At 54.5% G+C, this 68,665-nt stretch overlaps 1 protein-coding gene across 1 annotated transcript; it reads right to left on the bottom strand.

Moving 5' to 3' along the window:
* Positions 1 to 27,850: 27,850 nt before the first annotated feature.
* On the bottom strand, positions 27,851 to 67,720 carry LOC121269400. Its single transcript, XM_041174000.1, has 3 exons — positions 67,333 to 67,720; positions 28,883 to 29,042; positions 27,851 to 28,651 (listed from the first exon to the last, which is right to left on the bottom strand). The coding sequence occupies exons 1-3, from the start codon at positions 67,579 to 67,581 to the stop codon at positions 27,885 to 27,887; spliced, it is 1,176 nt and encodes a 391-aa protein (XP_041029934.1). The 5' UTR covers positions 67,582 to 67,720; the 3' UTR covers positions 27,851 to 27,884.
* Positions 67,721 to 68,665: the final 945 nt, after the last annotated feature.

Below are 68,665 nucleotides of genomic sequence, written 5' to 3'. Positions count from 1 at the left end.
CTGTGCTGAGGTTGGGGCTCTGCTGGGGCTAGGGCTGTGCTGGGGTTGGGGCTGGGGTTGTGCTGCGCTAGTGTTGGAGTTGGGTTGGGGCTGGGGTTGGAGCTGAAGCTGGGCTTTGGGTTGGGGCTGTGCTGGGGTTGCGTGGGAGTTGGGGTTGGGGCTGTGCTGGGTTTGGTGCTGTGCTGGGGTTGGGGCTGTGCTGGGGTTGTGTTGGAATTGGGGTTGTGTTGGGGTTGGTGCTGTGCTGGGGTTGGGGCTGTGCTGGGGTTGGGGCTGTGCTGGGGTTCGGGCTGTGCTGGGTTTGGGGCTGTGCTGGGTTTGGGGCTGTGCTGGGTTTGGGGATGCGCTGGGGTTGGGGCTGCGCTGGGGCTGGGGTTGTGCTGGGATTCGGGCTGTGCTTGTGCTGGTTTTGAGGCTGTGCTGCGGTTGGGTTTGGGGCTGTGCTGGGGTTGGGGCTGTGCTGGGGTTGGGGCTGTGCTGGGGTTGGGGCTGTGCTGGGATTGGGGCTCTGCTGGGGTTGGGGCTGTACTTGTGCTGGGTTTGGGGCTGTGCTGGGTTTAGGGCTGTGCTGGAGTTGGGGCTGTGCTGGGGTTGGGGTTGTGCTGGAGTTGGGGCTGTGCTGGGGTTGGGGTTGGGGCTGTGCTGGGGTTGGGTCTGCGCTGGGGTTGGGGCTGTGCTGGGGTTGGGGCTGTACTTGTGCTGGGTTTGGGGCTATGCTGGGGTTGGAGTTGTGCTTGTGCTGGGGCTGTGCTGGGGTTGGGGCTGTGCTGGGTTTGGGGCTGTGCTGGGGTTGGGGCTGTGCTGGGTTTGGGGCTGTGCTGGGGTTGGGGCTGTGCTGGGGTTGGGGCTGTGCTGGGGTTGGGGCTGTGCTGGTGTTAGCACTGTGCTGGGGCTGGGGTTGTGGTTGTTTGTGCTGGGGTTGGGGCTGTGCTTGTGCTGGGATTGGGGCTGTGCTGGGATTGGGGCTGTGCTGGGATTGGGGTTGTGCTGGGGTTGGGGTTTGCTGCGGTTGGGACTGTGCTGCGGTTGGGGCTCTGCTGCGGTTGGGACTGTGCTGCGGTTGGGGCTCTGCTGGGGCTGGGGCTGTGCTGGGGTTGGGGCTGTGCTGGAGTTGGGGCTGTGCTGGAGTTGGGGTTGTGGTAGTGCTGGGGTTGGGGCTGTGCTGCGCTAGTGTTGGAGTTGGGTTGGGGCTGGGGTTGGAGCTGAAGCTGGGGCTGGGGTTGGGGCTGTGCTGGGGTTGTGTTGGAATTGGGTTTGGGGCTGTGCTGGGGTTGGGGCTGTGCTGGGGTTGGGGCTGTGCTGGGGTTGGGGTTGTGGCTGGGGTTGGGGCTGTGCTGGGGTTGGGGCTGTGCTGGGGTTGGGGCTGTGCTGGGGTTGGGGCTGTGCTGGGGTTGGGGTCGGGGTTGTGCTAGGGTTGGGGCTGTGCTGCAGTTGGAGCTAGGGCTTGGGCTGGGGTTGTGCTGGGGTTGGTTCTGGGATTGTGCTGGGGTTGTAGCTGGGATTGGGGCTGTGCTGGGGTTGGGGCTGTGCTGGGGTTGGGGCTGTGCTGCGGTTGCGGCTCTGCTGGGGCTGGGTTTGTGGCTGGGGTTGGGGCTATACTGGGGTTGGTGCTGAGGTTGGGGCTGTGCTGGGGTTGGAGTTGTGCTGGGGTTGGGGCTGGGGTTGTGCTGGGGTCGCTTTTGGGGTTGTGCTGGGTTTGGGGCTGTGCTGGAGTTGGGGTTGTGGTAGTGCTGGTGTTGGGGTTGTGCTGGGACTGGGGCTGTGGTTGGGGCTGTGCTGGTGTTGGGGCTGTGCTGGTGTTGGGGCTGTGCTGGTGTTGGGGCTGTGCTGGTGTTGGGGCTGTGCTGGTGTTGGGGTTGTGCTGGTGTTGGGGTTGTGCTGGTGTTGGGGTTGTGCTGGTGTTGGGGCTGTGCTGGTGTTGTGGCTGTGCTGGTGTTGTGACTGTGCTGGTGTTGGGGTTGTGCTGGTGTTGGGGTTGTGCTGGAGCTGGGATTGGGGCTGTGCTGGGGTTGGGGCTGTGCTGGGGTTGGGGCTGTGCTGTGGTTGGGGTTGTGCTGGTGTTGGGGTTTTGCTGGAGCTGGGATTGGGGTTGTGCTGGGGTTGGGGCTGTGCTGGGGTTGGGGTTGTGCTGGGGTTGGGGCTGTGCTGGGGTTGGGGTTGTGCTGGGGTTGGGGTTGTGCTGGGGTTGGGGATGTGCTCGGGTTGGTGCTGTGCTGGGGTTGGTGCTGTGTTGGGGTTGGGGCATAGCTGGGGTTGGGGCATAGCTGGGGTTGGGGCTGTGCTGGGGTTGGGGTTGTGCTGGGCTTGGGGTTGTGCTGGGTTTGGGGCTGTGCTGGGTTTGGGGCTGTGCTGCGTTTGGGGTTGCGGCTGTGCTGGGTTTGGGGCTGTGCTGGGTTTGGGGCTGTGCGGGGCTTGGGGCTGTGCTGGGGTTGTGGCTGTGCTGGGTTTGGGGCTGTGCTGGGGTTGGTGTTGTGCTGGGGTTGGCTCTGTGCTGGGGTTGGGGCTGTGCTGGGGTTGGGGCTGTGCTGGGGTTGGGGCTGTGCTGGGGTTGGGGTCGGGGTTGTGCTAGGGTTGGGGCTGTGCTGCAGTTGGAGCTAGGGCTTGGGCTGGGGTTGTGCTGGGGTTGGTTCTGGGATTGTGCTGGGGTTGTAGCTGGGATTGGGGCTGTGCTGGGGTTGGGGCTGTGCTGGGGTTGGGGCTGTGCTGGGGTTGGGGCTGTGCTGGGGTTGGGGCTGTGCTGAGGTTGGGGCTGTGCTGGGGTTGGGGCTGTGCTGCGGTTGCGGCTCTGCTGGGGCTGGGGTTGTGCTGGGTTTGGGGCTGTGCTGGAGTTGGGGTTGTGGTAGTGCTGGTGTTGGGGTTGTGCTGGGACTGGGGCTGTGGTTGGGGCTGTGCTGGTGTTGGGGCTGTGCTGGTGTTGGGGCTGTGCTGGTGTTGGGTTTTGCTGGTGTTGGGGTTGTGCTGGTGTTGGGGCTGTGCTGGTGTTGTGGCTGTGCTGGTGTTGGGGTTGTGCTGGTGTTGGGGTTGTGCTGGAGCTGGGGTTGGGGCTGTGCTGTGGTTGGGGTTGTGCTGGTGTTGGGGTTGTGCTGGAGCTGGGATTGGGGCTGTGCTGGGATTGGGGCTGTGCTGGGGTTGGGGCTGTGCTGTGGTTGGGCTTGTGCTGGTGTTGGGGTTTTGCTGGAGCTGGGATTGGGGTTGTGCTGGGGTTGGCGTTGTGCTGGTGTTGGCGTTGTGCTGGGGTTGGGGTTGTGCTGGGGTTGGGGTTGTGCTGGGGTTGGGGATGTGCTCGGGTTGGTGCTGTGCTGGGGTTGGTGCTGTGCTGGGGTTGGGGCTGTGCTGAGGTTGGGGTTGTGGCATAGCTGGGGTTGGGGCATAGCTGGGGTTGGGGCATAGCTGGGGTTGGGGCTGTGCTGGGGTTGGGGCTGTGCTGGGGTTGGGGTTGTGCTGGGCTTGGGGTTGTGCTGGGTTTGGGGCTGTGCTGGGTTTGGGGCTGTGCTGCGTTTGGGGTTGCGGCTGTGCTGGGTTTGGGGCTGTGCTGGGTTTGGGGCTGTGCTGGGTTTGGGGCTGTGCGGGGCTTGGGACTGTGCTGGGGTTGTGGCTGTGCTGGGGTTGGTGTTGTGCTGGGGTTGGCGCTGTGCTGGGGTTGGGGCTGTGCTGGGGTTGGGGCTGTGCTGGGGTTGGGGCTGTGCTGGGGTTGGGGCTGTGCTGCGGTTGCGGCTCTGCTGGGGCTGGGGTTGTGCTCGGGTTGTGGCTGGGGTTGGGGCTATACTGGGGTTGGTGCTGCGTTTGGGGCTGTGCTGGGGTTGGGGTCGGGGTTGTGCTAGTGTTGGGGCTGTGCTGCAGTTGGAGCTAGGGCTTGGGCTGGGGTTGTGCTGGGGTTGGTTCTGGGATTGTGCTGGGGTTGTAGCTGGGATTGGGGCTGTGCTGGGGTTGGGGCTGTGCTGGGGTTGGGGCTGTGCTGGGGTTGGGGCTGTGCTGGGGTTGGGGTTGTGCTGGGGTTGGGGCTGTGCTGGGGTTGGGGCTGTGCTGCGGTTGCGGCTCTGCTGGGGCTGGGGTTGTGCTGGGTTTGTGGCTGTGCTGGAGTTGGGGTTGTGGTAGTGCTGGTGTTGGGGTTGTGCTGGGACTGGGGCTGTGGTTGGGGTTGTGCTGGTGTTGGGGCTGTGCTGGTGTTGGGGCTGTGCTGGTTTTGGGTTTTGCTGGTGTTGGGGTTGTGCTGGTGTTGGGGCTGTGCTGGTGTTGGGGCTGTGCTGGTGTTGGGGCTGTGCTGGTGTTGGGGCTGTGCTGGTGTTGGGTTTGTGCTGGTGTTGGGTTTGTGCTGGTGTTGGGTTTGTGCTGGTGTTGGGTTTGTGCTGGTGTTGTGGCTGTGCTGGTGTTGGAGTTGTGCTGGTGTTGGGGTTGTGCTGGAGCTGGGATTGGGGCTGTGCTGGGGTTGGGGCTGTGCTGTGGTTGGGGTTGTGCTGGTGTTGGGGTTGTGCTGGAGCTGGGATTGGGGTTGTGCTGGGGTTGGGGCTGTGCTGGGGTTGGGGTTGTGCTGGTGTTGGGGCTGTGCTGGGGTTGGGGTTGTGCTGGTGTTGGGGTTTTGCTGGAGCTGGGACTGGGGTTGTGCTGGTGTTGGGGCTGTGCTGGGGTTGGGGTTGTGCTGGTGTTGGGGTTGTGCTGGGACTGGGGTTGTGCTAGGTTTGGGGCTGTGTTGGAGATGGGTTGGGGCTGGGGTTGGAGCTGGAGCTGGGGTTGGGGCTGTGCTGGGGTTGGGGCTGTGCTGGGGTTGGGGTTGTGCTGGGGTTGGGGCTGTGCTGGGGTTGGGGCTGTGCTGGGGTTGGGGCTGTGCTGGAGCTGGGGTTGGGGCTGTGCTGGGGTTGGGGCTGTGCTGGAGCTGGGGTTGGGGCTGTGCTGGGGTTGGGGCTGTGCTGGAGCTGGGGTTGGGGCTGTGCTGGGGTTGGGGCTGTGCTGGAGCTGGGGTTGGGGCTGTGCTGGGGTTGGGGCTGTGCTGGAGCTGGGGTTGGGGCTGTGCTGGGGTTGGGGCTGTGCTGGAGCTGGGGTTGGGGCTGTGCTGGGGTTGGGACTGTGCTGGAGCTGGGGTTGGGGCTGTGCTGGGGTTGGAGCTGGAGCTGGGGCTGGGGTTGGGGCTGTGCTGGGGTACAGGGTGGCGATGTTGTGGAAGTACAGATTTGAGTGCGGGGGAGTTGCTGTGTTGGCGCTGGGCTGTTGGGCTGCTTGCTGGAGATGTGTCCTGGGTGTATGAGATGGTGCTGTTCTGGAGTTTGCAGCTGTGCTGGGGGCTGGAGCTAAGTTGTGGGTGTGTAGCTGTGCTGGATACTGAAGAGCGGCTGGAGAACCTGCTGGGTGGGTGGAGCTTTGCTTTGGAGGCTGCTGTGTGAAGCTGTGCAGAGCCAAATAAAAGTGTAAACAATGACCGTGTTAATCCTTTTAGTGACGTACCAGAGGCACTCTGTAATTCACCATTGAAACTCGCTGCTGCAAGATCCCTGATGAGTCGCTTGCCCTGCAGACTTCGAGATAGAAAGTACAGCGCAGCCCGGAGGTCAAGGTGGCCCTTGGTGTTGGATAAAGGCAAATTATACATCGTCTTCAGGAACTGTCGGCTGTCTGTAAATCTTTCATTTACGTTAAAAGGTTCTCCTGCATTTGAAACAGTGAACCTGGGAATTAGAGGTCCCGGGAGCATTGGGCGGGGAATTAAGAAGTTCAGGACAATGAACCCACATCCCTCTATTTAATATGGTTATGGTATTCTCTCTCCACTCCCCCCGCCCCTGTCTCTTGACGCTCTTAAGATGAGCACTTGTTTGAAAGCTGGTTGAGCAGACGGGAGTTGCTGCACATGTGACTTTGCTGATCAGAATCGTTCTGCATGACCTGAAACCGGTCCCTCAAACTCCTCCTCCCTGCTACATTTCTGTCCGTCAGACTGAGTCTGCAAGTGACTGCCTGGCGGTGTTGTGGTTCTACACAATAACACCTGGCGTTGCGATCATAGAGCGATACAGAACAGGAGGGGGCATTCAGCATATCTAGCCGGCTACAGTCTGTCCCAACCCTCTAGTCCTGTGAAACTCGTGCCTTCAAACATTTATCCCGTTTCATTTTGAAAGTTACGTTGGAACGAGCTCCCACTGCCCTTTCAGGCAGTGCGTTCCAGATCACAGCAACTCGCTGCGTGAAGAACATTCTCCTCATGACACCTCTGGTTTATTCGCCAGTTATCATAAATCTGTTTCCTCTTGTTACAGACTGGAAACTGTACCTTCTTATTTACCTCTGTCAAAACCCTGCCTGATTCAGGACGCCTCTATTCAATCTTCCCGTACCGTAACTTTATCCGGCCTGAGGGATACAGTCCCAGCCTCTCCAGTCTCTCCACGTTCATTGGAGCCCCTCTCCCTCCCCCCCACACCCCCCCCACCGTTAACCATTCCGGTCGGTCAGCCTCTTCCCCCGCCCACCAAGACCTGGCAGTCAGTGCTCCTGCAATTTGCTGCCCAGACCTCCGAGCTGAACAGATGTTAGAGACCGCATGAAGAGAACTGAAAGTTATTGACAATTCAAGGCGGTTAAGGGAAGGAGGGGAGCCCAGTTCTCCTGGTGCAGAAGGGATAATGTCCCTCACACAAAGGCCCTTGCCATCTTCTCTAGAAAAGGTGGAGTGGTGTGTTCTATTTAATTTCTGTAGAAGGAGACGGCAATGTTGCACTGAACTTGCTGAACTATCTTCTCCAATCGGACAATCTGCAACCTAACAATATTTTTTTCCAGCATCTAATTCAATAAAAATGGTTATTCACAAAAACGAAAACATCCTATCAAGCAGATTCCAGAGAAAACACTTCACTGTGTTGAACACAGCCATGTCTCTGTCTCTCTCTCACTCTCACACACATTTCAGTTAGTGGATTAGTGTGTGTGTTTTATTCATTCATAGGATGTGGCTAGCTCAGCATTTACTGCCTCTTCCTAATCGCGCTTGAGAAGGTGGTGGTGAGCTGCCTTCTTGAGCCGCTGCAGTCCATGTGGTGTAGGTACATCCACAGCGCTGTTAGGGAGGGAGTTCCAGGATTTTGACCCAGCGACAGTGAAGGAACGGCCGATATATTTCCAAGTCAGGATGGTGAGTGACTTGGAGGGGAACTTCCAGGTGGTGGGTGTTCCCCTTGTGTCTGCTGCCCTTGTCCTTCTAGATGGTAATGGTCATGGGTTTGGAAGGTGCTGTCTAAGGAGCCTTGGTGAGTTGCTGCAGTGCATCTTGTAGATGGTACACACACCGCTGCTACTGTGCGTCGGTGGTGGGGGGAGTGAATCTCTGTGGATGGGGTGTCGATCAAGCGGGGCTGCTTTGTCCTGGACGGTGTCGAGCTTCTTGAGCGTTGTGGGAGCTGCACTCTTCCAGGCAAGTGGGGAGTATCCATCACACTCCTGACTGGTGCCTTGTAGATGGTGGACAGGCTTTGGGGAGTCAGGAGGTGAGTTACTCGCTGCAGGATTCCCAGCCTCTGACCTGCTCTTGTAGCCACGGTATTTATAGGGCTGGTCCGGTTCAGTTTCTGGTCACTGGTGTTATGATATGGCAGGTGGTATGTGCCAGGCTGACCAAATCCCAGCAGGATACCTGGCCATGCTATTGCAACAATTCTACAATTTGTCTTTATTACAAGAAGGTTTGTGCACTGAGGTTAGAAGTAAACAGTCCACTACCACTTGTGGAGATTTTAAAGATGAAATTAAACATTTATTAACAAAGAAAGAAGTTAAACACAGAAGATTACAGTTACACAGTTAAACTTAGCCTTGTAACAGTTCCCAAAAGATCTCTATTTAACTAGACTCCCAACTCCACACCCCTTTCAGGCAACAGTCGAAATAGATTCTTAATCTATAAAACATCCAGGAATATTACCACAAACACCCACTGTTGCTATAAGGGAGGTGTTTCACAAGCTTCCCTCTCCCTCTCACTTGGAATTCCAAGGCTTTGAACAAAACCTTGCCCTCTGGAACAAAGAAACTCTCCTCCGTGCTGGCTTGGGGCTCCTTTTTCATAGATCTGTTTCAAATAGTCCACCTTTCAAGATCTCACATGGCCATTCCCCAAACAGCCTTCCATTTTTCTTTAAATATATTTTCCCCCTTTAGATCTGTAAATCCCATTGTTTCACCCTTTCTTAGGAAGTTACCTTCCCCAGAATACAACAGTCTTTCATGTTGTGCTATGGCCAGCACTTTCGGGAAAAAGAAACATCTCATCATGTCCCTTTGAGATTCAAACAGTCTGTCAACGTATCTACAAATGCAAATGGTAGCTTGAACCTTTTTACCTATCTTACTTAGATCATCCATTTCAATTTCAAAATGCCTGTTTTTATACTTAACCCTTTTGATGATTCAAACCTTGAAGTCCAACTATCTTTAGTTTAATTAAATTAGTCACACAAACAAACATGCACACACGCAGCCCCCACAAGCCTGCTTTAAAGTATCCCACAGTAATATTGGGGGGGGGGGAGGGAAATGATATTTCCTTTACAATGGTAATCACCAGAATTTTGATAGTGGGATTCAGTGATGGTAATGCCATTGAATGTCAAGGGGCAATGGTTGGATTCTCTCTTGTTGGAGATGGTCATTGCATGACACTTGTCAGCCCAAGGCTGAATATTGTCCAGGTCTTGCTGCATTTGGACATGGACTGCTTCAGTATCTGAGGAGTCGCGAATGGTGCTGAACATTGTGTAATCATCAGCGAACATCACCACTTCTGAACTTATGATGGAAGAAAGGTCATTGATGAAGCAGCTGAAGATGGTTGGGCCGAGGACACTACTGAGAAGCCTATGCAATGATGTACTGCATCTGAGATGATTGACCTCCAACAACCACAACCATCTTCCTTTGTGCTTGGTATGACTCCAACCAGAGCTTTCCCCCTGATTCCCATTGATTCCAATTTTGCCAGGGCTCCTTGATGCCACACTTGATGTCAAGGGCAGTCAATCTCACCTCACCTCGGGAGTTCAGCTCTTTTGTCTATGTTTGAACCAAGGCTGTAAAGAGGTCAGGAGCTGAGTGGCCCTGGCGGAACTCAAACTGGGCATTCGGTGAGCAAGTTATTGCTAAGCAACTGCTGCTTGATCGCACTGTTGATGACCTTTTCCATCACTTTACTGATGATTGAGAGTAGACTGATGGGGCTGGAATTGGCTGGGTTGGATTTGCCCTCTTTTTTGCGTACAGGACATACCTGGGCAATTTTCCACATAGCCAGGTAGATGCCAGTGCTGTAGCTGTACTGGAACAGCTTGGCAAGGAACGCGGCAAGTTCTGGAGCACAAGGCTTCAGTACTATTGCCAGAATGTTGTCAGGGCCTATAGCCTTTGCAGTATCCAGTGCCTTCAGCTATTTTTTTGATGTCACATGGACTGAATCGAATTGGCTGAAGACTAGCATCTGTGATGCTGGGGACCTCCGGAGAAGGCTGAGATGGATCATCCACTCGGCCCTTCTGGCTGAAGATTGTTATAAAATGCTTCAACCTTGTCTTTTGCACTGATGTGCTGGGCTCCTCCATCATTGAGTATGGGGATATTTGTGGAGCCTCCTCCTCCAGTGAGTTGTTTAATTGTCCACCACCACTCACAACCTGATGTGGCAGGATTGTAGAGCTTAGATCTGATCCGTTAGTCGTAGAATCTCTTAGCTCTGTCTATTGCTTGCTGCTTATGCTGTTTGGTACACAAGTAGCCCTGTGTTATAGCTTCACCAGGTTGACACCTCATTTCTAGGTCTGTTTGGTGCTGCTCTTGGCATGCCCCCTGCACTCTTCATTGAACCAGGAATAGTCCCTGGCTTGGTTGGAATGGTCAAGTTTGGGACATTCTATGCCAAGAAGTTACATGTGGTTGAGTCCAATTTTGCTGTTGCTGATGGCCCACAGCACCTCATGGATGCCCAGTCATGAGTTGCTAGACCTGTTTCAAATCTATCCCATTTAGCTCGGTGGTAGTGCCATGGTAATGGACAATGGAGGGTATCCTCAATGTGAAGGTGGAACTGTGTCTCCACAAGAACTCTGCGGTAATTACTACTACCGATACTGTCGTGGGCAGATTCATCAGCGGCAGGTAGATTCATGAGGAGGAGGTCAAGAATGTTTTTACCTCTTATTGTTTCCCTCACCACCTGCCGCAGACCCAGTCTAGCAGCTCTGTCCTTTAGGACATGGCCAGCTCAGTCAGTAGTGGTGTTACCGAGCCACTCTTGGTAATGAATGTTGAAGTCCTCCACCCAGAGTACATTCTGTGCCTTTGCCATCCTCAGTGCTTCCTCCAAGTGGTGTTCAACATGGAGGAGCACTGATTCATCAGCTGAGGGAGAGTGATACATGGTAATCAGCAGGAGGTTTCCTTGCCCACATTTGACCTGATGCGATGAGACTTCATGGGGTCTGGAGTCGATGTTGAGGACTCCCAGGGCAGCCCCCAACTGACTCTATACCACTGTGCTGCCACTTCCACTGGGTCTGTCCTGCTAGTGGGCAAGGACTTATCCAGGGATGGTGAGGTGGCGTCTGTGACCTTGTTTGTAAGGTATGGCTCCATGAGTATGACTGTATAAGGCTGTTGCTTGAATCATCTAATGTGTTCGTGTGGACAATGTCTGTCGAATCCTGTATGTTCTAAACCCTCAGCGACTTATCCAACTCCCTTTTAAAAGTTAGGAGGGGCTTGATCTTTGAGTAGAGATTGTGAGAATGGACTTATATTCCGAAGAGTTCAGAATGTTGCAACTATCAATCTGAAATTGTGCTGTGTACTGAACACACTGGAGCTGTCTCAACTGCTGGGTATATTTTCAGATCCCCAGAGACTCCTGGTGCCATTCAGTTGATGGAAGTGTGGAGGTTTATTGCACTAACTGCCATGGGCTGGCAACACTGGGACAATCCTCTGGGATGCTCTTGCGTGTTTTGTTGTCCATTAATTGAACAATTGATGCCACAAGATTTTTCACTGCGATCTCGACCTGTTCTCTGAATTTGGACTGAGTCACCCCACAAATAAATGTGTTTCGCAGTAATTTAAGTTCACCAGCAATAAACCGACTTGTTAAAGCAATATTACAGAAGCTGTGATGTGCAGGGACTCTGTCCTTAGAATGAAATCCATAACAGTTATTGACCGCAGAAGTATGAAGCTGCAAGATATGGCAAAAAGTAAAATCACCGACTTCCTTCTGCTCTCCATCTCTGAGTCACCGTGATTCTCCCCCTGGCTCTGACCCCTCAGTCCCTTACGGACTCAGCTGGTCACTAAAGTGTGTCTGACTGTCAGAGCATTGAGCAGCAGAATTAAAGTGAAAGGGAACAACGGGGTTAGAAGTGTGTCAAACCCCAATCAAATCTCATCCTTCCAGGCTCAGCAGAGTGGCCAGGTCTCATATAGCAGCCCCCATGCTACAGTGTCAATTATTTCTCCAGGTTTATGTGTCAAGTAGAAGGGAAAGTTTTTTCAAAAAAAAAAGGCAGAATGCAGGTCGCTGCCAGGACCAGAGACACAGTTTTCTCAGGGCAATATTTTGTTTTCAGCTTCTGGCAACAAGAGGCAACAAATCGGTCAAAGGTAAAAGTGTCGATGAACCAGACAGAACAGTCTGTGGCTGCATTTCTCAGGGCAGTGATAATGCTACACACAGGGGTGATGTCCAGGAAAGATCCAGACACAAAATAGTAACTGAAAATGCCATAGTATGACCTCAGTGATAATGACCAGTGGATCTGGTGTTGCCATGGCTACCAGATACTGAGTGGTGCATGTGGAGAGGCCACACTTTCTGCGGGACAGGATCACAATCGCCAGTAAATTAACTATGTATGAGATAGAAAGGGGTAAAAGAGTGGGAATTAATCAAGCAGTGAACACAGTACACTAAATCGAAATCAGTACATGTAGTTCACTGAATCACGTGCAAAAAGTGTTTGGGCCTTGGATAGGGACAAGAAACAAGGTAAAAGGACAGCTGTTGCATGAGAAGTTTCCATAGTAAAGGAAGAAGATGTTAAGAGTGACTGAGGAGTGAACCATGGTGCTGTGAGGGGAATGGTCCCTTTGAAATGCTGAAGGGAGAGAGCTGAGATAGATGTGTTTGACAGTGGCATCGTACTGAGAAATGGTGGGGAATGATCTATTGAATATGGAGGCTGGTAGACTGTAAGGGAAACTTGGTCATTGTTCTGGAAGTGAGGGAAGGAAGTGAGAGCAGGAGTGTGTGAAATCAATGGGGAAAGGTGGAGGGTCCCATCAACCACACTATGCTCAACCGAGGGTTCCACACGTAAAGGAAGCACCTGTGTGACTGGTGTCATCTATACAGATGAGTCAGAGAAACAGGGACTTACAGGAAGCAGGGTGTGAGGAATTGTATACAAGTTGCTGTGGGAGTCCATGGGTTTGTAGTGACTATTAGTTGATAACCTGTCCCCAGAATGGAGAGAGAGAAGCCCAGGAAGCCAAGGGAAGACCAGGTGAAGGTAAGCAAAGGTGAATAATTGGAAACAAAGTCAATGTAATTTTCCCAGTTCAGGGTGAGGATAGGAGGCAGCGGTAACACAGTCATCAATTCACCAAAGCAAGAAATGTCAGGAGTTCAGAGTGCTCCACTTAGGCCACGAAGAGGCAGGCATAGCTAGGACCCACATGGGTACCCCTAGCAACACATTTTATTTGGAAGCAGCGTGTAGAGTTGAAGGAGAAGTTGTTCAACGTGAGAACAGGTCCAGTCGGGTGGCCGAGGGTGGGGGCGGGTGGGGAATGTTTGGGGTCCCGGCCAAGGAACAGACGAGAGCTCTCAGACCTCCCTGGTGGGGCAGGGGGGTGTAGAGGGATATCCTCGGAGAAGAGGAGACAGTTAGGGCCAGGAGACACTGGAAGTGACAGAGGGCGTAGGAAGAGGCTGAACAAGGGAAGAAAATATAGAGTCAAGACGCGAAGAAATAAGTTCAGTGAGGCAGCCAGTGGCTGAAACAATGGGTCAGCCAGAGCAGACTTGGGAATGGTGCAGAGATGAACTGTTCGTGATTGGGTGACTCTGAGGTTAGAGGCTTTGGAGGGAAGATCTACAGAGGAGGCGCAGCCAGTGACAGTCCTGGATACAATGGCTTGATGTTCGGTGGTGTGGTCATTGTCCAGGAGCAGCTAAGAGGAAGTTATGGAGAGTTGGCTTTCGACCTCTGCTAGGAACACTGTTGTCATCAGTGTCTGATGACATTGTTAAGGTTGGACCAGAGAAAACAGAGTGCTACAAGTCAAACGGGAGATCATTTGCAGGAATCAGAGGATCAGAAAAACTTTGAGGGCAATAGCTACGCTGGCAATTCTCAGTGAAACGATGTAGATAGGGTAAGAGGCCAGAGGGAGTCATACAGGTGGAGAGAGCATATTCGAGACTGATAAAGAGGGGTCTGCTAAGAGGGGGGAAGAGCCTGGCCAAAGAAGCGGGTGCAGAAGGAGGAGGCGATGGGAGGTAGAGCCTGCATCGCACTGAGTTCTAAATGAGCTGGGGTGTAAGAGAATGATGCTGGGGTCTTCACTGAGGACAGAGCGTTCAGAATCAGAGACGGGAAGTCAGAGGGTATCCACGGAAATGGAGACAACGAAATCTGGGAAGGGAAGAGTCAGGTCTCAACCAGGTGTAGGGGAGAGAAGGGTGGAAATTGGAAACGCCATCAATGAAATTTTCTGTTTCACTCTTGATAGGGTTGGAGGAAGAGGTGTAGGAGGAACTTGTCGGGCTGAATGGCAGGTTCTGTGATGTAAAATCTATGTAATGGTTTCTGTATTAATCAGCAACAGCCATCACTAATAATATAGCAGATATTGCTGTGTCTTATTGATTAAATGCATTATTTATTTCATTACTAAAAGCTTATTAATGTTATTTGTTCTGATCTCTGTATTATGAAAACCCAATATGTATGTTCCTCAGTTATAAGTGTTTCTCGTGACAGGAACACATCTCACTGAGTCAAAGGCAGAGACTGTCACATGTTTATATGTCTAGAGGTGCTGATTCATAAATAAGAATTGACCTGTCAAAGCATAATCAATCACAGAAGTGAACCATTCAATAACTAGAAGGGTATTAATCAAAACTAAAACAAATATAGTGTTTAAATAAACTATACTCAGAGTTATGGATAACTGAATACTGCAACAGCACTGTACTGCTGTTTAACTATTTACTGACAGTTAACATCTGTTTCTGTTGGAGCATTTCAATAGCAAACTGAACTACATCAATACATCTCACTCACTGATTACCAGCAAACACCAGCAAAAATCATTGGGGTCTATTACATTTGGTGAACCCAAACTTATTTCCATGGAATGGAGCAATCAACAATTTGAACAATTTCACAATACATCTATATTGGTTCATTCTAGTGAATGACCCACACTCAGTATAATTCTACAATGACAGATCCTTTCAATAATATACAGCCACTGAGGTTAGGTGTCTCACTAGTGGCCCACACTCAGTACAATTCTACAGTGACAGATGCTCCCAGTGATACCTGGCCATTGAGGTCATGGGTGCACCCCGGCTAGTGACCCACACTCAGTATGATTCTACAGCAAACTATGCTCCTCATAACCCTTCCCTTGGAGAGTTCCACCCCACATTCCCCCCCCCCCGACTAAGGTCTGATTCAACAGTACACGATACCCTAATAAAACTAATAACTCTGCAAATTAGAGACACAGTGCATAACAAACTGATTCCATTTGTTCAACTGAAAATGAACTTCTAAGTTCAGAGATAATTCAGTATATTGGACTTATCAAAATATTATTGCTGATCAGATAATGGTCACCACAAAACATTATTAGTCACTGCAGTGAAGGTTTCTTTAACAATGGCTTTACACTCTCTTTATAAATATTTAGGATCATAGCTCATTACAGATAACCTTTCTGCTTTGTTGTGTAATCACACCCATCACATTATAAAGTCACAAAGCTTTCACCAAAACAAAAGGCAGTACGTGTAACAAGTAGGACCAGCAGAATATAAATATCATAAGAGTTATCAAAACTCTGAAGCTGCATTTTCTCCTACGCCCTTTAAACCCTGGATAGAGCATCTGCCACAACGATTTCTCCCCCCCACCGGCATCACGCTCAATTTTTAACTGGAAGGGCTGCAGCATTAAACCTCAGTGAAACAGCCAAAGATTCATCAGACAGAGCTTTTCGAAAAACACCAGGGGTTTTACGAGCATTAATTAATATCTCCCACGGATTATTTGAAATTTCATTACGGTGAAGATCTACAACACAAGGCTGAACGTGGAATATTTTTTTGTTGACACGCGTTAAGTTTTCTCAATGAAACCAACTGGATGTTGCACACCAGTGTCATGCTCTTGCAACAGCTCTGCTTCTGTGCCTATGTCGCTGGCATTAACAGCTACTGTGAAAGGCCCATTGACACCCAGAACAGCCCAGATAGGCTCACGCAGCGCTGTCTCAGTGCTGGCCCTCCCACTGCGCTGCACTGCCTTAGTACTGACTACCTAGGCAGCCCAGTGCTCTCCCCCTGTCCTGGCACTGGGAGTTTCAGCCTGGATTCCAGGCTCCAACCTCTTGAGTGGGACTTCAACCTATAAGCGTCTGACTCAAGAGTTGACCATCCTTGCCCACTGACATCGCCAGACTGACCCTTTTAAAAAAAAAACCCCTTTCGATTCCCTCTGAATATTCCCTCTTGTGTATCGTGAGGGTCTCTTGTCTTTGCCACCATTTCAGGCAGTGAGTTCCAGACCCCATCACCAAGTTCTGGGCAAAAACATCTTCCTCAATTCCCTTCTCATCCTCCTGGCCATAACATTACATTAAACTTGTGCCCCCCTGGTATGGATTTTTCTCAGGGGAGATAGGTCCTTCCCATCCACTCTATCGAGTCCCCTCTTAACTGTATATGCATCAATTAAATGCCCACTCGGCTTCCTCTGTTTCTAAGAAACAATTCCTTCCTTTCCAACTTTCCTGATAACCAAAATTCCACAATCCTGTCCATGCTTTCACCCTCTCGAGTGTGATCACATCCACCCTGTGAAGTGGAGGCCAGAACTGTCTGCAAGTACTCTCGCTGCAGGTTAGCCTATGTTCTAAACAGCTCTGGCATAACCTCCCTGCCCTCATCTCCTATTCTTCGGTCAGTAAAGGAAATGATCCCCCATAGCACCTCAGCTAGCTTATTGACCTGACTCGTCATCTTCAGGGACCTGTGGACGTGCATTGTCATGTCCCACAATTCCTCTGCTGCCCTTCTAAAGAACATATCTCACTTTCAAACCTTGTTAAAAAATACCCCCTTACCTATCTTTCCTACCAAAGTGGACAATTCACATTTCTCCACATTATGTTGCGCGTGTGAAGTATTAATTGGTTGCAGTAAAAAACTCCAGCTGAGTAGCCCTGCACTTTTATCCCGAAATTTGCCCAGAATCTTTAAAGGATTGTGGTCTGTATAAATAATTGTTCCTGATGAATTGTTTGCAACATAAATTTCAAAATGCTGCATTGCTAACACCAGACCCAAAGTCTCCTTTTTGATCATTGAATATCTTCCCTGTTGTCCATTCAACCTTCCGTGAAAAATACCCCATCGGTTTTTCAATTCCAGTGTCATCTTCTTGTAACAGTACAGCCCGGCTGCCTCTATCGCTTGCATCAACAGCCAACTTAAATTGCTTGGCATAACTGAGTACGGTCAAAACTGGTGTCGTAGTTAGTACAGTTTCCAAACGATCAAATGCCTTCTGACCCTCCAGTGTCCATTGATACTACTTGTTCTTTTTGAATAGTTCAGTCAGTGGAGCAACCACTCGCTAAAATTTGGTACACAGTTCCATTAAAACTCACTCATGCCCAGAAATCTCAAAACGTCTCATTTTGTTGCAGGCACTGGGGGAATCCACGGTAGCCTTGACTTTCACATCTCTCGGATCCACCTTACCACGTCCAATAGATACACAACTTCCACTGCTGCAAACTCACTTTTAGCCAAAACAAAAACAGAATTACCTGGAAAAACTCAACAGGTCTGGCAGCATCGGCGGAGAAGAAAAGAGTTATGTTTCGAGTCCTCATGACCCTTCAACAGAACTGGGTGAATCTAAGGAGAGGGGTGAAATATAAGCTGGTTTAAGGTGGGGGGGTGGTGGTTGTAGGGACAAGAAAGCAGTGATAGGAGCAGATCATCAAAAGATGTCACAGACAAAAGAACAAAAGAACAAAGAGGTGTTGAAGGTGGTGATTTTATCTAAACGAATGTGCTAATTAAGAATGGATGGCAGGGCACTCAAGGTACAGCTCTAGTAGGGGTGGGGTGGAAATACTAGCAGGGCATAAAAGATTTAAAAATAATGGAAATAGGTGGGAAAAGAAAAATCTATATAAATTATTGGATAAAACAAAAGGAAGGGGGAAGAAACGGAAAGGGAGTGGGGATGGAGGAGGGAGTTCAAGATCTAAAGTTGTTGAACTCAATATTCAGTCCGGAAGGCTGTAAAGTGCCTAGTCGGTAGATGAGTGACAGTCAGGATTGACCTCATCTCCCCTGGAGATCTTCCTCCCACAGCTTCCAACCTGATAGTCTCCCAACCTCGGACGGCCCGCTTCTACCTCCGACCCAAAATCTACAAACAGAACTGTCCCGGTAGACTGATTGTGTCAGCCAGTTCCTGCCTCATGGAACTCATTTCTCATTATCTTGACTCCCTTCTCTCTCCCCTTGTCCTGTTCCTTCCCACCTACATCCGTGATTCCTCTGACACCTTACGTCACATCAACAATTTCCAGTTCCCTGGCTCCAACCGCTTCCTCTTCACCATGGACGTCCAATCCCTCTACACCTCCATCCCCCACCAGGATGGTCTGAGGGCCCTTAGCTTCTTCCTCGAACAGAGGCCCGAACAATCCCCATCCACCACTACTCTCCTCCGTCTGGCTGAACTTGTTCTCACGCTGAACAATTTCTCCTTCAACTCCTCTCACTTCCTCCAAATAAAAGGTGTGGCTATGGGTACCCGCATGGGCCCCAGCTATGCCTGTCTCTTTATGGGGTATGTGGAACATTCCTTGTTGCAGTCCTACTCCGGCCCCCTTCCACAACTCTTTCTCCGGTACATCGATGATTACTTCGGTGCCGCTTCATGCTCTCGTCAGGACTTGGAAAAATTTATTAATTTTGCTTCCAATCTCCACCCTTCGATCATTTTCACATGGTCCATCTCTGACACTTCCCTTCCCTTCCTTGACCTATCTGTCTCAATCTCTGGTGATAGACTGTCCACCAATATCCATTACAAGCCTAGCGACTCCCACAGCTACCTCGACTACAGCTCCTCACACCCCGCTTCCTGTAAGGACTCCATCCCATTCTCTCAGTTCCTTCGCCTCCGTCGCATCTGTTCCGATGATGCTTCCTTCAAAAACAGTTCCTCTGACATGTCCTCCTTTTTCCTTAACCGAGGTTTTCCACCCACGGTCGTTGACAGGGCCCTCAACCGTGTCCGGCCCATCTCCCGCGCATCCGCCCTCACGCCTTCTCCTCCCTCCCAGAAACATGATAGAGTCCCCCTTGTCCTCACTTATCACCCCACCAGCCTCCGCATTCAAAGGATCATCCTCCACTATTTCCGCCAACTCCAGCATGATGCCACCACCAAACACATCTTCCCTTCACCCCCGCTATCGGCATTCTGTAGGGATCATTCTCTCCGGGACACCCTGGTCCACTCCTCCATCACCCCCTACTCCTCAACCCCCTCCTATGGCACCACCCCATGCCCACGCAAAAGATGCAACACCTGCCCCTTCACTTCCTCTCTCCTCACCGTCCAAGGGCCCAAACACTCCTTTCAAGTGAAGCAGCATTTCACTTGCATTTCCCCCAACTTAGTCTACTGCATTCGTTGCTCCCAATGCGGTCTCCTCTACATTGGAGAGACCAAACGTAAACTGGGCGACCGTTTTGCAGAACACCTGCGGTCTGTCCGCAAAAATGACCCAAACCTCCCTGTCGCTTGCCATTTTAACACTCCACCCTGCTCTCTTGCCCACATGTCCGTCCTTGGCTTGCTGCATTGTTCCAGTGAAGCCCAACGCAAACTGGAGGAACAGCACCTCATCTTGCGATTAGGCACTTTACAGCCTTCCGGACTGAATATTGGATTCAACAACTTTAGGTCTTTAGCTCCCTCCTCCATCCCCACCCACTTTCTGTTTCTTCCCCCTTCCTTTTGTTTTTTCCAATAAATTATATAGATTTTTCTTTTCCCACCTATTTCCATTAATTTTAAAATATTTTTAAATCTTTTATGCTCCCCCCACCCCCACTAGAGCTATACCTTGAGTGCCCTACCATCCATTCTTAATTAGCACATTCGTTTAGATAATATCACCAACTTCAACACCTATGTGTTCTTTTGTTCTGTTGTCTGTGACATCTTTTGATGATCTGCTTCTATCACTGCTTGTTTGTCCCTACAACCACACCACCCCCTCCACTTCTCTCCCCCCACCCAAACCACCCCCACCCACCCCCCCACCCCCCCCACACACACACACACACCTTAAACCAGCTTATATTTCAACCCTTCCTTGGATTCACTCAGTTCTGTCGAAGGGTCATGAGGACTCGAAACGTCAACTCTTTTCTTCACCGCCGATGCTGCCAGACCTGCTGAGTTTTTCCAGGTAATTCTGTTTTTGTTTTGGATTTCCAGCATCTGCAGTTTTTTGTTTTTACACGCTTGCCCTCTCCTGGCCATCTCTGATAATTACACATTTGATTTTAAAAGATCAGTTTTTTGTTTTAACATGGCTTTATTTTTGTTCAGCAAGTTGTTTCTTTGTCTTCACACTCAACCTCTTTTTGAAATTCATGTTTAAAATCGGGGCCAAACCTCATCTTTCTGAAACGTGCTCCTCAGCACATTGGGTGAGGAACAAAACTGGACATGCAGCACCTGCAGGTCAGACAAGCCTGTTCTAGAGTGGGAGTGAGTCCCGAGGGATAGTCTAGACTGTGAATTAATAACCAGGCAGATTCTAGACAGGAAATGCACTTTGAGGAGGTGCCTGGATTCTGAATGGATGGACAGGAAGAGTCCAGGCTGTGAATGGACAGTGAGGGAGATTTTAGACTGTGAATGGACAGTGAGGGAGATTTTAGACTGTGAATGGACAGTGAGGGAGAGTTTAGACTGTTAATGGACAGTGAGGGAGATTTTAGACTGTGAATGAAATGTGAGCGAGAGTTTAGACTGTGAATGGACAGTGAGGGAGATTTTAGGCTGTGAATGGAGATTATGTGTGTGAGTTTGTGTGCGTGAAAGAGAGTGCGTGTTTATGTGAAAGAGACAGATTGTGTGTGTGTGTGTGTGTGTCTGTGTGTTAGAGTGTGTGTGAAAGATTGTGTGTATGAGTGTCTATGAGTGTGTGTGAGAGAGTGTGTATGTGAGAGAGATAGTGCATGTGTGTGAGAGTTTGTGTGTGTGAGAGAGGGTGTGTGTGTGAGACAGGGTGTGTGTGTGTGAGAGAGAGTGTGTGTGTTTGTGAGAGTGTTGGTGTGAGAGAGAGTGTGAGAGAGACTGTGTGTATGCGTGTGTGTGAGAGTTGGTCTGTGTGTGAGTGTGTATGAGAGCGAGATAATGGGCTCTTGCTGTGCACAATTTGGTTCTTGTCTCCTACATTACCCCAGTGACAACACTTCAATGAATAATTCATTGTCTCTGAAGGACTTTGGGTGGCTGGAAGCAGGGAGACATGGGACACAGGGAGAGAGTTTGAGGGAAGGTGGGGGGGGTGAAAGATTCACTGAGATGTCTCGGCGGGGGGGTGGGGGTGAAAGGATCCTTGCCGTGCCCTGCAGGTGGTGCAAGGGTCTCTGGGTCACCCTCAGCCGATGAGCGAGCAGCTGATATGGAGCTCAGTGAGTTTGTCGAATATTCCCAGCAGTGACAGGGCAGATACCAGGGAGCAGTGGGAGGGGGGGGGTGTGGGTCGTACTCGTTCCCTCCCCATTCACCAATTTGTCCCTCGGCCTGCCTTTGAGGATCAGCAGGGTCAGCGGCACGACATTCGACGGCCATAACACTGGCTCTCGGAGAGATGGTGTGGGGTGGGGGGGAGGTGGACAAGAGCTTCTCTTATCCTGGCCGGAGCCTGGGATCTGGAGGGCACTGCCCATCGCCTTGCCCGGCTGGTCAGTCCAGTGAGAAGCTCCGGCTCCGCCACTGTCGCTGGGGTCAGATCTTGAAACGAGTGGAGGGGGGTGGCCTCGTGGGATTGGCACTGGACTGGTATCTCGGGGACTCTTGGTAAAAGCTCTGGGGAAACCGGGTTCGAGTTCCACCACGGGCAAATAGATGAGGAAATTTGAGTCTGATAAAAGTCTTTGAAGGTTGGATGGCGACCACGAAATGGCTGTTGTTAGAAGCCCGTCTGGTTCACTAATGCCCCTATAGGGAACCATCTGCTGTCCTTACCTGGACTGGTCTGCATGTGACTCCAGGCCCACTCTAATGTCTCAACAAGGGGGCAATTAGGGCTGGGCAATAAAAGCTGGTCTGGCCAGCAATGCCCACACCCCCAGGAATAGATTTTTAAAAAAGACTCCCTCCCTAACAGCGCGGCGGGTGTACCTACACCACATGGGACTGCAGCGGTTCAAGGAGGCGGCTCACCCACCACCTTCTCAAGGGGGCAATTAGGGATGGGCAATAAATGCTGCTGCATGAAAGGAAACCACATCTTCAGTTGTCCGCTTGGCTGCTCCGCTGTGCGCTGCTCCTTGGTCTCGCCGCGTTGGTTCCTGTCCGGGCTCTGTCAGCGATGGTCCAGAGAGGGTAACCACCCCCACGTCACCCTGGAACGTTGGCGTGGCCGGGGGTGGGGTGGGGGGAGGGGTTGGTGCAGGAGCCTCGGTCTTTACAATCGTCCGATAGGTTTGAGGTTCTCCAAGCTTCGGGTGGGAGCCGGAGCCTCAGGGTGGGTGAGCAGACTGACTGCGGCCTGGACTATACACTCCGCACCCCCTCCCCTCCCCCTCAGACCCCCCACCAGCAGCGGGGGTGGGTAGGTGGGTGGGATGGGGAGAGGAGGCAGTGTGAAATATAAGGAATAGGCTTCCCGCTGGGTTCCTGCCCTCCCTGATCTCTCAGCAGGCAAGGCCTTGGATGTGCCTCCATTTTGAGGCTGGGCCGTGGGAGGGTGTGGTGGAGGGGGGGGGGTGGTGGAGGTGGGGGAAGGGAGCAATGTGGGGTGGGGGTGCCTCCACCAGAAGCACCCCCCCCCCCCCCGCCTTCTGACTTAAGGTCTGGCTGGATGACCTCCCCCCCCCCCACCAACCCCCACCCACCACGGCACCCAGACACCCACGACCCCCACTCCACCTGTCCTTCCTTCCCCTCCCCACCCCCAACGAAGGCTTACCTCTCCGTCCAGTCCGGGACGCGCTCAGGTTCCCGAGTCTTCGGGGGGAGGGGGAGGGGGAGGCTCCTCCTCCTCCTCCTCCCTCCACCGCAGGGGCCAGAGAGGCAGCCGGTCAATCCGAGGTGGGACTCGCTCCCTGAACCGGGGGGGGCGGGGGGGGGTGCGCAGAAGTGCCACCCACAGCCAACTGATGCTCACTTGAGCATGAAATGGCCGCTGGGGTGGGGTGGTGGGGGGGGGTGGGGGTGGGGCAGGCTGTGTCGGCGGGTACGTGTTCACTGCCGACTCCTCAGCAGGGGCTGGATGGGAGACCCCGCTACCTGGAATAACCTGGGCCCCAGCTCCGCCCGGTCCAGGAAGCCACTGAAGCGGGGGGGTGGGGGGTGCAACGAAGGAATGTAGTGGTAGTAGCAGACAGTGTGGTGAGGCGTGGAGCGGGGGCGGAGGGTATTGACACTGGTCCCTACAGCATAGGCCAACGATCCAGCCGCTGTGTGGTCCGCCTGGTGCCAACACTTGGAGTCTCTGCTCAGGGCTGGAGAGCAACTTGCAGGTGGGAAGGGAGAGGTCCCTAAAGGTAAACATGCAGGTGCAGCAGGCGGTAAAGAAGGCAAATGGTATGTTGGCCTTCATAGCGAGAGGATTCGAGTACAGGAACAGGGATGTCTTGCTGCAATTGTACAGGGCCTTGGTGAGACCACACCTGGAATATTGTGTGCAGTTCTGGTCTCCTTATCTGAGGAAGGATGTTCTTGTGATAGAGGGAGTGCAGCGAAGGTTTACCCAACTGATTCCTGGGATGGCGGGACTGACACATGAGGAGAGATGGATCGATTAGGATTATATTCACTGAAGTTCAGAAGAATGACTGGGGATCTCATAGAAACCTATTAAATTCTAACAGGACTAGACAGGGTAGATGCAGGAAGGATGTTCCCGATGGTGGGGGAGTCCAGAACCAGGGGTCACAGTCTGAGGATATGGGGTAGACCATTTAGGACTGAGATGAGGAGAAATTTCTTCACCCAGAGAGTGGTGAGCCTGTGGAATTCGTTACCATAGAAAGTAGTTGAGGCCAAAACATTGTATGTTTTCAAGAAGGAGTTAGATATAGCTCTTGGGGTGAAAGGGATCAAAGGGTATGGGGAGAAAGCGGGAGCAGGCTATTGAGTTGGATGATCAGCCATGATCATGACGAATGGCAGAGCAGGCTCAAAGGGCCGAATGGCCTCCTCCTGCTCCTAGTTTCTATGTTTCTATGTCTATGACCCAGTTGTCCTGGTCCTTGTGGGTGCCAATGACATCGGTAGAACTGGGAAAGTGGTGCTGCATAGAAAGGGTGACGAGCTACTCACTAAGTTAAAAAGCAAAACTTCAGAAGGTAACAATCTCTGGATTATCACCTGAGCCATGTGCCAATTGGCATAGGGTACAAGAAGTTGGACAGATGAATGTGTGGTTCAAAGACTGGCACCGGAGAAGCGGGTTCCAGTTCGTGGGGCACTGGCACCACTGGTACTGGGGAAAGTGCGGGCTGTACCGTCGGGATGGTCTACACCCTGAGCTGCATAACTAGGGGAGCAGAGGCAGTACTAAGCTAAATAGCGGGGCAGGGGATCACATTTGGGAAGATGTGGTAAATCAAAGAGTACAGAAAAGACAAGAGAAAAATGTATTCACGTGGGAGAGGATAAACACCATGACAGGAAGGGATAAAGAGTACGAATCTCAGAGTAGATAAGGCTAGAGGTTACAAAAATAATGAAAGGACAAAACTAAAGGCTCTGTATCTGAATGCAGTTGGCATTTGAAATAAAATAGGTGAACTGAGAGCACAAATAGAAATAAATAAGTATGATCTGATAGCCATTGCAGAGACATGGATACAAGATGACATAGATTGGGACCTGAATATTGAAGGGTACGTGACATTGGGAAGGACAGGTAGGGAGGAGGAGGAGGGGCGGCTCTGTTAATTAATGGTAGTATTTAGCACATTAGAGAGGGACCTAAGTTCAGGAAACCAGGGTGCGGAAGAAGTTTGGGTTGAGATGAGAAACGACAACGGCTAGAAGTCATTTGTGGGAATGGTGTGCTGACCCCCTAAGAGTAACCATACAATAGGATGGATTATAAAGGAAGAAATAACGGGAGCTTGTCAGAAAGGTAAGGCGATAATCATGGGGGATTTTAAACCGCATTTACAAAATCTGATGGACAAAGGGGGCCAAGAGGAGGAATTCATAGAATGTTTTTGGAATAGTTTCTTGGGTCAGCATGTTCTCACACCAACCAGAGAGCAGGCTGTGCTAGACCGGATATTGTGTAATGAGATAGGAGGAATTAATGACCTCACAGTGAAGGAGTCCCCAGGTACCAGCCATTATAACATGACTGATCTTTACATTCAGCTAAGGGGAGAAGGGTGGGTCCGAAACTAGTTTCTTAAACTTAAATAAAGGCAACAATAACAGCACGAAAGCACACCTTGCTAAAGTGACCTGGAAAATTAGATTAACAGATGTGTCAATAGAGATGCAGTAGCAGACATTTAAGGGGATACTTCAGAATACGCAGAATAGATAACATTCCAACGAGCGTTTATCCTGTAGAAAGTGGGTCTAGGGAGTTAATAATGGAAAATAAGGAGATGGGCAGATGAATTGAATGTGTATTCTGCATCGGTCTTCACCATAGAGGATATAAGTAACATCCCAGAAATAGCTGCAAATCGAGAAGTGGGAAGGAAGGATGGATACGGGAAAATTACGATCACCAGGGAATCCTTGGAGCTGCGAGCTGACAAGTGCCCGGGTCCAGATGGACTTCATCCTAGCGTCTTAAAAGAAGTGGCTAGGGAGATGGTTGATGAGTTGGTTTTAATTTTCCAAAATTCCCTAGATTTGGGGAATGTTCCTAGATTGGAAAATGGCGAAGGTAACTCCTTGATTCAAAAAGGGAGACAGGCAGAAAGAAGGCTGGTTAGCTTAACATGAGTCATAGGGAAAGTGTTAGAAGCTATTACTAAAGACGTTATAGCAAGACACTTGGGAAAATTCCGGGTAAACAGGCAGAGTCGACATGGTTTTGTGAAAGGGAAACCGTGTTCAACCAATTTATTGGGGTCCTTTGAAGAAGTAACATATGCTGTGGTTAAAGGGGAACTAGTGGATGCTCTGTATTTAGATTTCCAGAAGGCATTTGATAAGGTGCCACATGAAAGGCTGTTGTGAAAACTAAAAAGCTCATGGTGTAGGGGGGGGTAACACAATGGCATGGATAGACTAACAGGAAAGAGAGTGCAGGCAGAAATGGGCCATTTTCTGGTTGGCAGGATGTGGCGAGTGGTGTGCCACAGAGATCTGTGCTGGGTTCTCAACTTCTTGAAATTTATATCAATGACTTGGATAAAGGGACCAAAGGTACGGTTGCTAAATTTGCTGATGACTGAAGAACAAAGCTAGGATAATAAGGTGTGAGGAGGGAACGTAGAGGCTACAAAGGGATATAGATAGGTTAGTGAGGGGGGCAAAAAAATGGCAAATAGAGTATAATGTGGGAAAGTGAAATGCTCCATTTTGGCAGGAAGAATAAAAAATGAAAAATATGATCTAAACGGTGAGAGATTGCAGAGCTCTGAGGCTGGGAGGGATAACCCCGGTTGGCATTTTCTTCTGACAGAGGCAGGGTCAGTTATCTCCCTGGTGTCAGTGGGGTCTCACTGCATGTAAATGGTTGTAATATAGGGAACAAGGCCAGTCATCACACTTGGAAACAAACTTAATAAACGATGGACAGTTGCAGAGGTGTGGTGGGTGGTGGACGACGATAAAAGACTCTGCAATGTCCCGGGGGTGAATGAAATACTGTGTACCTTGTGTCAGTCCAAAGCTCTGGGTCAGGGAAATAAACATGTTTCGGTCAGTACGATTGGATCAGTGATTGAAATCCTGTGTTGCTGTCTCGGTTTATAATATTGAGTCAGTAAGTTAAATAGTGCGCGGCTGCTTTCAGTCAATATGACTGGGTCAGTGAGTTAAATATCGTGTCCCTTGTCTCAGTCAGTGTTACTGTGTCAGTGAATTAAATACCTTGTCCCTTGTCACAGTCGGTGTTACTGTGTCAGTGAATTAAATACCGTGTCCCTTGTCTCAGTCGGTATCACTGGGTCAGTGAATTAAATACCGTGTCCCTTGTCTCAGTCGGTGTTACTGTGTCAGTGAATTAAATACCGTGTCCCTTGTCTCAGTCGGTGTTACTGTGTCAGTGAATTAAATACCGTGTCCCTTGTCTCAGTCGGTGTTACTGGGTCAGTGAATTAAATACCGTGTCCCTTGTCTCAGTCGGTGTTACTGTGTCAGTGAATTAAATATTGGGTGATGCACGCTCGGGGCATGTGAGTAGGGTCATTGGATTGTGCAGGAGGACTTGGATCGGAGCCCCAACAGTGTGAATATGGAGGTCAACAATGTCCAGAGCAGAAAGGGACTGAGGTGACCAGGCCATCTAGAAATGGCTGGAAGGCTGCTCACAAGGTTGTCTGCTCTCATCAGCACTTCTCTGAAGTGAATATTATGCCGCCTCGCTCAGTAAATGGGAGGCGCTGGGGGATCGGGAAGGTGGCCTTTGAGGTGGTATCTCTGGTTTTCAGTGGGATGGCTGCCAAAAGCTGGCCCTGCTTTTCATTGCAGTCCAACAATCCAATCGATTGAAACACCTAAGGTGTTGAGGGGAGTTGGCAGCGCCGGTGGGGAGTGGGTGTTTCCTCTCGGTGGGGGGGAGGAGGGGGAGAGAGAACCGAGCGCTCGGGAGCCGCAGTTTAAGAAGGAGGGGTGTCCCGTTTAGGACGGAGGCCAGGGGAAACTTTTTTGGGAACTCTCTTCCTCCGAAGGTGTTGGAGGCAGAGACTTTGGATAAGCCGGCGTTCCCCCTGTGAGTCAGACGCCAGTTAAAGCGTTGACGGGAAAGGGACAGGGAGGCTTTCAGCTTCTTGAATGATTCGGGCGGAGATCTGATGACCCCCCCTCCCCCCCACCCCCACCATGTGCAAGACCCACGGAACGCCTGAAGGGTCGCTCTCCCCGCCCCCCCACCTCCCACCCACCCACCCCACCTCATCAATAAAGGGCCACGAGTAAAAGCACAATCACGGTTTAATCGTTACACAAGCAACAATATCCTTGCAGCAAAGGCTGGAACACCCACAGTGCCCCCAGTGCAGCTCAGTGGTCTTTTGGACGTTCTGGCTGTGGCATCGCTGTGACCCCCACCCCACCCCACCCCACCGGCCATGATCGGCCTTCCTCTGGTGACCCCCACCCACCCACCCCCCCCCCCCGCACAACACTTCCCGGCGTCCGGGGGCTCTCCCCGCGTCAGTCCAGGAGCCTCCTCTGAGGTCGCTTCCGCTGGAGACGGCCGGTCACAGGCAGGGGGGCTGGGCAGCCGCTCAGGCCGTCGCGGTAGGGTTCTCCGGCCGGGGCAGGCCGCGGCTCCTCCGGCCTCTCTCGGCCTTCGGTCGGCGGGGGGCCGCCGGGGGGGTCCAGCCGCACCGCGCACCTCCCGTTGGGCCACTGCTGCAGCGACCTGACGGCCAGGGCGATGGTCTGCAGGTTGGCGCTGACCCCCAGCATGCACTGGGTGTTCTGCTGGACCTGGGTCTCCATGACCATGGCCAGCCGCTCGAGGGAGGAGGCCATGCGCTCGCTGGACTGGGCGATCGCCGAGCGCATGTCCTGCAGCGACTCCTCCATGGAGCGGGCGTGATGGCTGAGGGCCTTGGGCAGCTCTGCCAAGCTCTCTCCGGCCCGTTGCTGCAGCTCCAGCAGGCTGAGGGTGGCCGACATCAGCGGCCCGCTGTCAGGCTCCGGCTCGGGGTGGGCCTGGCCCCCGGTGGGGCTCTCGGGGCCCTCGTTTTTCACCGGCTCCATCAGCTGCACCTGCATGACCTTGAGGGGCTGGGCGTAGAGGGCGTCCGGCGCCAGTCGCTTCCCCGCCGAGGGTGTCGGGTCTCCGGCGGTGGACAGGAAGGCGGTGGGGTACGACTGGGCAGACTCCTCCGGAGCCTGGGCGCTCTCCTCCTCGGAGGAGGTCTGAAGAACCTCGCTGGACACCTCCCCCCGGACCTCCACGGCGCGGACACCTGCAAAGGGTGGGGGAGGGGAGGGGGGACGACACAAACACAGAGCCGTTAGCTTCCCCGCTCCATCCGAAACCCACCACCCCCCCACCCCTCCCACCACCCCCCCACCAACCAACCCCCCCCTACCGGCTCCCCCCACCGCCCCCACCTCCCCCCCCAACCCCCCACCGCGACCCACGTGTCCTCCTCTCCTGCCCACGAAGGTGCTGACAAAGCCCTAGTCCTCCTCACGCTTAATGCTCATCACTCCGGTCTCCGCGTCGGAGATGGAAAAGCCGCTCTGGTCGCCGGCCAGCTCCAGGGCCTCCGTCTCAGCTGCCGTCAGGTTCCGGATGTCCGGTATCCCTCCTCCTACCTTCGACATCTCGATGCTGTTGTGGGCCTTCTTCTCCTGCAGGCAAGAAAGAGGAGGGCAGGGGGGGGGGGTGGTGGAGAGAGTGAGTCTCTGGGGTGGGCAATGAGGTGGAACCAACCCCTCCCACCCCACCCCAGCCCCAATCGCCTGCCCTCCCTCTTACCCGCCGCGCGGCCCAAGCGCAATCGTCTCCCTCACGCGTCTGGCCCCCGTGGGAATCGGAGGACATTGGCACAGGGAGGCAAGTAGCCCGTCAACTCGCGTCCAGCCATCGCTCCTGAGGCATTATTTTAAGATGGCCAGGGTAGGGGGAAGCTGGGGGCTGGGGGGGGGTGGTTTCCATTCCCTTCATCCGAATAGTTGCCGGACACATATCCCCCACAGAGCCGAACATACGCACGGTACGAATTCGGAGCAGGAGTAAGGCCACTCGGCCCCTCGAGCTCTGCTCCCCCCATTCAATAAGACCGTGGCTGATCTGACTCTAACCTCAACCCCACATTCCTGCCGACCCCCCGATAACCTTTCACCCCCTTGTTAATCAAGGATCTAACTCGCTCGGCCTTAAAAATATTCAGAGTCTCTGCCTCCACCTCCTGTTGGGGAAGAAAGTTCCAAAGACTCGCCACCCTCTGAGAGAAAACGTTTCTCCTCATCTCTGTCTTAAATGGGTGACCCCTTATTTTTAAACTGTGACCCCCCCCCTCGTTCTATATTCTCCCACAAGGGGAAACACCATCTTCACATCCACCCTGTCCAGACCCCTCAGGATCTTAAAGGTTTCAATCAAGTCACCTCTCACTCTGCTAAACTCCAGCGGATACGAGCCTAACCTGTCCAGCCTATCCTCATAAGACAACCCACCCATTCCTGGGATTAGTCTGGTAAACCTTCTCTGAACTGCTTCCAACGCAGTTACATCCTTCCTTAAATAAGGAGACCAGTGCTGTACACAATACTCCAGATGTGGTCTCACCAGTGCCCTGTACAACTGGAGCATAACCTCCCTACTTTTGTATTCGATTCCCCCCTCACAATAAATGATAACATTCGATTAACTTTCCTCATTACCTGCTGTACCTGCTCACTAACCTTGTGATTCATGCACTAGGACACCCAGATCCCTCTGCATCTCAGAGCTCTGCAATCTCTCACCATTTAGATAATGTGCTTCTTTTTTTAGTCTTCCTGCCAAAATGGACAATTCCACATTTTCCCACTTTATACTCCACTTGCCAGATCTTTGCCCACTCACCTAACCTATCTATGTCCCTTTGTATAAAAGCAAAATCCCACGGAAGCTGGATATCTGAAACAAAAACAGAAAATGCTGGAAAAACTCAGCAGGTCTAACAGCGTCCGGGGAGCGTAAAGAAAACAGAGAACTGCTCTTTAGCTCTAAAGAAAAGTCATACGGACTCGAAATGTTAATTCTGTTTTCTTTTGTCTCCGCAGATGCTATTAGACCTGCTGAGTTTTTCCAGCATTTTCTGTTTTTATATCGCACTGTACTTTCCTACCTAACTTTGTGTTGTCAGTACATTTAGCCACCATTCCTTCGGTCCCTTCATCCAAGTTATTTATATAAATTGTAAACAGTTGAGGTCCCAGCACTGATCCTTGTGGCACACCCCTCGCCACATCCTGCCAACCAGAAAAAGACCCATTTATGCCTACTCTCTGTTTCCTGTTAGCCAGCCAATCTTCGATCCACGCCAATAGCCCAGGATTCTCTTAAGGTTAACTTGCAGGTTGAGTCGGTAGTTAGGAAGGCAAATGCAATGTTGGCATTTATTTTGAGAGGACTAGAATATAAAAGCAGGGATGTGCTGCTGAGGCTTTATAAGGCTCTGGTCAGACCACATTTAGAATATTGTGAGCAATTTTGGGCCCCGTATCTCAGGAAGGATGTTCTGGCCCTGGAGAGGGTCCAGAGGAGGTTCACGAGAACGATCCCAGGAATGAAAGGCTTAACATATGAAGAACGTTTGAGGACTCTGGGTCTATACTCGATGGAGTTTAGAAGGATGAGGGGGGGATCTGATTGAAACTTACAGAATACTGAAAGGCCTGGATAGAGTGGACGTGGGGAAGATGTTTCCATTTGTAGGAGAGACTAGGACCCGAGGGCACAGCCTCAGAGTAAAGGGAAGACCTTTTAGAACAGAGATGAGGAGAAACTCCTTTAGCCAGAGAGTGAATCTATGGAATTCATTGCCACAGAAGACTGTGGAGGCCAGGTCATTGAGTGTATTTAAGACCGAGATAGATAGGTTCCTGATTGGTAAGGGGATCAAAGATTACGGGGAGAAGGTGGGAGAATGGGGCTGAGAAACTTATCAGCCATGATTGAATGGCGGAGCAGACCCGATGGGCCGAATGGCCTAATTTCTGCTCCTACGTCTTATGGTCTTATAATATGTTACCCCCTACACCATGATCTTCGATTGTCTGCAATAACCTTTGATGTGGCACTTTATCACATGCTTTCTGGAAATCTAAGCACAGCACATCCACTGGTTCCCCTTTATCCACAGCACACGTGCCCTCCTTCAAAGAACTAGCAGGGCACTTAGAAAAATTCAAGGCAACCAGGGAGAGTCAACATGGTTTTGTAAGAGTGGAATCACGTTTAACCAATTTATTGGAGTTCTTTGAAGGGGGGCACGTGTGCTGTGGATAAAGGGGAACCGGTGGATGTGCTGTACTTGGACATTTAATAAAGTGCCACATCAAAGGTTATTGCAGACAATAAAAGTTCATGGTGTAGGGGGTAACATATTGGCATGGGTAGAAGATTGGCTGGCTAATGGGTCTTTTTCTGGTTGGCAAGATGTGACGAGGGGTGTGCCACAGAGATCAGTGCTGGGGCCTCAACCTTTTAAGAATAGCTTCTAACGTTTTCCCTAAGACAGATGTGAAGCTAACTGGCCTGTTTCCTGCTTTCTGTCTCCCTGACTTTTTGAATAAAGGAGTTACATTTGCTATTCTCCAATCTAATGGAACCTCCCCGAATCTAGGGAACTTTGGGAAATTAAAACCAATGCATCAACTATCTCACTAGCCACTTCGTTCAAGCCCTTAGGGTGAAGTCCATCCGGGCCTGGGCATTTGTCAGCCTGCAGCCCCAACAATTTGCTCACTACCACTTCCCTGATGACAGTAATTTTTCTGAGTTCCTCCCTCCCTTCCGTTTCCTGATTTACAGCTCGTTCCAGCTTGTTATGTGTGTCCTCTGCAGTGCAGACCGAAGCTAAACACCTGTTTAATTCATCTGCCATCTCCTTGCTTTCCAACTGTCAATTCCCCAGACACACTTTCTATCTGACCAACTTTGTTAACTCTTTTCTTATTTAAATATCTATTGCAATCCACCTTTATATCGCGAGCTAGCATTCACTCATGCTCGAATCCTCCCCTCCTTATTAATCTTAATTAATGACTACTTACTAGTGCCTGCCCCATAGCCGTTTAACGCTCCAACATGCATTCATTGGCTGGAGGCGGGAATTCTACCCTTCACCCACGTGGGAGGGAGTCCCGCCTGAGAGAGCTGGCGGCCAATCTGATTGGGCATCAGAAGCTGCAGTGGACAGGACTGGGACTGGGAGCAGTCCCCAGGGTCTAAGTCCCGGGCGTTCGGGACCAGGTAAACGTGGAGAGTCACCGTGGGGTGGGGGGGAAGGCGGGGGGGGCGTGGGGGCCTGCGCCCGGCTTTTGAACTTCACCTGCCAGCCGGGAAACTGAGGCCGGGCGGGGAAATGGCCCTTGAGCGGTCAATAATTGGCCTCTTAGGGACTTCAGTTGGGGCCAGGGCAGGCAGAGGCTGACCTAGGCCTCGCCCGCGCAAGTGTAAAGTTGCGTTGAGGTCGGGATTCCGGTGGGTAGGCCGTTCAAGAAACCTTACTGTCAGCAACCCCCCAGCCCTCTCTCCCTCTCTCCGTCTACAAACATGCCAGTGGGAGGAGGGGTGCAGGGGAACATAAAACTCTGCCCATGGATCTTGGACTAGAGAGCAAAGTTACAAAGTTTACCGGCCATATCAGACGTAGCGGAGCGGCAAACAGTGCGGATCATACACACTGCAACGGGGGCCGTGGGGTAGGGTTAGCAGAACGGGCAGACATGCGGTGGACATACCGGAGCGCATGAGGGAGACGCATTTCGGCTGAAGGGGCTACGGAGGGGCAATTTGGACTTCAGGGCGCCGTCCCAAAGAGTGCGCAGGGACAGGGGGATCAGGGAGGCAGTGGGAGGATGGGGTGAGGGTGTGCCCGTGCGTTGATCTTTGAGGGGTTGGGGGGGGGGGTGCGGGATGTGTCGGGAGAGCGCTTTGCAACAGCGTCACGCGATCCTGGGCTCCGGGGATGGAGGCGTCATGGGCAAAAGCGGGGAAGTTGCGCTGAATCTTTGCGCAGCTCCGGTTGGGTGTGTTGCGCCCAGTTAGAAACATAGAAACTAGGAGTAGGAGCAGGAGGAGGCCTTTCGGCCCTTTGAGCCAGCTCCGCCCATTCATTGTGATCATGGCCGATCATCCAACTCAATAGCCCGCTCCCGCTTTCTCCCCCCATACCCTTTGATCCCTTTCGTCCCATCTATATCTGACTCCTTCTTGAAAACATACAACGGCTTGGTCTCTACTATTCCGGTCTTCCCGCTTGAGGGAGGGGGGAGGGTCCTGGAGAGGGCGCAGGGAAGGTTCACCAGGATTCCGGGTTCAAGAGACGGGGTGGTGGGGGAATATTAACAGCGAGTTTTGCTTTGGGGGAAAAGTTGGGATTGTGCTCCTTGATGCAAAGGGGATTGAGGGGAGGTTCAAGAACACGGTGTAAGGGTTGTGGCAGGTTTGGATAAGGTAGACCAGGAATAAAAAACTGCTCCCAATGGCGCTGATAGTGCAAACGTTAGGGTCCCGGGTTTAAGTAGCTGGGCAGGAGCGGCATGGGGGGAAATACAAGGAAGTACTTTTTTAGATAGTGGGTGGCAAAGATCCTGGACGTTGATACCCACGACTGTGGTGGAAGCAGAAAAAACCAATTATCCCAAGAGGAACTCGGATGGTCACATTTGGAAAGGAAACGGGGAGGGCGAGAGGGAGCAAGCAGCGGAGTGGGATGGAAGGGCGAGAGGGAGCAAGCAGCGGAGTGGGATGGAAGGGCGAGAGGGAGCAAGCAGCGGAGTGGGATGGAAGGGTGAGAGGGAACAAGCAGCGGAGTGGGATGGAAGGGCGAGAGGGAGCAAGCAGCGGAGTGGGATGGAAGGGCGAGAGGGAGCAAGCAGCGGAGTGGGATGGAAGGGTGAGAGGGAACAAGCAGCGGAGTGGGATGGAAGGGTGAGAGGGAACAAGCAGCAGAGTGGGATGGAAGGGTTAGAGGGAGCAAGCAGCGGAGTGGGATGGAAGGGTTAGAGGGAGCAAGCAGCGGAGTGGGATGGAAGGGTTAGAGGGAGCAAGCAGCGGAGTGGGATGGAAGGGTGAGAGGGAACAAGCAGCGGAGTGGGATGGAAGGGCGAGAGGGAGCAAGCAGCGGAGTGGGATGGAAGGGTTAGAGGGAGCAAGCAGCGGAGTGGGATGGAAGGGTTAGAGGGAGCAAGCAGCGGAGTGGGATGGAAGGGTTAGAGGGAGCAAGCAGCGGAGTGGGATGGAAGGGTGAGAGGGAACAAGCAGCGGAGTGGGATGGAAGGGCGAGAGGGAGCAAGCAGCGGAGTGGGATGGAAGGGCGAGAGGGAGCAAGCAGCGGAGTGGGATGGAAGGGTTAGAGGGAGCAAGCAGCGGAGTGGGATGGAAGGGTTAGAGGGAGCAAGCAGCGGAGTGGGATGGAAGGGTTAGAGAGAGCAAGCAGCGGAGTGGGATGGAAGGGTGAGAGGGAGCAAGCAGCGGAGTGGGATGGAAGGGCGAGAGGGAGCAAGCAGCGGAGTGGGATGGAAGGGTGAGAGGGAGCAAGCAGCGGAGTGGGATGGAAGGGCGAGAGGGAGCAAGCAGCGGAGTGGGATGGAAGGGCGAGAGGGAGCAAGCAGCGGAGTGGGATGGAAGGGTTAGAGGGAGCAAGCAGCGGAGTGGGATGGAAGGGTTAGAGGGAGCAAGCAGCGGAGTGGGATGGAAGGGTTAGAGGGAGCAAGCAGCGGAGTGGGATGGAAGGGTGAGAGGGAACAAGCAGCGGAGTGGGATGGAAGGGCGAGAGGGAGCAAGCAGCGGAGTGGGATGGAAGGGTTAGAGGGAGCAAGCAGCGGAGTGGGATGGAAGGGTTAGAGGGAGCAAGCAGCGGAGTGGGATGGAAGGGTGAGAGGGAGCAAGCAGCGGAGTGGGATGGAAGGGTGAGAGGGAACAAGCAGCGGAGTGGGATGGAAGGGCGAGAGGGAGCAAGCAGCGGAGTGGGATGGAAGGGCGAGAGGGAGCAAGCAGCGGAGTGGGATGGAAGGGTTAGAGGGAGCAAGCAGCGGAGTGGGATGGAAGGGTTAGAGAGAGCAAGCAGCGGAGTGGGATGGAAGGGTGAGAGGGAGCAAGCAGCGGAGTGGGATGGAAGGGCGAGAGGGAGCAAGCAGCGGAGTGGGATGGAAGGGTGAGAGGGAGCAAGCAGCGGAGTGGGATGGAAGGGCGAGAGGGAGCAAGCAGCGGAGTGGGATGGAAGGGCGAGAGGGAGCAAGAAGCGGAGTGGGATGGAAGGGTGAGAGGGGACAAGCAGCAGAGTGGGATGGAAGGGCGAGAGGGAGCAAGCAGCGGAGTGGGATGGAAGGGCGAGAGGGAGCAAGCAGCGGAGTGGGATGGAAGGGCGAGAGGGAGCAAGCAGCGGAGTGGGATGGAAGGGTGAGAGGGAGCAAGCAGCGGAGTGGGATGGAAGGGCGAGAGGGAGCAAGCAGCAGAGTGGGATGGAAGGGCGAGAGGGAGCAAGCAGCGGAGTGGGATGGAAGGGCGAGAGGGAGCAAGCAGCGGAGTGGGATGGAAGGGCGAGAGGGAGCAAGCAGCGGAGTGGGATGGAAGGGTTAGAGAGAGCAAGCAGCGGAGTGGGATGGAAGGGCGAGAGGGAGCAAGCAGCGGAGTGGGATGGAAGGGCGAGAGGGAGCAAGCAGCGGAGTGGGATGGAAGGGCGAGAGGGAGCAAGCAGCGGAGTGGGATGGAAGGGTTAGAGAGAGCAAGCAGCGGAGTGGGATGGAAGGGCGAGAGGGAGCAAGCAGCGGAGTGGGATGGAAGGGTGAGAGAGAGCAAGCAGCGGAGTGGGATGGAAGGGTTAGAGGGAACAAGCAGCGGAGTGGGATGGAAGGGCGAGAGGGAGCAAGCAGCGGAGTGGGATGGAAGGGTTAGAGAGAGCAAGCAGCGGAGTGGGATGGAAGGGTTAGAGGGAACAAGCAGCGGAGTGGGATGGAAGGGCGAGAGGGAGCAAGCAGCGGAGTGGGATGGAAGGGTTAGAGAGAGCAAGCAGCGGAGTGGGATGGAAGGGCGAGAGGGAGCAAGCAGCGGAGTGGGATGGAAGGGTTAGAGGGAACAAGCAGCGGAGTGGGATGGAAGGGTTAGAGGGAGCAAGCAGCGGAGTGGGATGGAAGGGCTAGAGGGAGCAAGCAGCGGAGTGGGATGGAAGGGCGAGAGGGAGCAAGCAGCGGAGTGGGATGGAAGGGCTAGAGGGAGCAAGCAGCGGAGTGGGATGGAAGGGCGAGAGGGAGCAAGCAGCGGAGTGGGATGGAAGGGCGAGAGGGAGCAAGCAGCGGAGTGGGATGGAAGGGCGAGAGGGAACAAACAGCGGAGTGGGATGGAAGGGCGAGAGGGAGCAAGCAGCGGAGTGGGATGGAAGGGCGAGAGGGAACAAACAGCGGAGTGGGATGGAAGGGTTAGAGGGAGCAAGCAGCGGAGTGGGATGGAAGGGCGAGAGGGAACAAACAGCGGAGTGGGATGGAAGGGTTAGAGGGAGCAAGCAGCGGAGTGGGATGGAAGGGCGAGAGGGAGCAAGCAGCGGAGTGGGATGGAAGGGTTAGAGGGAGCAAGCAGCGGAGTGGGATGGAAGGGTTAGAGAGAGCAAGCAGCGGAGTGGGATGGAAGGGCGAGAGGGGACGAGCAGCGGAGTGGGATGGAAGGGTTAGAGAGAGCAAGCAGCGGAGTGGGATGGAAGGGTGAGAGGGGACAAGCAGCGGAGTGGGATGGAAGGGCGAGAGGGGACAAGCAGCGGAGTGGGATGGAAGGGTTAGAGAGAGCAAGCAGCGGAGTGGGATGGAAGGGTGAGAGGGGACAAGCAGCGGAGTGGGATGGAAGGGTTAGAGGGAGCAAGCAGCGGAGTGGGATGGAAGGGTGAGAGGGAGCAAGCAGCGGAGTGGGATGGAAGGGCGAGAGGGAACAAACAGCGGAGTGGGATGGAAGGGTTAGAGGGAGCAAGCAGCGGAGTGGGATGGAAGGGCGAGAGGGAGCAAGCAGCGGAGTGGGATGGAAGGGCTAGAGGGAGCAAGCAGCGGAGTGGGATGGAAGGGCGAGAGGGAGCAAGCAGCGGAGTGGGATGGAAGGGCGAGAGGGAGCAAGCAGCGGAGTGGGATGGAAGGGCTAGAGGGAGCAAGCAGCGGAGTGGGATGGAAGGGCGAGAGGGAGCAAGCAGCGGAGTGGGATGGAAGGGTTAGAGGGAGCAAGCAGCAGAGTGGGATGGAAGGGCGAGAGGGAGCAAGCAGCAGAGTGGGATGGAAGGGCGAGAGGGAGCAAGCAGCAGAGTGGGATGGAAGGGCGAGAGGGAGCAAGCAGCAGAGTGGGATGGAAGGGCGAGAGGGAGCAAGCAGCGGAGTGGGATGGAAGGGTGAGAGGGGACAAGCAGCGGAGTGGGATGGAAGGGCTAGAGGGAGCAAGCAGCATATTGGGATGGAAGGGTGAGAGGGAACAAACAGCAGAGTGGGATGGAAGGGTGAGAGGGGACAAGCAGCGGGGTGGGATGGAAGGGCTAGAGGGAGCAAGCAGCAGAGTGGGATGGAAGGGTGAGAGGGAACAAACAGCAGAGTGGGATGGAAGGGTGAGAGGGAGCAAGCAGCGGAGTGGGATGGAAGGGTGAGAGAGAGCAAGCAGCGGAGTGGGATGGAAGGGTGAGAGGGAGCAAGCAGCGGAGTGGGATGGAAGGGTGAGAGGGGACAAGCAGCGGAGTGGGATGGAAGGGTTAGAGGGAACAAACAGCAGAGTGGGATGGAAGGGTGAGAGGGGACAAGCAGCGGAGTGGGATGGAAGGGTTAGAGGGAGCAAGCAGCGGAGTGGGATGGAAGGGTGAGAGGGGACAAGCAGCGGAGTGGGATGGAAGGGCTAGAGGGAGCAAGCAGCATATTGGGATGGAAGGGTTAGAGGGAACAAACAGCAGAGTGGGATGGAAGGGTGAGAGGGGACAAGCAGCGGAGTGGGATGGAAGGGCTAGAGGGAGCAAGCAGCAGAGTGGGATGGAAGGGTGAGAGGGAACAAACAGCAGAGTGGGATGGAAGGGTGAGAGGGAGCAAGCAGCGGAGTGGGATGGAAGGGTGAGAGAGAGCAAGCAGCGGAGTGGGATGGAAGGGTTAGAGGGAGCAAGCAGCGGAGTGGGATGGAAGGGTGAGAGGGGACAAGCAGCGGAGTGGGATGGAAGGGTTAGAGGGAACAAACAGCAGAGTGGGATGGAAGGGTGAGAGGGGACAAGCAGCGGAGTGGGATGGAAGGGCTAGAGGGAACAAACAGCAGAGTGGGATGGAAGGGTTAGAGGGAACAAACAGCAGAGTGGGATGGAAGGGTGAGAGAGAGCAAGTAGTGGAGTGGGATGGAAGGGCTAGAGGGAGCAAGTAGCGGAGTGGGATGGAAGGGTGAGAGAGAGCAAGTAGTGGAGTGGGATGTAAAGGTTAGAGGGAACAAACAGCAGAGTGGGATGGAAGGGTTAGAGGGAACAAACAGCAGAGTGGGATGGAAGGGCTAGAGGGAACAAACAGCAGAGTGGGATGGAAGGGTGAGAGGGAGCAAGCAGCAGAGTGGGATGTAAAGGTTAGAGGGAGCAAGCAGCGGAGTGGGATGGAAGGGTTAGAGGGAACAAACAGCAGAGTGGGATGTAAAGGTTAGAGGGAGCAAGCAGTGGAGTGGGATGGAAGGGTTAGAGGGAACAAACAGCGGAGTGGGATGGAAGGGTGAGAGAGAGCAAGCAGCGGAGTGGGATGGAAGGGTGAGAGAGAGCAAGTAGTGGAGTGGGATGGAAGGGCGAGAGGGAGCAAGTAGCGGAGTGGGATGGAAGGGTGAGAGGGAACAAACAGCAGAGTGGGATGGAAGGGTGAGAGAGAGCAAGCAGCGGAGTGGGATGGAAGGGTGAGAGAGAGCAAGCAGCGGAGTGGGATGGAAGGGCGAGAGGGAGGAAGTAGCGGAGTGGGATGGAAGGGTGAGAGGGAACAAACAGCAGAGTGGGATGGAAGGGTGAGAGAGAGCAAGCAGCGGAGTGGGATGGAAGGGTGAGAGAGAGCAAGCAGCGGAGTGGGATGGAAGGGTTAGAGGGAGCAAGCAGCAGAGTGGGATGGAAGGGTTAGAGGGAGCAAGTAGTGGAGTGGGATGGAAGGACTAGAGGGAGCAAGCAGCGGAGTGGGATGGAAGGGTTAGAGGGAACAAACAGCAGAGTGGGATGGAAGGGCGAGAGGGAGCAAGTAGTGGAGTGGGATGGAAGGGTTAGAGGGAACAAACAGCAGAGTGGGATGGAAGGGTTAGAGGGAACAAACAGCAGAGTGGGATGGAAGGGTTAGAGGGAACAAACAGCAGAGTGGGATGGAAGGGTTAGAGGGAACAAACAGCAGAGTGGGATGGAAGGGTTAGAGGGAACAAACAGCAGAGTGGGATGGAAGGGTTAGAGGGAACAAACAGCAGAGTGGGATGGAAGGGTTAGAGGGAACAAACAGCAGAGTGGGATGGAAGGGTGAGAGAGAGCAAGCAGCGGAGTGGGATGGAAGGGCTAGAGAGAGCAAGCAGCGGAGTGGGATGGAAGGGTTAGAGGGAACAAACAGCAGAGTGGGATGGAAGGGTGAGAGAGAGCAAGTAGTGGAGTGGGATGGAAGGGCTAGAGGGAACAAACAGCAGAGTGGGATGGAAGGGTGAGAGAGAGCAAGCAGCGGAGTGGGATGGAAGGGCTAGAGGGAACAAACAGCAGAGTGGGATGGAAGGGTGAGAGGGAGCAAGCAGCAGAGTGGGATGTAAAGGTTAGAGGGAGCAAGCAGCGGAGTGGGATGGAAGGGTTAGAGGGAACAAACAGCAGAGTGGGATGTAAAGGTTAGAGGGAGCAAGCAGCGGAGTGGGATGGAAGGGTTAGAGGGAACAAACAGCGGAGTGGGATGGAAGGGTGAGAGAGAGCAAGCAGCGGAGTGGGATGGAAGGGTGAGAGAGAGCAAGTAGTGGAGTGGGATGGAAGGGCGAGAGGGAGCAAGCAGCGGAGTGGGATGGAAGGGTTAGAGGGAGCAAGCAGCAGAGTGGGATGGAAGGGCGAGAGGGAGCAAGCAGCAGAGTGGGATGGAAGGGCGAGAGGGAGCAAGCAGCGGAGTGGGATGGAAGGGTTAGAGGGAACAAACAGCAGAGTGGGATGGAAGGGTGAGAGGGGACAAGCAGCGGAGTGGGATGGAAGGGTTAGAGGGAGCAAGCAGCGGAGTGGGATGGAAGGGTGAGAGGGGACAAGCAGCGGAGTGGGATGGAAGGGCTAGAGGGAGCAAGCAGCATATTGGGATGGAAGGGTTAGAGGGAACAAACAGCAGAGTGGGATGGAAGGGTGAGAGGGGACAAGCAGCGGAGTGGGATGGAAGGGCTAGAGGGAGCAAGCAGCAGAGTGGGATGGAAGGGTGAGAGGGAACAAACAGCAGAGTGGGATGGAAGGGTGAGAGGGAGCAAGCAGCGGAGTGGGATGGAAGGGTGAGAGAGAGCAAGCAGCGGAGTGGGATGGAAGGGTGAGAGGGAGCAAGCAGCGGAGTGGGATGGAAGGGTGAGAGGGGACAAGCAGCGGAGTGGGATGGAAGGGTTAGAGGGAACAAACAGCAGAGTGGGATGGAAGGGTGAGAGGGGACAAGCAGCGGAGTGGGATGGAAGGGTTAGAGGGAGCAAGCAGCGGAGTGGGATGGAAGGGTGAGAGGGGACAAGCAGCGGAGTGGGATGGAAGGGCTAGAGGGAGCAAGCAGCATATTGGGATGGAAGGGTTAGAGGGAACAAACAGCAGAGTGGGATGGAAGGGTGAGAGGGGACAAGCAGCGGAGTGGGATGGAAGGGCTAGAGGGAGCAAGCAGCAGAGTGGGATGGAAGGGTGAGAGGGAACAAACAGCAGAGTGGGATGGAAGGGTGAGAGGGAGCAAGCAGCGGAGTGGGATGGAAGGGTGAGAGAGAGCAAGCAGCGGAGTGGGATGGAAGGGTTAGAGGGAGCAAGCAGCGGAGTGGGATGGAAGGGTGAGAGGGGACAAGCAGCGGAGTGGGATGGAAGGGTTAGAGGGAACAAACAGCAGAGTGGGATGGAAGGGTGAGAGGGGACAAGCAGCGGAGTGGGATGGAAGGGCTAGAGGGAACAAACAGCAGAGTGGGATGGAAGGGTTAGAGGGAACAAACAGCAGAGTGGGATGGAAGGGTGAGAGAGAGCAAGTAGTGGAGTGGGATGGAAGGGCTAGAGGGAGCAAGTAGCGGAGTGGGATGGAAGGGTGAGAGAGAGCAAGTAGTGGAGTGGGATGTAAAGGTTAGAGGGAACAAACAGCAGAGTGGGATGGAAGGGTTAGAGGGAACAAACAGCAGAGTGGGATGGAAGGGCTAGAGGGAACAAACAGCAGAGTGGGATGGAAGGGTGAGAGGGAGCAAGCAGCAGAGTGGGATGTAAAGGTTAGAGGGAGCAAGCAGCGGAGTGGGATGGAAGGGTTAGAGGGAACAAACAGCAGAGTGGGATGTAAAGGTTAGAGGGAGCAAGCAGCGGAGTGGGATGGAAGGGTTAGAGGGAACAAACAGCGGAGTGGGATGGAAGGGTGAGTGAGAGCAAGCAGCGGAGTGGGATGGAAGGGTGAGAGAGAGCAAGTAGTGGAGTGGGATGGAAGGGCGAGAGGGAGCAAGTAGCGGAGTGGGATGGAAGGGTGAGAGGGAACAAACAGCAGAGTGGGATGGAAGGGTGAGAGAGAGCAAGCAGCGGAGTGGGATGGAAGGGTGAGAGAGAGCAAGCAGCGGAGTGGGATGGAAGGGCGAGAGGGAGCAAGTAGCGGAGTGGGATGGAAGGGTGAGAGGGAACAAACAGCAGAGTGGGATGGAAGGGTGAGAGAGAGCAAGCAGCGGAGTGGGATGGAAGGGTGAGAGAGAGCAAGCAGCGGAGTGGGATGGAAGGGTTAGAGGGAGCAAGCAGCAGAGTGGGATGGAAGGGTTAGAGGGAGCAAGTAGTGGAGTGGGATGGAAGGACTAGAGGGAGCAAGCAGCGGAGTGGGATGGAAGGGTTAGAGGGAACAAACAGCAGAGTGGGATGGAAGGGCGAGAGGGAGCAAGTAGTGGAGTGGGATGGAAGGGTTAGAGGGAACAAACAGCAGAGTGGGATGGAAGGGTTAGAGGGAACAAACAGCAGAGTGGGATGGAAGGGTTAGAGGGAACAAACAGCAGAGTGGGATGGAAGGGTTAGAGGGAACAAACAGCAGAGTGGGATGGAAGGGTTAGAGGGAACAAACAGCAGAGTGGGATGGAAGGGTTAGAGGGAACAAACAGCAGAGTGGGATGGAAGGGTTAGAGGGAACAAACAGCAGAGTGGGATGGAAGGGTGAGAGAGAGCAAGCAGCGGAGTGGGATGGAAGGGCTAGAGAGAGCAAGCAGCGGAGTGGGATGGAAGGGTTAGAGGGAACAAACAGCAGAGTGGGATGGAAGGGTTAGAGGGAACAAACAGCAGAGTGGGATGGAAGGGTGAGAGAGAGCAAGCAGCGGAGTGGGATGGAAGGGTGAGAGAGAGCAAGCAGCGGAGTGGGATGGAAGGGTTAGAGGGAGCAAGCAGCAGAGTGGGATGGAAGGGTTAGAGGGAGCAAGTAGTGGAGTGGGATGGAAGGACTAGAGGGAGCAAGCAGCGGAGTGGGATGGAAGGGTGAGAGAGAGCAAGTAGTGGAGTGGGATGGAAGGGCTAGAGGGAACAAACAGCAGAGTGGGATGGAAGGGTGAGAGAGAGCAAGCAGCGGAGTGGGATGGAAGGGCTAGAGGGAACAAACAGCAGAGTGGGATGGAAGGGTGAGAGGGAGCAAGCAGCAGAGTGGGATGTAAAGGTTAGAGGGAGCAAGCAGCGGAGTGGGATGGAAGGGTTAGAGGGAACAAACAGCAGAGTGGGATGTAAAGGTTAGAGGGAGCAAGCAGCGGAGTGGGATGGAAGGGTTAGAGGGAACAAACAGCGGAGTGGGATGGAAGGGTGAGAGAGAGCAAGCAGCGGAGTGGGATGGAAGGGTGAGAGAGAGCAAGTAGTGGAGTGGGATGGAAGGGCGAGAGGGAGCAAGTAGCGGAGTGGGATGGAAGGGTGAGAGGGAACAAACAGCAGAGTGGGATGGAAGGGTGAGAGAGAGCAAGCAGCGGAGTGGGATGGAAGGGTGAGAGAGAGCAAGCAGCGGAGTGGGATGGAAGGGCGAGAGGGAGCAAGTAGCGGAGTGGGATGGAAGGGTGAGAGGGAACAAACAGCAGAGTGGGATGGAAGGGTGAGAGAGAGCAAGCAGCGGAGTGGGATGGAAGGGTGAGAGAGAGCAAGCAGCGGAGTGGGATGGAAGGGTTAGAGGGAGCAAGCAGCAGAGTGGGATGGAAGGGTTAGAGGGAGCAAGTAGTGGAGTGGGATGGAAGGACTAGAGGGAGCAAGCAGCGGAGTGGGATGGAAGGGTTAGAGGGAACAAACAGCAGAGTGGGATGGAAGGGCGAGAGGGAGCAAGTAGTGGAGTGGGATGAAGGGTTAGAGGGAACAAACAGCAGAGTGGGATGGAAGGGTTAGAGGGAACAAACAGCAGAGTGGGATGGAAGGGTTAGAGGGAACAAACAGCAGAGTGGGATGGAAGGGTTAGAGGGAACAAACAGCAGAGTGGGATGGAAGGGTTAGAGGGAACAAACAGCAGAGTGGGATGGAAGGGTTAGAGGGAACAAACAGCAGAGTGGGATGGAAGGGTTAGAGGGAACAAACAGCAGAGTGGGATGGAAGGGTGAGAGAGAGCAAGCAGCGGAGTGGGATGGAAGGGTGAGAGAGAGCAAGTAGTGGAGTGGGATGGAAGGGTGAGAGGGGACAAGCAGCGGAGTGGGATGGAAGGGTTAGAGGGAACAAACAGCAGAGTGGGATGGAAGGGTGAGAGAGAGCAAGCAGCGGAGTGGGATGGAAGGGTTAGAGGGACCAAGCAGCAGAGTGGGATGGAAGGGTTAGAGGGAGCAAGTAGTGGAGTGGGATGGAAGGACTAGAGGGAGCAAGCAGCGGAGTGGGATGGAAGGGTTAGAGGGAACAAACAGCAGAGTGGGATGGAAGGGCGAGAGGGAGCAAGTAGTGGAGTGGGATGGAAGGGTTAGAGGGAACAAACAGCAGAGTGGGATGGAAGGGTGAGAGGGGACAAGCAGCGGAGTGGGATGGAAGGGTTAGAGGGAACAAACAGCAGAGTGGGATGGAAGGGTGAGAGGGGACAAGCAGCGGAGTGGGATGGAAGGGTTAGAGGGAACAAACAGCAGAGTGGGATGGAAGGGTGAGAGGGGACAAACAGCAGAGTGGGATGGAAGGGTGAGAGGGGACAAGCAGCGGAGTGGGATGGAAGGGCTAGAGGGAGCAAGCAGCGGAGTGGGATGGAAGGGCTAGAGGGAACAAACAGCAGAGTGGGATGGAAGGGCTAGAGGGAGCAAGCAGCGGAGTGGGATGGAAGGGCTAGAGGGAGCAAGCAGCGGAGTGGGATGGAAGGGCTAGAGGGAACAAACAGCAGAGTGGGATGGAAGGGTGAGAGGGAGCAAGCAGCGGAGTGGGATGGAAGGGTTAGAGGGAACAAACAGCAGAGTGGGATGGAAGGGCTAGAGGGAGCAAGTAGTGGAGTGGGATGGAAGGGTTAGAGGGAACAAACAGCAGAGTGGGATGGAAGGGTGAGAGGGGACAAGCAGCGGAGTGGGATGGAAGGGTGAGAGAGAGCAAGCAGCGGAGTGGGATGGAAGGGTTAGAGGGAACAAACAGCAGAGTGGGATGGAAGGGTTAGAGAGAGCAAGTAGTGGAGTGGGATGGAAGGGTTAGAGGGGACAAGCAGCAGAGTGGGATGGAAGGGTGAGAGGGAACAAACAGCAGAGTGGGATGGAAGGGTTAGAGGGAGCAAGGAGCATATTGGGATGGAAGGGTTAGAGGGAACAAACAGCAGAGTGGGATGGAAGGGTGAGAGAGAGCAAGCAGCGGAGTGGGATGGAAGGGTGAGAGGGAGCAAGCAGCGGAGTGGGATGGAAGGGTGAGAGGGAGCAAGCAGCGGAGTGGGATGGAAGGGCTAGAGGGAGCAAGTAGTGGAGTAGGATGGAAGGGTTAGAGGGAACAAACAGCAGAGTGGGATGGAAGGGTGAGAGAGAGCAAGCAGCGGAGTGGGATGGAAGGACTAGAGGGAGCAAGTAGTGGAGTAGGATGGAAGGGTTAGAGGGAACAAACAGCAGAGTGGGATGGAAGGGTGAGAGAGAGCAAGCAGCGGAGTGGGATGGAAGGGTTAGAGGGAACAAACAGCAGAGTGGGATGGAAGGGTGAGAGGGAACAAACAGCAGAGTGGGATGGAAGGGTGAGAGGGAACAAACAGCAGAGTGGGATGGAAGGGTGAGAGGGAGCAAGGAGCATATTGGGATGGAAGGGTTAGAGGGAACAAACAGCAGAGTGGGATGGAAGGGTGAGAGAGAGCAAGCAGCGGAGTGGGATGGAAGGGTGAGAGGGAGCAAGCAGCGGAGTGGGATGGAAGGGTGAGAGGGAGCAAGCAGCGGAGTGGGATGGAAGGACTAGAGGGAGCAAGTAGTGGAGTAGGATGGAAGGGTTAGAGGGAACAAACAGCAGAGTGGGATGGAAGGGTGAGAGAGAGCAAGCAGCGGAGTGGGATGGAAGGGCTAGAGGGAGCAAGTAGCGGAGTGGGATGGAAGGGTTAGAGGGAACAAACAGCAGAGTGGTATGGAAGGGTGAGAGAGAGCAAGCAGCGGAGTGGGATGGAAGGGTGAGAGGGAGCAAGGAGCATATTGGGATGGAAGGACTAGAGGGGACAAGCAGCAGAGTGGGATGGAAGGGCTAGAGGGAGCAAGTAGCGGAGTGGGATGGAACAGGCAGAGGGAGCAAGAAGTGGAGTGGGATGGAAGGGTTAGAGGGAACAAGCAGCAGAGTAGGATGGAAGGGCTAGAGGGAGCAAGTAGCGGAGTGGGATGGAACAGGTAGAGGGAGCAAGAAGTGGAGTGGGATGGAAGGGTTAGAGGGAACAAGCAGCAGAGTAGGATGGAAGGGTTAGAGGGAGTGAGTAGCGGAGTGGGATGGTAGGACTAAGGGAAAGAGCAGTAGAGTGGGATGTAAGGACTAGAGGGGACAAGCAGCGGAGCGGGATGGAAGGACAAGAGTGGAGAAGCAGGGGAGTGGGATGGAAGGACAAGAGTGGAGAAGCAGGGGAGTGGGATGGAAGGGCGAGAGGAGAGAAGCAGCAGAGTGGGATGGAAGGGTTAGAGGGGACAAGCAGCCGAGTGGGATGGAAGGACTAGAGGGGACAAGCAGCAGAGTGGGATGGAAGGGTTAGAGGGGACAAGCAGCCAAGTGGGATGGAAGGACTAGAGGGGACAAGCAGCGTAGTGGGATGGAAGGGTTAGAGGGGACGAGTAGTGGAGTGGGATGGAAGGGTTAGAGGGGACGAGTTGTGGAGTGGGATGGAAGGGTTAGAGGGGACAAGCAGCAGAGTAGGATGGAAGGGTTAGAGGGGACAAGCAGCAGAGTAGGATGGAAGGGTTAGAGGGGACAAGCAGCCGAGTGGGATGGAAGGACTCGAGGGGACAAGCAGCGGAGTTGAATGGAAGGGTGAGAGGGAGCAAGGAGCATATTGGGATGGAAGGGCTAGAGGGGACAAGCAGCAGAGTGGGATGGAAGGACTAGAGGGGACAAGCAGCAGAGTGGGATGGAAGGGTTAGAGGGGACAAGCAGTGGTGTCGAATGCAAGGGCTAGATGGAGAAAGCAGCGGAGTGGGATGGAAGGGATAGAGGGAGCAAGCAGTGGAGTCGGATGCAAGGGCTAGATGGAGAAAGCAGCGGAGTGGGATGGAAGGGATAGAGGGAGCAAGCAGTGGAGTCGGATGCAAGGGCTAGATGGAGAAAGCAGCGGAGTGGGATGGAAGGGATAGAGGGAGCAAGCAGTGGAGTCGGATGCAAGGGCTAGATGGAGAAAGCAGCGGAGTGGGATGGAAGGGTTAGAAGGAACAAGCAGTGGAGTGGGATGGAACAGGTAGAGGGAGCAAGAGGTGGAGTGGGATGTAAGGACTAGAGGGAACAAGCAGCGGAGTGGGATGTAAGGACTAGAGGGGACAAGCAGCAGAGTGGGATGGAAGGGTTAGAGGGAACAAGCAGTGGAGTGGGATGGAAGGACTAGAGGGGACAAGCAGCAGAGTGGGATGTAAGGACTAGAGGGGACAAGCAGCAGAGTGGGATGGAAGGGTTTGAGGGAGTGAGTAGCGGAGTGGGATGTAAGGACTAGAGGGGACAAGCAGCAGAGTGGGATGGAAGGGTTAGAGGGAGTGAGTAGCGGAGTGGGATGGAAGGGTTAGAGGGAGTGAGTAGCCGAGTGGGATGGAAGGGCTAGAGGGGACAAGCAGCCGAGTGGGATGGAAGGGTTAGAGGGGACAAGCAGCGGAGTGGGATGGAAGGGTTAGAGGGAACAAGCAGCAGAGTAGGATGGAAGGGCTAGAGGGAGCAAGTAGCGGAGTGGGATGGAAGGGTTAGAGGGAGCAAGTAGTGGAGTGGGATGGAAGGACTAGAGGGAGCAAGCAGCGGAGTGGGATGGAAGGGTTAGAGGGAACAAACAGCAGAGTGGGATGGAAGGGCGAGAGGGAGCAAGTAGTGGAGTGGGATGGAAGGGTTAGAGGGAACAAACAGCAGAGTGGGATGGAAGGGTTAGAGGGAACAAACAGCAGAGTGGGATGGAAGGGTTAGAGGGAACAAACAGCAGAGTGGGATGGAAGGGTTAGAGGGAACAAACAGCAGAGTGGGATGGAAGGGTTAGAGGGAACAAACAGCAGAGTGGGATGGAAGGGTTAGAGGGAACAAACAGCAGAGTGGGATGGAAGGGTTAGAGGGAACAAACAGCAGAGTGGGATGGAAGGGTGAGAGAGAGCAAGCAGCGGAGTGGGATGGAAGGGCTAGAGAGAGCAAGCAGCGGAGTGGGATGGAAGGGTTAGAGGGAACAAACAGCAGAGTGGGATGGAAGGGTTAGAGGGAACAAACAGCAGAGTGGGATGGAAGGGTGAGAGAGAGCAAGTAGTGGAGTGGGATGGAAGGGCTAGAGGGAACAAACAGCAGAGTGGGATGGAAGGGTGAGAGAGAGCAAGCAGCGGAGTGGGATGGAAGGGCTAGAGGGAACAAACAGCAGAGTGGGATGGAAGGGTGAGAGGGAGCAAGCAGCAGAGTGGGATGTAAAGGTTAGAGGGAGCAAGCAGCGGAGTGGGATGGAAGGGTTAGAGGGAACAAACAGCAGAGTGGGATGTAAAGGTTAGAGGGAGCAAGCAGCGGAGTGGGATGGAAGGGTTAGAGGGAACAAACAGCGGAGTGGGATGGAAGGGTGAGAGAGAGCAAGCAGCGGAGTGGGATGGAAGGGTGAGAGAGAGCAAGTAGTGGAGTGGGATGGAAGGGCGAGAGGGAGCAAGTAGCGGAGTGGGATGGAAGGGTGAGAGGGAACAAACAGCAGAGTGGGATGGAAGGGTGAGAGAGAGCAAGCAGCGGAGTGGGATGGAAGGGTGAGAGAGAGCAAGCAGCGGAGTGGGATGGAAGGGCGAGAGGGAGCAAGTAGCGGAGTGGGATGGAAGGGTGAGAGGGAACAAACAGCAGAGTGGGATGGAAGGGTGAGAGAGAGCAAGCAGCGGAGTGGGATGGAAGGGTGAGAGAGAGCAAGCAGCGGAGTGGGATGGAAGGGTTAGAGGGAGCAAGCAGCAGAGTGGGATGGAAGGGTTAGAGGGAGCAAGTAGTGGAGTGGGATGGAAGGACTAGAGGGAGCAAGCAGCGGAGTGGGATGGAAGGGTTAGAGGGAACAAACAGCAGAGTGGGATGGAAGGGCGAGAGGGAGCAAGTAGTGGAGTGGGATGGAAGGGTTAGAGGGAACAAACAGCAGAGTGGGATGGAAGGGTTAGAGGGAACAAACAGCAGAGTGGGATGGAAGGGTTAGAGGGAACAAACAGCAGAGTGGGATGGAAGGGTTAGAGGGAACAAACAGCAGAGTGGGATGGAAGGGTTAGAGGGAACAAACAGCAGAGTGGGATGGAAGGGTTAGAGGGAACAAACAGCAGAGTGGGATGGAAGGGTTAGAGGGAACAAACAGCAGAGTGGGATGGAAGGGTGAGAGAGAGCAAGCAGCGGAGTGGGATGGAAGGGTGAGAGAGAGCAAGTAGTGGAGTGGGATGGAAGGGTGAGAGGGGACAAGCAGCGGAGTGGATTGGAAGGGTTAGAGGGAACAAACAGCAGAGTGGGATGGAAGGGTGAGAGAGAGCAAGCAGCGGAGTGGGATGGAAGGGTTAGAGGGACCAAGCAGCAGAGTGGGATGGAAGGGTTAGAGGGAGCAAGTAGTGAAGTGGGATGGAAGGACTAGAGGGAGCAAGCAGCGGAGTGGGATGGAAGGGTTAGAGGGAACAAACAGCAGAGTGGGATGGAAGGGCGAGAGGGAGCAAGTAGTGGAGTGGGATGGAAGGGTTAGAGGGAACAAACAGCAGAGTGGGATGGAAGGGTGAGAGGGGACAAGCAGCGGAGTGGGATGGAAGGGTTAGAGGGAACAAACAGCAGAGTGGGATGGAAGGGTGAGAGGGGACAAACAGCAGAGTGGGATGGAAGGGTGAGAGGGGACAAGCAGCGGAGTGGGATGGAAGGGCTAGAGGGAGCAAGCAGCGGAGTGGGATGGAAGGGCTAGAGGGAACAAACAGCAGAGTGGGATGGAAGGGCTAGAGGGAGCAAGCAGCGGAGTGGGATGGAAGGGCTAGAGGGAGCAAGCAGCGGAGTGGGATGGAAGGGCTAGAGGGAACAAACAGCAGAGTGGGATGGAAGGGTGAGAGGGAGCAAGCAGCGGAGTGGGATGGAAGGGTGAGAGAGAGCAAGCAGCGGAGTGGGATGGTAGGGTTAGAGGGAACAAACAGCAGAGTGGGATGGAAGGGTTAGAGAGAGCAAGTAGTGGAGTGGGATGGAAGGGTTAGAGGGGACAAGCAGCAGAGTGGGATGGAAGGGTGAGAGGGAACAAACAGCAGAGTGGGATGGAAGGGTTAGAGGGAGCAAGGAGCATATTGGGATGGAAGGGTTAGAGGGAACAAACAGCAGAGTGGGATGGAAGGGTGAGAGAGAGCAAGCAGCGGAGTGGGATGGAAGGGTGAGAGGGAGCAAGCAGCGGAGTGGGATGGAAGGGTGAGAGGGAGCAAGCAGCGGAGTGGGATGGAAGGGCTAGAGGGAGCAAGTAGTGGAGTAGGATGGAAGGGTTAGAGGGAACAAACAGCAGAGTGGGATGGAAGGGTGAGAGAGAGCAAGCAGCGGAGTGGGATGGAAGGACTAGAGGGAGCAAGTAGTGGAGTAGGATGGAAGGGTTAGAGGGAACAAACAGCAGAGTGGGATGGAAGGGTGAGAGAGAGCAAGCAGCGGAGTGGGATGGAAGGGTTAGAGGGAACAAACAGCAGAGTGGGATGGAAGGGTGAGAGGGAACAAACAGCAGAGTGGGATGGAAGGGTGAGAGGGAACAAACAGCAGAGTGGGATGGAAGGGTGAGAGGGAGCAAGGAGCATATTGGGATGGAAGGGTTAGAGGGAACAAACAGCAGAGTGGGATGGAAGGGTGAGAGAGAGCAAGCAGCGGAGTGGGATGGAAGGGTGAGAGGGAGCAAGCAGCGGAGTGGGATGGAAGGGTGAGAGGGAGCAAGCAGCGGAGTGGGATGGAAGGACTAGAGGGAGCAAGTAGTGGAGTAGGATGGAAGGGTTAGAGGGAACAAACAGCAGAGTGGGATGGAAGGGTGAGAGAGAGCAAGCAGCGGAGTGGGATGGAAGGGCTAGAGGGAGCAAGTAGCGGAGTGGGATGGAAGGGTTAGAGGGAACAAACAGCAGAGTGGTATGGAAGGGTGAGAGAGAGCAAGCAGCGGAGTGGGATGGAAGGGTGAGAGGGAGCAAGGAGCATATTGGGATGGAAGGACTAGAGGGGACAAGCAGCAGAGTGGGATGGAAGGGCTAGAGGGAGCAAGTAGCGGAGTGGGATGGAACAGGCAGAGGGAGCAAGAAGTGGAGTGGGATGGAAGGGTTAGAGGGAACAAGCAGCAGAGTAGGATGGAAGGGCTAGAGGGAGCAAGTAGCGGAGTGGGATGGAACAGGTAGAGGGAGCAAGAAGTGGAGTGGGATGGAAGGGTTAGAGGGAACAAGCAGCAGAGTAGGATGGAAGGGTTAGAGGGAGTGAGTAGCGGAGTGGGATGGTAGGACTAAGGGAAAGAGCAGTAGAGTGGGATGTAAGGACTAGAGGGGACAAGCAGCGGAGCGGGATGGAAGGACAAGAGTGGAGAAGCAGGGGAGTGGGATGGAAGGACAAGAGTGGAGAAGCAGGGGAGTGGGATGGAAGGGCGAGAGGAGAGAAGCAGCAGAGTGGGATGGAAGGGTTAGAGGGGACAAGCAGCCGAGTGGGATGGAAGGACTAGAGGGGACAAGCAGCAGAGTGGGATGGAAGGGTTAGAGGGGACAAGCAGCCAAGTGGGATGGAAGGACTAGAGGGGACAAGCAGCGTAGTGGGATGGAAGGGTTAGAGGGGACGAGTAGTGGAGTGGGATGGAAGGGTTAGAGGGGACGAGTTGTGGAGTGGGATGGAAGGGTTAGAGGGGACAAGCAGCAGAGTAGGATGGAAGGGTTAGAGGGGACAAGCAGCAGAGTAGGATGGAAGGGTTAGAGGGGACAAGCAGCCGAGTGGGATGGAAGGACTCGAGGGGACAAGCAGCGGAGTTGAATGGAAGGGTGAGAGGGAGCAAGGAGCATATTGGGATGGAAGGGCTAGAGGGGACAAGCAGCAGAGTGGGATGGAAGGACTAGAGGGGACAAGCAGCAGAGTGGGATGGAAGGGTTAGAGGGGACAAGCAGTGGTGTCGAATGCAAGGGCTAGATGGAGAAAGCAGCGGAGTGGGATGGAAGGGATAGAGGGAGCAAGCAGTGGAGTCGGATGCAAGGGCTAGATGGAGAAAGCAGCGGAGTGGGATGGAAGGGATAGAGGGAGCAAGCAGTGGAGTCGGATGCAAGGGCTAGATGGAGAAAGCAGCGGAGTGGGATGGAAGGGATAGAGGGAGCAAGCAGTGGAGTCGGATGCAAGGGCTAGATGGAGAAAGCAGCGGAGTGGGATGGAAGGGTTAGAAGGAACAAGCAGTGGAGTGGGATGGAACAGGTAGAGGGAGCAAGAGGTGGAGTGGGATGTAAGGACTAGAGGGAACAAGCAGCGGAGTGGGATGTAAGGACTAGAGGGGACAAGCAGCAGAGTGGGATGGAAGGGTTAGAGGGAACAAGCAGTGGAGTGGGATGGAAGGACTAGAGGGGACAAGCAGCAGAGTGGGATGTAAGGACTAGAGGGGACAAGCAGCAGAGTGGGATGGAAGGGTTTGAGGGAGTGAGTAGCGGAGTGGGATGTAAGGACTAGAGGGGACAAGCAGCAGAGTGGGATGGAAGGGTTAGAGGGAGTGAGTAGCGGAGTGGGATGGAAGGGTTAGAGGGAGTGAGTAGCCGAGTGGGATGGAAGGGCTAGAGGGGACAAGCAGCCGAGTGGGATGGAAGGGTTAGAGGGGACAAGCAGCGGAGTGGGATGGAAGGGTTAGAGGGAACAAGCAGCAGAGTAGGATGGAAGGGCTAGAGGGAGCAAGTAGCGGAGTGGGATGGAAGGGTTAGAGGGAGCAAGTAGTGGAGTGGGATGGAAGGACTAGAGGGAGCAAGCAGCGGAGTGGGATGGAAGGGTTAGAGGGAACAAACAGCAGAGTGGGATGGAAGGGCGAGAGGGAGCAAGTAGTGGAGTGGGATGGAAGGGTTAGAGGGAACAAACAGCAGAGTGGGATGGAAGGGTTAGAGGGAACAAACAGCAGAGTGGGATGGAAGGGTTAGAGGGAACAAACAGCAGAGTGGGATGGAAGGGTTAGAGGGAACAAACAGCAGAGTGGGATGGAAGGGTTAGAGGGAACAAACAGCAGAGTGGGATGGAAGGGTTAGAGGGAACAAACAGCAGAGTGGGATGGAAGGGTTAGAGGGAACAAACAGCAGAGTGGGATGGAAGGGTGAGAGAGAGCAAGCAGCGGAGTGGGATGGAAGGGCTAGAGAGAGCAAGCAGCGGAGTGGGATGGAAGGGTTAGAGGGAACAAACAGCAGAGTGGGATGGAAGGGTTAGAGGGAACAAACAGCAGAGTGGGATGGAAGGGTGAGAGAGAGCAAGTAGTGGAGTGGGATGGAAGGGCTAGAGGGAACAAACAGCAGAGTGGGATGGAAGGGTGAGAGAGAGCAAGCAGCGGAGTGGGATGGAAGGGCTAGAGGGAACAAACAGCAGAGTGGGATGGAAGGGTGAGAGGGAGCAAGCAGCAGAGTGGGATGTAAAGGTTAGAGGGAGCAAGCAGCGGAGTGGGATGGAAGGGTGAGAGAGAGCAAGCAGCGGAGTGGGATGGAAGGGTGAGAGAGAGCAAGTAGTGGAGTGGGATGGAAGGGCGAGAGGGAGCAAGTAGCGGAGTGGGATGGAAGGGTGAGAGGGAACAAACAGCAGAGTGGGATGGAAGGGTGAGAGAGAGCAAGCAGCGGAGTGGGATGGAAGGGTGAGAGAGAGCAAGCAGCGGAGTGGGATGGAAGGGCGAGAGGGAGCAAGTAGCGGAGTGGGATGGAAGGGTGAGAGGGAACAAACAGCAGAGTGGGATGGAAGGGTGAGAGAGAGCAAGCAGCGGAGTGGGATGGAAGGGTGAGAGAGAGCAAGCAGCGGAGTGGGATGGAAGGGTTAGAGGGAGCAAGCAGCAGAGTGGGATGGAAGGGTTAGAGGGAGCAAGTAGTGGAGTGGGATGGAAGGACTAGAGGGAGCAAGCAGCGGAGTGGGATGGAAGGGTTAGAGGGAACAAACAGCAGAGTGGGATGGAAGGGCGAGAGGGAGCAAGTAGTGGAGTGGGATGGAAGGGTTAGAGGGAACAAACAGCAGAGTGGGATGGAAGGGTTAGAGGGAACAAACAGCAGAGTGGGATGGAAGGGTTAGAGGGAACAAACAGCAGAGTGGGATGGAAGGGTTAGAGGGAACAAACAGCAGAGTGGGATGGAAGGGTTAGAGGGAACAAACAGCAGAGTGGGATGGAAGGGTTAGAGGGAACAAACAGCAGAGTGGGATGGAAGGGTTAGAGGGAACAAACAGCAGAGTGGGATGGAAGGGTGAGAGAGAGCAAGCAGCGGAGTGGGATGGAAGGGTGAGAGAGAGCAAGTAGTGGAGTGGGATGGAAGGGTGAGAGGGGACAAGCAGCGGAGTGGGATGGAAGGGTTAGAGGGAACAAACAGCAGAGTGGGATGGAAGGGTGAGAGAGAGCAAGCAGCGGAGTGGGATGGAAGGGTTAGAGGGACCAAGCAGCAGAGTGGGATGGAAGGGTTAGAGGGAGCAAGTAGTGGAGTGGGATGGAAGGACTAGAGGGAGCAAGCAGCGGAGTGGGATGGAAGGGTTAGAGGGAACAAACAGCAGAGTGGGATGGAAGGGCGAGAGGGAGCAAGTAGTGGAGTGGGATGGAAGGGTTAGAGGGAACAAACAGCAGAGTGGGATGGAAGGGTGAGAGGGGACAAGCAGCGGAGTGGGATGGAAGGGTTAGAGGGAACAAACAGCAGAGTGGGATGGAAGGGTGAGAGGGGACAAACAGCAGAGTGGGATGGAAGGGTGAGAGGGGACAAGCAGCGGAGTGGGATGGAAGGGCTAGAGGGAGCAAGCAGCGGAGTGGGATGGAAGGGCTAGAGGGAACAAACAGCAGAGTGGGATGGAAGGGCTAGAGGGAGCAAGCAGCGGAGTGGGATGGAAGGGCTAGAGGGAGCAAGCAGCGGAGTGGGATGGAAGGGCTAGAGGGAACAAACAGCAGAGTGGGATGGAAGGGTGAGAGGGAGCAAGCAGCGGAGTGGGATGGAAGGGTTAGAGGGAACAAACAGCAGAGTGGGATGGAAGGGCTAGAGGGAGCAAGTAGTGGAGTGGGATGGAAGGGTTAGAGGGAACAAACAGCAGAGTGGGATGGAAGGGTGAGAGGGGACAAGCAGCGGAGTGGGATGGAAGGGTGAGAGAGAGCAAGCAGCGGAGTGGGATGGTAGGGTTAGAGGGAACAAACAGCAGAGTGGGATGGAAGGGTTAGAGAGAGCAAGTAGTGGAGTGGGATGGAAGGGTTAGAGGGGACAAGCAGCAGAGTGGGATGGAAGGGTGAGAGGGAACAAACAGCAGAGTGGGATGGAAGGGTTAGAGGGAGCAAGGAGCATATTGGGATGGAAGGGTTAGAGGGAACAAACAGCAGAGTGGGATGGAAGGGTGAGAGAGAGCAAGCAGCGGAGTGGGATGGAAGGGTGAGAGGGAGCAAGCAGCGGAGTGGGATGGAAGGGTGAGAGGGAGCAAGCAGCGGAGTGGGATGGAAGGGCTAGAGGGAGCAAGTAGTGGAGTAGGATGGAAGGGTTAGAGGGAACAAACAGCAGAGTGGGATGGAAGGGTGAGAGAGAGCAAGCAGCGGAGTGGGATGGAAGGACTAGAGGGAGCAAGTAGTGGAGTAGGATGGAAGGGTTAGAGGGAACAAACAGCAGAGTGGGATGGAAGGGTGAGAGAGAGCAAGCAGCGGAGTGGGATGGAAGGGTTAGAGGGAACAAACAGCAGAGTGGGATGGAAGGGTGAGAGGGAACAAACAGCAGAGTGGGATGGAAGGGTGAGAGGGAACAAACAGCAGAGTGGGATGGAAGGGTGAGAGGGAGCAAGGAGCATATTGGGATGGAAGGGTTAGAGGGAACAAACAGCAGAGTGGGATGGAAGGGTGAGAGAGAGCAAGCAGCGGAGTGGGATGGAAGGGTGAGAGGGAGCAAGCAGCGGAGTGGGATGGAAGGGTGAGAGGGAGCAAGCAGCGGAGTGGGATGGAAGGACTAGAGGGAGCAAGTAGTGGAGTAGGATGGAAGGGTTAGAGGGAACAAACAGCAGAGTGGGATGGAAGGGTGAGAGAGAGCAAGCAGCGGAGTGGGATGGAAGGGCTAGAGGGAGCAAGTAGCGGAGTGGGATGGAAGGGTTAGAGGGAACAAACAGCAGAGTGGTATGGAAGGGTGAGAGAGAGCAAGCAGCGGAGTGGGATGGAAGGGTGAGAGGGAGCAAGGAGCATATTGGGATGGAAGGACTAGAGGGGACAAGCAGCAGAGTGGGATGGAAGGGCTAGAGGGAGCAAGTAGCGGAGTGGGATGGAACAGGCAGAGGGAGCAAGAAGTGGAGTGGGATGGAAGGGTTAGAGGGAACAAGCAGCAGAGTAGGATGGAAGGGCTAGAGGGAGCAAGTAGCGGAGTGGGATGGAACAGGTAGAGGGAGCAAGAAGTGGAGTGGGATGGAAGGGTTAGAGGGAACAAGCAGCAGAGTAGGATGGAAGGGTTAGAGGGAGTGAGTAGCGGAGTGGGATGGTAGGACTAAGGGAAAGAGCAGTAGAGTGGGATGTAAGGACTAGAGGGGACAAGCAGCGGAGCGGGATGGAAGGACAAGAGTGGAGAAGCAGGGGAGTGGGATGGAAGGACAAGAGTGGAGAAGCAGGGGAGTGGGATGGAAGGGCGAGAGGAGAGAAGCAGCAGAGTGGGATGGAAGGGTTAGAGGGGACAAGCAGCCGAGTGGGATGGAAGGACTAGAGGGGACAAGCAGCAGAGTGGGATGGAAGGGTTAGAGGGGACAAGCAGCCAAGTGGGATGGAAGGACTAGAGGGGACAAGCAGCGTAGTGGGATGGAAGGGTTAGAGGGGATGAGTAGTGGAGTGGGATGGAAGGGTTAGAGGGGACGAGTTGTGGAGTGGGATGGAAGGGTTAGAGGGGACAAGCAGCAGAGTAGGATGGAAGGGTTAGAGGGGACAAGCAGCAGAGTAGGATGGAAGGGTTAGAGGGGACAAGCAGCCGAGTGGGATGGAAGGACTCGAGGGGACAAGCAGCGGAGTTGAATGGAAGGGTGAGAGGGAGCAAGGAGCATATTGGGATGGAAGGGCTAGAGGGGACAAGCAGCAGAGTGGGATGGAAGGACTAGAGGGGACAAGCAGCAGAGTGGGATGGAAGGGTTAGAGGGGACAAGCAGTGGTGTCGAATGCAAGGGCTAGATGGAGAAAGCAGCGGAGTGGGATGGAAGGGATAGAGGGAGCAAGCAGTGGAGTCGGATGCAAGGGCTAGATGGAGAAAGCAGCGGAGTGGGATGGAAGGGATAGAGGGAGCAAGCAGTGGAGTCGGATGCAAGGGCTAGATGGAGAAAGCAGCGGAGTGGGATGGAAGGGATAGAGGGAGCAAGCAGTGGAGTCGGATGCAAGGGCTAGATGGAGAAAGCAGCGGAGTGGGATGGAAGGGTTAGAAGGAACAAGCAGTGGAGTGGGATGGAACAGGTAGAGGGAGCAAGAGGTGGAGTGGGATGTAAGGACTAGAGGGAACAAGCAGCGGAGTGGGATGTAAGGACTAGAGGGGACAAGCAGCAGAGTGGGATGGAAGGGTTAGAGGGAACAAGCAGTGGAGTGGGATGGAAGGACTAGAGGGGACAAGCAGCAGAGTGGGATGTAAGGACTAGAGGGGACAAGCAGCAGAGTGGGATGGAAGGGTTTGAGGGAGTGAGTAGCGGAGTGGGATGTAAGGACTAGAGGGGACAAGCAGCAGAGTGGGATGGAAGGGTTAGAGGGAGTGAGTAGCGGAGTGGGATGGAAGGGTTAGAGGGAGTGAGTAGCCGAGTGGGATGGAAGGGCTAGAGGGGACAAGCAGCCGAGTGGGATGGAAGGGTTAGAGGGGACAAGCAGCGGAGTGGGATGGAAGGGTTAGAGGGAACAAGCAGCAGAGTAGGATGGAAGGGCTAGAGGGAGCAAGTAGCGGAGTGGGATGGAAGGGTTAGAGGGAGCAAGTAGTGGAGTGGGATGGAAGGACTAGAGGGAGCAAGCAGCGGAGTGGGATGGAAGGGTTAGAGGGAACAAACAGCAGAGTGGGATGGAAGGGCGAGAGGGAGCAAGTAGTGGAGTGGGATGGAAGGGTTAGAGGGAACAAACAGCAGAGTGGGATGGAAGGGTTAGAGGGAACAAACAGCAGAGTGGGATGGAAGGGTTAGAGGGAACAAACAGCAGAGTGGGATGGAAGGGTTAGAGGGAACAAACAGCAGAGTGGGATGGAAGGGTTAGAGGGAACAAACAGCAGAGTGGGATGGAAGGGTTAGAGGGAACAAACAGCAGAGTGGGATGGAAGGGTTAGAGGGAACAAACAGCAGAGTGGGATGGAAGGGTGAGAGAGAGCAAGCAGCGGAGTGGGATGGAAGGGCTAGAGAGAGCAAGCAGCGGAGTGGGATGGAAGGGTTAGAGGGAACAAACAGCAGAGTGGGATGGAAGGGTTAGAGGGAACAAACAGCAGAGTGGGATGGAAGGGTGAGAGAGAGCAAGTAGTGGAGTGGGATGGAAGGGCTAGAGGGAACAAACAGCAGAGTGGGATGGAAGGGTGAGAGAGAGCAAGCAGCGGAGTGGGATGGAAGGGCTAGAGGGAACAAACAGCAGAGTGGGATGGAAGGGTGAGAGGGAGCAAGCAGCAGAGTGGGATGTAAAGGTTAGAGGGAGCAAGCAGCGGAGTGGGATGGAAGGGTGAGAGAGAGCAAGCAGCGGAGTGGGATGGAAGGGTGAGAGAGAGCAAGTAGTGGAGTGGGATGGAAGGGCGAGAGGGAGCAAGTAGCGGAGTGGGATGGAAGGGTGAGAGGGAACAAACAGCAGAGTGGGATGGAAGGGTGAGAGAGAGCAAGCAGCGGAGTGGGATGGAAGGGTGAGAGAGAGCAAGCAGCGGAGTGGGATGGAAGGGCGAGAGGGAGCAAGTAGCGGAGTGGGATGGAAGGGTGAGAGGGAACAAACAGCAGAGTGGGATGGAAGGGTGAGAGAGAGCAAGCAGCGGAGTGGGATGGAAGGGTGAGAGAGAGCAAGCAGCGGAGTGGGATGGAAGGGTTAGAGGGAGCAAGCAGCAGAGTGGGATGGAAGGGTTAGAGGGAGCAAGTAGTGGAGTGGGATGGAAGGACTAGAGGGAGCAAGCAGCGGAGTGGGATGGAAGGGTTAGAGGGAACAAACAGCAGAGTGGGATGGAAGGGCGAGAGGGAGCAAGTAGTGGAGTGGGATGGAAGGGTTAGAGGGAACAAACAGCAGAGTGGGATGGAAGGGTTAGAGGGAACAAACAGCAGAGTGGGATGGAAGGGTTAGAGGGAACAAACAGCAGAGTGGGATGGAAGGGTTAGAGGGAACAAACAGCAGAGTGGGATGGAAGGGTTAGAGGGAACAAACAGCAGAGTGGGATGGAAGGGTTAGAGGGAACAAACAGCAGAGTGGGATGGAAGGGTTAGAGGGAACAAACAGCAGAGTGGGATGGAAGGGTGAGAGAGAGCAAGCAGCGGAGTGGGATGGAAGGGTGAGAGAGAGCAAGTAGTGGAGTGGGATGGAAGGGTGAGAGGGGACAAGCAGCGGAGTGGGATGGAAGGGTTAGAGGGAACAAACAGCAGAGTGGGATGGAAGGGTGAGAGAGAGCAAGCAGCGGAGTGGGATGGAAGGGTTAGAGGGACCAAGCAGCAGAGTGGGATGGAAGGGTTAGAGGGAGCAAGTAGTGGAGTGGGATGGAAGGACTAGAGGGAGCAAGCAGCGGAGTGGGATGGAAGGGTTAGAGGGAACAAACAGCAGAGTGGGATGGAAGGGCGAGAGGGAGCAAGTAGTGGAGTGGGATGGAAGGGTTAGAGGGAACAAACAGCAGAGTGGGATGGAAGGGTGAGAGGGGACAAGCAGCGGAGTGGGATGGAAGGGTTAGAGGGAACAAACAGCAGAGTGGGATGGAAGGGTGAGAGGGGACAAACAGCAGAGTGGGATGGAAGGGTGAGAGGGGACAAGCAGCGGAGTGGGATGGAAGGGCTAGAGGGAGCAAGCAGCGGAGTGGGATGGAAGGGCTAGAGGGAACAAACAGCAGAGTGGGATGGAAGGGCTAGAGGGAGCAAGCAGCGGAGTGGGATGGAAGGGCTAGAGGGAGCAAGCAGCGGAGTGGGATGGAAGGGCTAGAGGGAACAAACAGCAGAGTGGGATGGAAGGGTGAGAGGGAGCAAGCAGCGGAGTGGGATGGAAGGGTTAGAGGGAACAAACAGCAGAGTGGGATGGAAGGGCTAGAGGGAGCAAGTAGTGGAGTGGGATGGAAGGGTTAGAGGGAACAAACAGCAGAGTGGGATGGAAGGGTGAGAGGGGACAAGCAGCGGAGTGGGATGGAAGGGTGAGAGAGAGCAAGCAGCGGAGTGGGATGGTAGGGTTAGAGGGAACAAACAGCAGAGTGGGATGGAAGGGTTAGAGAGAGCAAGTAGTGGAGTGGGATGGAAGGGTTAGAGGGGACAAGCAGCAGAGTGGGATGGAAGGGTGAGAGGGAACAAACAGCAGAGTGGGATGGAAGGGTTAGAGGGAGCAAGGAGCATATTGGGATGGAAGGGTTAGAGGGAACAAACAGCAGAGTGGGATGGAAGGGTGAGAGAGAGCAAGCAGCGGAGTGGGATGGAAGGGTGAGAGGGAGCAAGCAGCGGAGTGGGATGGAAGGGTGAGAGGGAGCAAGCAGCGGAGTGGGATGGAAGGGCTAGAGGGAGCAAGTAGTGGAGTAGGATGGAAGGGTTAGAGGGAACAAACAGCAGAGTGGGATGGAAGGGTGAGAGAGAGCAAGCAGCGGAGTGGGATGGAAGGACTAGAGGGAGCAAGTAGTGGAGTAGGATGGAAGGGTTAGAGGGAACAAACAGCAGAGTGGGATGGAAGGGTGAGAGAGAGCAAGCAGCGGAGTGGGATGGAAGGGTTAGAGGGAACAAACAGCAGAGTGGGATGGAAGGGTGAGAGGGAACAAACAGCAGAGTGGGATGGAAGGGTGAGAGGGAACAAACAGCAGAGTGGGATGGAAGGGTGAGAGGGAGCAAGGAGCATATTGGGATGGAAGGGTTAGAGGGAACAAACAGCAGAGTGGGATGGAAGGGTGAGAGAGAGCAAGCAGCGGAGTGGGATGGAAGGGTGAGAGGGAGCAAGCAGCGGAGTGGGATGGAAGGGTGAGAGGGAGCAAGCAGCGGAGTGGGATGGAAGGACTAGAGGGAGCAAGTAGTGGAGTAGGATGGAAGGGTTAGAGGGAACAAACAGCAGAGTGGGATGGAAGGGTGAGAGAGAGCAAGCAGCGGAGTGGGATGGAAGGGCTAGAGGGAGCAAGTAGCGGAGTGGGATGGAAGGGTTAGAGGGAACAAACAGCAGAGTGGTATGGAAGGGTGAGAGAGAGCAAGCAGCGGAGTGGGATGGAAGGGTGAGAGGGAGCAAGGAGCATATTGGGATGGAAGGACTAGAGGGGACAAGCAGCAGAGTGGGATGGAAGGGCTAGAGGGAGCAAGTAGCGGAGTGGGATGGAACAGGCAGAGGGAGCAAGAAGTGGAGTGGGATGGAAGGGTTAGAGGGAACAAGCAGCAGAGTAGGATGGAAGGGCTAGAGGGAGCAAGTAGCGGAGTGGGATGGAACAGGTAGAGGGAGCAAGAAGTGGAGTGGGATGGAAGGGTTAGAGGGAACAAGCAGCAGAGTAGGATGGAAGGGTTAGAGGGAGTGAGTAGCGGAGTGGGATGGTAGGACTAAGGGAAAGAGCAGTAGAGTGGGATGTAAGGACTAGAGGGGACAAGCAGCGGAGCGGGATGGAAGGACAAGAGTGGAGAAGCAGGGGAGTGGGATGGAAGGACAAGAGTGGAGAAGCAGGGGAGTGGGATGGAAGGGCGAGAGGAGAGAAGCAGCAGAGTGGGATGGAAGGGTTAGAGGGGACAAGCAGCCGAGTGGGATGGAAGGACTAGAGGGGACAAGCAGCAGAGTGGGATGGAAGGGTTAGAGGGGACAAGCAGCCAAGTGGGATGGAAGGACTAGAGGGGACAAGCAGCGTAGTGGGATGGAAGGGTTAGAGGGGATGAGTAGTGGAGTGGGATGGAAGGGTTAGAGGGGACGAGTTGTGGAGTGGGATGGAAGGGTTAGAGGGGACAAGCAGCAGAGTAGGATGGAAGGGTTAGAGGGGACAAGCAGCAGAGTAGGATGGAAGGGTTAGAGGGGACAAGCAGCCGAGTGGGATGGAAGGACTCGAGGGGACAAGCAGCGGAGTTGAATGGAAGGGTGAGAGGGAGCAAGGAGCATATTGGGATGGAAGGGCTAGAGGGGACAAGCAGCAGAGTGGGATGGAAGGACTAGAGGGGACAAGCAGCAGAGTGGGATGGAAGGGTTAGAGGGGACAAGCAGTGGTGTCGAATGCAAGGGCTAGATGGAGAAAGCAGCGGAGTGGGATGGAAGGGATAGAGGGAGCAAGCAGTGGAGTCGGATGCAAGGGCTAGATGGAGAAAGCAGCGGAGTGGGATGGAAGGGATAGAGGGAGCAAGCAGTGGAGTCGGATGCAAGGGCTAGATGGAGAAAGCAGCGGAGTGGGATGGAAGGGATAGAGGGAGCAAGCAGTGGAGTCGGATGCAAGGGCTAGATGGAGAAAGCAGCGGAGTGGGATGGAAGGGTTAGAAGGAACAAGCAGTGGAGTGGGATGGAACAGGTAGAGGGAGCAAGAGGTGGAGTGGGATGTAAGGACTAGAGGGAACAAGCAGCGGAGTGGGATGTAAGGACTAGAGGGGACAAGCAGCAGAGTGGGATGGAAGGGTTAGAGGGAACAAGCAGTGGAGTGGGATGGAAGGACTAGAGGGGACAAGCAGCAGAGTGGGATGTAAGGACTAGAGGGGACAAGCAGCAGAGTGGGATGGAAGGGTTTGAGGGAGTGAGTAGCGGAGTGGGATGTAAGGACTAGAGGGGACAAGCAGCAGAGTGGGATGGAAGGGTTAGAGGGAGTGAGTAGCGGAGTGGGATGGAAGGGTTAGAGGGAGTGAGTAGCCGAGTGGGATGGAAGGGCTAGAGGGGACAAGCAGCCGAGTGGGATGGAAGGGTTAGAGGGGACAAGCAGCGGAGTGGGATGGAAGGGTTAGAGGGAACAAGCAGCAGAGTAGGATGGAAGGGCTAGAGGGAGCAAGTAGCGGAGTGGGATGGAACAGGTAGAGGGAGCAAGAAGTGGAGTGGGATGGAAGGGTTAGAGGGAACAAGCAGCAGAGTAGGATGGAAGGGTTAGAGGGAGTGAGTAGCGGAGTGGGATGGTAGGACTAAGGGAAAGAGCAGTAGAGTGGGATGTAAGGACTAGAGCGGACAAGCAGCGGAGTGGGATGGAAGGACAAGAGTGGAGAAGCAGGGGAGTGGGATGGAAGGACAAGAGTGGAGAAGCAGGGGAGTGGGATGGAAGGGCGAGAGGGGAGAAGCAGCAGAGTGGGATGGAAGGGTTAGAGGGGACAAGCAGCCGAGTGGGATGGAAGGACTAGAGGGGACAAGCAGCAGAGTGGGATGGAAGGGTTAGAGGGGACAAGCAGCCAAGTGGGATGGAAGGACTAGAGGGGACAAGCAGCGTAGTGGGATGGAAGGGTTAGAGGGGACGAGTAGTGGAGTGGGATGGAAGGGTTAGAGGGGACGAGTAGTGGAGTGGGATGGAAGGGTTAGAGGGGACAAGCAGCAGAGTAGGATGGAAGGGTTAGAGGGGACAAGCAGCAGAGTAGGATGGAAGGGTTAGAGGGGACAAGCAGCCGAGTGGGATGGAAGGACTCGAGGGGACAAGCAGCGGAGTTGAATGGAAGGGTGAGAGGGAGCAAGGAGCATATTGGGATGGAAGGGCTAGAGGGGACAAGCAGCAGAGTGGGATGGAAGGACTAGAGGGGACAAGCAGCAGAGTGGGATGGAAGGGTTAGAGGGGACAAGCAGTGGTGTCGAATGCAAGGGCTAGATGGAGAAAGCAGCGGAGTGGGATGGAAGGGATAGAGGGAGCAAGCAGTGGAGTCGGATGCAAGGGCTAGATGGAGAAAGCAGCGGAGTGGGATGGAAGGGATAGAGGGAGCAAGCAGTGGAGTCGGATGCAAGGGCTAGATGGAGAAAGCAGCGGAGTGGGATGGAAGGGATAGAGGGAGCAAGCAGTGGAGTCGGATGCAAGGGCTAGATGGAGAAAGCAGCGGAGTGGGATGGAAGGGTTAGAAGGAACAAGCAGTGGAGTGGGATGGAACAGGTAGAGGGAGCAAGAGGTGGAGTGGGATGTAAGGACTAGAGGGAACAAGCAGCGGAATGGGATGTAAGGACTAGAGGGGACAAGCAGCAGAGTGGGATGGAAGGGTTAGAGGGAACAAGCAGTGGAGTGGGATGGAAGGACTAGAGGGGACAAGCAGCAGAGTGGGATGTAAGGACTAGAGGGGACAAGCAGCAGAGTGGGATGGAAGGGTTTGAGGGAGTGAGTAGCGGAGTGGGATGTAAGGACTAGAGGGGACAAGCAGCAGAGTGGGATGGAAGGGTTAGAGGGAGTGAGTAGCGGAGTGGGATGGAAGGGTTAGAGGGAGTGAGTAGCCGAGTGGGATGGAAGGGCTAGAGGGGACAAGCAGCCGAGTGGGATGGAAGGGTTAGAGGGGACAAGCAGCGGAGTGGGATGGAAGGGTTAGAGGGGACAAGCAGCAGAGTGGGATGGAAGGGTTAGAGGGGACAAGCAGCAGAGTGGGATGGAAGGGTTAGAGGGGACAAGCAGCAGAGTGGGATGGAAGGACTAGAGTGGAGAAGCAGGGGAGTGGGATGGAAGGACAAGAGTGGAGAAGCAGGGGAGTGGGATGGAAGGGCGAGAGGGGAGAAGCAGCGGAGTGGGATGGAAGGACAAGAGGGGACAAGCAGCCGAGTGGGATGGAAGGGCTAGAGGGAACAAGCAGCGGAGTGGGATGGAAGGGTTAGAGGGGACAAGCAGCAGAGTGGGATGGAAGGACTAGAGGGGACAAGCAATGGAGTGGGATGGAAGGGTTAGAGGGGACAAGCAGTGGAGTGGGATGGAAGGACTAGAGGGGACAAGCAGTGGAGTGGGATGGAAGGGTTAGACAGAGCAAGTAGTGGAGTGGGATGGAAGGGATAGAGGGAGCAAGCAGTGGAGTCGGATGCAAGGGCTAGATGGAGAAAGCAGCGGAGTGGGATGGAAAGACTAGAGGGGACAAGCAGCGGAGTGGGATGGAATGGGTAGAGGGAACAAGCAGCGGAGTGGGATGGAAGGACTAGAGGAGACAAGCAGCGGAGACGGATGGAATGGGTAGAGGGAACAAGCAGCGGAGTGGGATGGAAGGACTCGAGGGGACAAGCAGCGGAGTTGAATGGAAGGGTGAGAGGGAGCAAGGAGCATATTGGGATGGAAGGGCTAGAGGGGACAAGCAGCAGGGTGGGATGGAAGGGATAGAGGGAACAAGCAGTGGTGTCGAATGCAAGGGCTAGATGGAGAAAGCAGCGGAGTGGGATGGAAGGGATAGAGGGAGCAAGCAGTGGAGTCGGATGCAAGGGCTAGATGGAGAAAGCAGCGGAGTGGGATGGAAGGGTTAGAAGGAACAAGCAGTGGAGTGGGATGGAACAGGTAGAGGGAGCAAGAGGTGGAGTGGGATGTAAGGACTAGAGGGAACAAGCAGCAGAGTGGGATGTAAGGACTAGAGGGGACAAGCAGCGGAGTGGGATGGAAGGGTTAGAGGGAACAAGCAGCGGAGTGGGATGTAAGGACTAGAGGGAACAAGCAGCAGAGTGGGATGTAAGGACTAGAGGGGACAAGCAGCAGAGTGGGATGGAAGGACTAGAGGGAACAAGCAGCAGAGTGGGATGTAAGGACTAGAGGGAACAAGCAGCAGAGTGGGATGTAAGGACTAGAGGGGACAAGCAGTGGAGTGGGATGTAAGGACTAGAGGGAACAAGCAGCAGAGTGGGATGTAAGGACTAGAGGGGACAAGCAGCGGAGTGGGATGTAAGGACTAGAGGGGACAAGCAGCAGAGTGGGATGTAAGGACTAGAGGGGACAAGCAGCGGAGTGGGATGTAAGGACTAGAGGGGACAAGCAGCAGAGTGGGATGGAAGGGTGAGTGGGAGCAAGCAGCGGAGTTGGATGGATGGGTTAGAGGGAACAAGCAGCGGAGTGGGATGGAAGGGCGAGAGGGGACAAGCAGCGGAGTGGGATGGAAGGGCTAGAGGGAGCAAGAAGTGGAGTGGGATGTAAAGGTTAGAGGGAACAAGCAACGGAGTGGGATGGAAGGGTGAGAGGGAGCAAGCAGCGGAGTTGGATGGAAGGGTGAGAGGGAACAAGCAGCAGAGTGGGATGGAAGGGTTAGAGGGAGTGAGTAGCGGAGTGGGATGGAAGGGTTAGAGGGAGTGAGTAGCGGAGTGGGATGGAAGGGTTAGAGGGAACAAGCAGCAGAGTGGGATGGAAGGGTTAGAGGGAGTGAGTAGCGGAGTGGGATGTAAGGGTTAGAGGGAGTGAGTAGCGGAGTGGGATGGAAGGGTTAGAGGGAGTGAGTAGCGGAGTGGGATGGAAGGGTTAGAGGGAGTGAGTAGCGGAGTGGGATGGAAGGGTTAGAGGGAGTGAGTAGCGGAGTGGGATGGAAGGGTTAGAGGGAGTGAGTAGCGGAGTGGGATGGAAGGGTTAGAGGGAACAAGCAGCAGAGTGGGATGGAAGGGTTAGAGGGAGTGAGTAGCGGAGTGGGATGGAAGGGTTAGAGGGAATGAGTAGCAGAGTGGGATGGAAGGGTTAGAGGGAGTGAGTAGCGGAGTGGGATGGAAGGGTTAGAGGGAGTGAGTAGCGGAGTGGGATGGAAGGGTTAGAGGGAGTGAGTAGCGGAGTGGGATGGAAGGGTTAGAGGGAGTGAGTAGCGGAGTGGGATGGAAGCGTTAGAGGGAACAGGCCGCGGAGTTTGGGATCGACTGGAACGCACTGCAGAGGGCTGGCATTGACTTGATGGGCCAAGTATCCCCCTTCTGGACCCATGAATGACCCTGTGCTCTATGGATCGAAATGCTGCAGGGGACATATGTTAAGAGCTCTTCCCCACATCCACCCCCAAACCCACCCCCCCCGCCCCCACCCCGCACCACCTCCTCCACCGGATCCCTTCCCATCGAGTGACCTGCTGCCCTGCAGCCACCTCCCCTGCGCCATACGCACCTTTGCGGTGCGGAGCAGGTCGTTCATCCTCTTCCGGCACTGGACCCAGTCTCTCTGCTGCACCCCGCAGCTGGTCACCTCGGCTGCGATCTCCATCCAGGCCTCCTTGGTGAGGCGGGAGGGCTTCTTCTTTCGGTCCGCCGGGAATAGGACCTCCCTGCGCTTCCGGACCCCCTGCAGGAGGACGTGGAGGGAGGCGTCGCTGAACCGCGGGGCTATCCGGTGGGTGCTCTGCGGCAACACCTGCATTCTGAGGCTCTTGAGTCTTGCTTCGCGAAACGCTCACTCCGGCTCCGAGGGTGCTGGTGGGGGCGAGGCGGTGGGGGTGGTGGCGAGGGAGAGTAGGGGGCTCCTTCTTGACGCGAGGGTTTTCGGGTCCACCCTCTGCGAAACTGGCTGCTGTGAGACTCCCCCCCCCACCCGGCACCGTCCTTGGCGACACTGCTGATAGAGGAGGAGCGACAGGTTATTTTAAGCTCCCGCAGGCAGGGTCGCACATGCACTGCGGGTCCCGTGTTTGTGTGTGTGACTCTTCTCCAGAGAGGGGGTAGTTGGATCAAAAAGGAAGAGGTTTGGGAAAAGGGAAAACGGGATAGGAACGCAAGCTGGCATGAAGCCGGGCCTGTGGATGGGTTTCTACGGGTATGTGAAAAGGGAATGGGTAGAAAGGTCATTACAGGTGGAGACAGGGGAATGGCGGAGACACTAAACAATGGCTTTGATTCTGTCATCACCGAGGAAGTTCCTGAAAACATCCCAGGCGATACTAGGAAACTGAGTGGCTTGGGGCAAGAGGTGGTACCCAAAAAATGAATCGGATCGAAGGTTGACAAATCCCTTCCCTTCCCCCCACCGATCTGGTCAGCTCCATCCCGGAGCGCTGAAGGCAGTGGCTACAGAGGTAGCGGGTGTATCGGGGGGGTGGGGGGGGGTGAGGAGAGGCAGCCTTTCCAAGTTCATTAGATTCTGGGCAGGTTCCTGCAGACTGGAAGGTGGCAGGAGGCATAGATGGCACCTCGACGTCTCTGGACAAGGGGCAGGATTTGACCGTCGGAGAGTGGGGTTGCAGGGCGGGGCCCACTCGCCGACGCGTTACATGAGGTCGGAACTCCCGATCTCACCGCGCCCCATTTCAATTTTCAGGAAGGCGGGGGCTGGTGGGGGGACGCAGAAATATCAGCTGTGCGCCCGCCGACCTGTCACTGGCCAACTGACGCCATCGGCAGGGTCGATTAAAGTAATTAAAGGACCTGCCTGTCAAACCTTAAGGTTGGCAGGACAGGCCAGGAGCTCCGGCTGGGAATAGCAAAATCATGAAACCTCATCCATCGGC

This window comes from Carcharodon carcharias, chromosome 24, assembly GCF_017639515.1.
Source record: "Carcharodon carcharias isolate sCarCar2 chromosome 24, sCarCar2.pri, whole genome shotgun sequence".
In the NCBI taxonomy this organism is placed as follows: domain Eukaryota; kingdom Metazoa; phylum Chordata; class Chondrichthyes; order Lamniformes; family Lamnidae; genus Carcharodon; species Carcharodon carcharias.
This window is presented reverse-complemented; position numbering and strand designations above follow the sequence as displayed.

What these genes read in the sequence shown, in the direction of transcription:
- LOC121269400 (XM_041174000.1), bottom strand. Translation starts at nt 67,581, where the DNA reads ATGCAGGTGTTGCCGCAGAGCACCCACCGGATAGCCCCGCGGTTCAGC. An exon ending in ACCTGCTCCGCACCGCAAAG is followed by an intron (nt 29,043 to 67,332) that starts GTGCGTATGGCG and finishes TCTTGCCTGCAG; the next exon opens with GAGAAGAAGGCCCACAACAG. An exon ending in CGGAGTGATGAGCATTAAGC is followed by an intron (nt 28,652 to 28,882) that starts GTGAGGAGGACT and finishes CACCCTTTGCAG; the next exon opens with GTGTCCGCGCCGTGGAGGTC.